Source organism: Rutidosis leptorrhynchoides, chromosome 1 (genome assembly GCF_046630445.1).
Source record: "Rutidosis leptorrhynchoides isolate AG116_Rl617_1_P2 chromosome 1, CSIRO_AGI_Rlap_v1, whole genome shotgun sequence".
Lineage (NCBI taxonomy): Eukaryota > Viridiplantae > Streptophyta > Magnoliopsida > Asterales > Asteraceae > Rutidosis > Rutidosis leptorrhynchoides.
In genome coordinates, this window is record NC_092333.1 from 34,994,619 (window position 1) to 35,066,707 (window position 72,089).

General features: G+C 33.3%; 2 protein-coding genes, 1 long non-coding RNA gene and 1 pseudogene across 4 annotated transcripts; 2 read left to right on the forward strand and 2 right to left on the reverse strand.

Moving 5' to 3' along the window:
• Positions 1-25,820: 25,820 nt before the first annotated feature.
• Positions 25,821-26,975, reverse strand: LOC139858818 (uncharacterized). The gene is made up of 3 exons (XR_011763090.1): positions 26,957-26,975; positions 26,486-26,567; positions 25,821-26,049 (listed from the first exon to the last, which is right to left on the reverse strand). It is a non-coding gene; the product is annotated as an uncharacterized lncRNA (long non-coding RNA).
• Positions 26,976-29,017: 2,042 nt separating this feature from the next.
• On the forward strand, positions 29,018-33,839 carry LOC139886416 (protein NLP5-like; annotated as a pseudogene).
• Positions 33,840-34,373: 534 nt separating this feature from the next.
• On the forward strand, positions 34,374-38,534 carry LOC139858827 (actin-related protein 7-like). Of its 2 annotated transcripts, XM_071847671.1 has the most exons (9): positions 34,374-34,530; positions 34,694-34,731; positions 35,415-35,509; positions 35,697-35,912; positions 36,439-36,580; positions 36,656-36,900; positions 37,011-37,194; positions 37,808-37,875; positions 38,176-38,534. In XM_071847671.1, exons 3-9 carry the CDS (start codon positions 35,432-35,434, stop codon positions 38,326-38,328), a joined length of 1,086 nt encoding a protein of 361 aa, XP_071703772.1. In that variant the 5' UTR covers positions 34,374-34,530; positions 34,694-34,731; positions 35,415-35,431; the 3' UTR covers positions 38,329-38,534. The 2 variants fall into 2 exon arrangements, with proteins under 2 accessions (XP_071703772.1, XP_071703766.1); XM_071847665.1 differs by lacking the exon at positions 34,694-34,731.
• A 2,024-nt stretch (positions 38,535-40,558) lies between these two features.
• On the reverse strand, positions 40,559-59,653 carry LOC139886417 (probable serine/threonine-protein kinase PIX13). Its single transcript, XM_071870232.1, has 6 exons — positions 59,489-59,653; positions 59,067-59,401; positions 57,957-58,092; positions 57,568-57,704; positions 57,351-57,474; positions 40,559-41,194 (listed from the first exon to the last, which is right to left on the reverse strand). The coding sequence occupies exons 1-6, from the start codon at positions 59,553-59,555 to the stop codon at positions 40,740-40,742; spliced, it is 1,254 nt and encodes a 417-aa protein (XP_071726333.1). The 5' UTR covers positions 59,556-59,653; the 3' UTR covers positions 40,559-40,739.
• Positions 59,654-72,089: the final 12,436 nt, after the last annotated feature.

Here is a 72,089-nt window from a genome sequence, read left to right on the forward strand (position 1 = left end):
ACACCAGGATGTCGACTGAGTGTAACCCAAGGTTTTAATATTTTGTTATCAATTATACCAAGTGTCTTTGTACATAATTTCACCCCTGTTTTAATTATTCTAGTGGCTATTAATCCATTCCCGTGTCCGGTTAAATGAACGATTATTCGTTGGTATAAATACCCCGCCCATCATGTCCGATCGAGTGTATATGGTAATTTATAGGGACGCCCAATTGTAAATCTTTATATTAACATTAACAAACTATCATTTAGTTAAACAAATATAAAGCCCATTAATAGCCCATAGTCTAATTTCCACAAGTGTCGTTCTTTTGTCCAAACCCCAATTATGGTACAAAGCCCAGTTACCCAATTTTAGTAATTAGCCCAACATCATGATTACTTCGTTTTAAATAAGCATAATAATAACTTAGCTACGAGACATTAATGTAAAAAGGTTGAACATAACTTACAATGATTAAAAATAGCGTAGCGTTACACGGACAGAATTTCGACTTACACCCTTATAATATTCGCTAACATACCCTTATTATTAGAATTATAATTAAAATTAAAATTAAAATATAAATTATAAATATAAATATATCGTATGAATGAGGAGAAAAAAGATGATGATTTGCGATCAGAATTCGGTTGCTTTTATAGGAAAATTCGACTTTTGGGGCTCCGCGACTCGTGGCATTTTTGCCTTCAAACTCCGCGAGTCGCGGAGAATGAAATTACAGCTCAGTCCCTTTGGAGTCTTTCTTGCCGACGGTTTTTATTATTTATTATAATATATAAATAATTATAAGAATTATTTAAATATTATATTATATTTATGTGCATAGTTGACTTGTAATTTTTAGTCCGTTGCGTCGAGCGTTGAGAGTTGACTCTGGTCCCGATTCCGGATTTTTGAACGTCCTTGCGTACAATTTTATATTTTGTACTTTGCGTTTTGAATCTTGTACTCTTGTAATTTCGAGACGTTTCTTATCAATAATTGGAACCTCTTTGATTGTCTTTTGTACTTTTGAGCTTTTTGGTCGTTTGTGTCTTCAATTCGTCGAATCTGTCTTTTGTCTTCACCTTTTATTATTTAAACGAATATCACTTGTAAATAGAACAATTGCAACTAAAAGCTTGTCTTTCTTGAGGAATAATGCTATGAAATATATGTTCGTTTTTAGCATTATCATGATGCTATTTAACATGATTAGAAGCCTTAAACTTCAAATTTTGAGTAATCTAGGGTTTGTGTTCTTGAGCAAATTTGGGGCTTTTTGATATAAACAGGTTATGGCCGATTATTGTCATGAATTGTTGCTAAATTAAGTAGTGTAACATGTTTAGGTAGTTAAATGATCCAAACTTTGAGCCTAAACATGATTTTGAGAATTAAAGTGGACTTTTTCAAGTCTAAAATTCATGAACTTGATTTTTGAGAGATAATGCCATTTGAAACTTGTTTAATTGCTAGTAATGATTATTTTGACATGTTATTTGAGTTGAATGCTTATGAACTTGGCGAACATTTTCGTATATGCTTATTTGAAAAAGTGTAGATTTGATGAAAATATGAAAATGAGCTTAAGTTTGATATAAATTGATAATGTCATTGTAATTATTTTGATTGATGATTTTGCTGACACTAATGCATATTTGGATGCACAAAAATTGTGTTTGATGTGTTTTGCAGATTGAAAGGGGTGAATCTTCATCCCAAGCTCGCAATGCTCCTGCTGAGAATACGGAACAACAGGAGGTGGATAACTACTACAAACAAGATATACCTCATCCAGTCATGACATTTTCTGATATGCACTTGGAAGATTTGCACCCGAACCTGAGATTTGACAGACTTTGGATAGATTATCCAAAATACCAAAGGGGTTTGCATACTCTTCATTCTAAAGTTGTTGAAGCACCTAGGGTCATAAAATGGGGACCATTAGAAGCTGTAGAATTGGCCGGGCCAATTAGGGAATTACTTGCACAGAGGTATGGTAATTCTACTTTTAACGATTGGGTACGGTTATTCAACATGCGTAGACCTGTATATAAAGTATGGTGTGAAGAATTGTTATGTAGTATAGAATTAAATGATCGGGTAGCTAGTTTAACCGATCGATCTTTTATTTGATTTTTATTAGGAGGTTCGATGCGCCACATGTCTTTACTAGACATGGCTCAGGATTTACGTATATATACGCCTGAGGAGTTAGCATCTGCCGATTGTAGAGGGTTGATATTGAACGGTAGGAAGATAGACAAAAATTTTGATACGCATGGTGTATGGAGTCAAATGACTAGCCATCACCGATTCAAAGAGGGAAATTACTCTTATTTGGATATAGATAGAGCTGAATTAAGAGTTATTCATAGGTTTTTAGCTAATTCGATTACACAAAGAGGTAAGAATAAGGAAAAGGTAAATGAACAGGATTTGTTTTACCATATGTGTATTCGAGACCCACAAAGCGCTGTAAGTATACCTTATTGTGTGGGTTATTATTTATCAGCTATGGTTAGGGGGATGAGACCGCATAGCATAATAGGAGGTGGTATATTTATTACTTTGATTGCTGAATATCTCGGTGTGGATATAAGTCGGGGGGATTATTAGTCGAAGAACCAGAACCCCGCGATACAATAGGTTTAAATGTATACCATGGTGCGAAGGTTTTGAAGAGGCGAAATAACGCCGCAGTACAATACCATGGTAGACATCCACAGGTTGAGAGAAACCAACAGCAAGGTAATGTAGGAGGGGGAAATGAAATGGCAGAAATGCAAAGGTTTATAGCTTCACAAGAGTATGAAAATGCTAGACATAGAGCATTTGAAGATTGGCAAGTTCATCAAAACCAAATCATAGCTTATTGCCAACATATAGGTAGAAACTATATTCCTACTCCATCGCCCATATTCCCTCCCTAGTCTATAGAGATTCAACCACCGTATCCTACGTATAACCCAGCCGAAGCATTTTATAGCACCTATGGTTATGCATGGAACCCCTACTGGTATCAGTATCATCCCTAGTCTACTTAGTTTTATTTATTTTGTAATTTTTAATGTTGATACGTTTAATACTTATGTTAATATTGTAATAGTTTTTATAATTTTCTAACTTTTATTCTTAGATTTCAATAATTTTTGAATGTGGGGTAATATACCAAACTTCAAAAATATGTATATATGTTTGCAGTTTATCTTATGTATACAACAGGGTAAAACAACTCATTTTCAAAGACTGGCATTAAGTTCAGCAAAAGCAACTAATTTTGACGACAAGATGCAAAATATATGTGAAATAACAAGACGGAATGAACAAATGATATGCACCATTTATCATTCAGCAAGCAAACACAAATATGTTTGGAAACTTTGGTAAAATTTAATCATTTTCACACAAATCACCCTCAATAATTTAAATTGTTACTGATTTCTTGCAAATGAGGGCATTGCAAGATCTTAAGTGTGGGAAGGGGTTAAATTCTTTCGGATTTTAAAATTTTTATCTTAAACACTGGGTTACCATTAAAAATACTAGTAAAGCAGTAGTTGTATTAGAATCTAGTGCTCTCTGATAATAAAGAACAGCCCTAGTCTTATATACTGACTACCCAATTCTAGTAAAAATTTTCAAAATTTTCAATTAAATGAACTCAAAATCATGTTTATACATATTTATGAACGATAAAACTAGGTTTTAACACCAAAATTATTGTTACCTCGGAAAGGACATAAATTGAGAAACAAACCAAAATGTTAAAATTCATTTAAAATGGAATAGAGGACAAAAAAAAGGAAAATAAAAGCCAAGTGTGGGAAAAATTACCAAGTTATCTTAAACATATGTCACATATTTCTGTAACAAATAACTGAAAATACTTTTGCTTTGGACTAAACTAAACTGTTTTACCCGATGAAAGAAAAGAAGGGATGGATCTACACGATGAATCAATTCCATCATTAAAAGGAAGTAAAGTCTTCCGGAAAAAGAAACGCGCTTCTTGATTTAGGTCAAGAAGTTGTCGTCCAGACCAGCTGTAGGTTGACGAAAAACCTAGAAAAGTCATCACTAAAATCAGCAGGAAATCCACGGACCTCAGCATAAAACAGGGTCGCCAAGTGGTCAGATTTATCCTAACCATGAGAAGGATTTATCTCGTACAATGGGGAGGCACCGTGAAAATTAGCTTGATAAGACTAATGAATCAGATCCCCAGAAAGGATAATCTCCTTAAAGATTAAAAATCAGCTTTTAAGACTGATATTACTCAATCCTTGAGATTGACCTTAAAGATTGAGAATTACTAACTCATGGAATTCAATGATATCTAAACTCGAGCTTGAACGAGAAAATATTTTGATCAAAATTATAAACCGATTTGTTTTCTAAAACCCCATTTTCAATGCGTTCATTACCATTGAACGTAAAATCCTAGGAATTCACCTGGAATTCATTAGGTCACCTGAACTAAATCGGGTGTCAACCGTAAGAACGGTGGTTGCATAGTGGTCAAAGACAGGACCTTGTGCCAAACCTACAAATTATAAGGGTGAGCTTTACTATTGCTCCTACCAAGGATAGTAATTGCGTATGACACGTTATAGACCATAATTAAAAGCATGTCAGGGGACATTGCCTTAACAGTTGCTTGATCAACGCTTTCCTTTACAACCAGACGGTAGTTTATCGAAAGGTAATATACGGAGCAAGTAAACTGGACGTGTTGCTTTCCTAATACAAGGTTAGCAAGTGGGTGACACAAAACCGCAAGTTTTGAGCTAAAATTTTCAAATCTGAAACCCACCAAACCCACAAAAATATTTTGCAAACACCGGTGAAGGGTTATTCCGGAAAACTTATCTAGGGTAAAAGCTAGATTGAATTTTCAAAGATCAAATGTTTTCATAAAGATCCAATTTCCTTAATGGATCTAAATTTTTATATAGTCATGTGGGACTGTAAACCACAACGTTACTACCATTGTTTATACCATCGTAAAGAAATCACTGATGTACAAAGTGTGAAGAATAAAGAAGTGATTCTAGTATTTCAAGACTATATTGCTTGAGGACAAGCAACGCTCAAGTGTGGGAATATTTGATAATGCTAAAAACGAACATATATTTCATAGCATTATTCCTCAAGAAAGACAAGCTTTTAGTTGCAATTGTTCTATTTACAAGTGATATTCGTTTAAATAATAAAAGGTGAAGACAAAAGACAGATTCGATGAATTGAAGACGTAAAGGTCCAAAAAGCTCAAAAGTACAAAGTACAATCAAAGAGGTTCCAAATATTGATGAGAAACGTCTCGAAATTACAAGAGTACAAGATTCAAAACGCAAAGTACAAAATATAAAATTGTACGCAAGGACGTTCGAAAATCCGGAACCGGGACATGAGTCAACTCTCAACGCTCGACGCAATGGACTAAAAATTACGAGCCAACTATGCACATAAATATAATATAATATATAATTAATTCTTAAAATTAATATATATATTATAATATATTTATAAATCGTCGGCAAGAAAGAAGCCAAAGGAGGGTGAGCTGTATTTTCAAACTCCGCGACTCGCGGAGTTTGAAGGCAAAAATTGCCGCGAGTCGCGGAGTACCCCTGAACTCAATTCCCTATAAAGCCAAACGAATTCTGATCATTTTTATAATCCAAAAAATTCAATCTCTCTATATATGTATACGTAAAATATATATATATTTATTTTTTAATTTTAATTTTAATTTTAATTCCTAATAATAAGGGTATGTTAGCGAATGTTGTAAGGGTGTAAGTCGAAATTCTGTCTGTGTAACGCTACGCTATTTTTAATCATTGTAAGTTATGTTCAACCTTTTTACATTAATGTCTCGTAGCTAAGTTATTATTATGCTTATTTAATCCGAAGTAATCATGATGTTAGGCTAATTACTAAAATTGGGTAATTGGGCTTTGTACCATAATTGGAGTTTGGACAAAAGAACGACACTTGTGGAAATTAGACTATGGGCTATTAATGGGCTTTATATTTGTTTAACTAAATGATAGTTTGTTAATGTTAATATAAAGATTTACAATTGGGCGTCCCTATAAATTACCATATACACTCGATCGGACACGATGGGCGGGGTATTTATATGTACGAATAATCGTTCATTTAACCGGACACGGGAATGGATTAATAGCCACTAGAATAATTAAAACAGGGGTGAAATTATGTACAAGGACACTTGGTATAATTGATAACAAAATATTAAAACCTTGGGTTACACTCAGTCGACATCCTGGTGTAATTATTAAATAAAGTATTAAAATCTTGTTACAGTTTAAGTCCCCAATTAGTTGGAATATTTAACTTCGGGTATAAGAATAATTTGACGAGGACACTCGCACTTTATATTTATGACTGATGGACTGTTGTGGACAAAAACCAGACGGACATATTAAATAATTCAGGACAAACGATAATTAACCCATGGGCATAAAACTAAAATCAACACGTCAAACATCATGATTATGAAAGTTTAAATAAGCATAATTCTTTTATTTCGTATTTAATTTCCTTTATTTTATATTTAATTGCACTTCTAATTATTACATTTTTATTTATTGTTATTGTATTTAATTGCACTTTTAATTATCGTACTTTTTAATCGCAAGTTTATTTTATCGCACTTTTATTATTCGCAATTTCATTATCGTTATTTACTTTACGCTTTAAATTAAGTCTTGTATTTATTTATTATTTTACATTTGGTTTTAACTGCGACTAAAGTTTTAAAATCGACAAACCGGTCATTAAACGGTAAAAACCCCCCTTTATAATAATAATATTACTTATATATATATATATTTGTATTTTTATAAAAGTAAACTAATATAGCGTTAAGCTTTATTTAAAGATTTTCCCTGTGGAACGAACCGGACTTACTAAAAACTACACTACTGTACGATTAGGTACACTACCTATAAGTGTTGTAGCAAGGTTTAAGTATATCCATTCTATAAATAAATAAATATCTTGTGTAAAAATGTATCGTATTTAATAGTATTTCCTTGTAAAATTTAAAGCTATTTTATATACACCTCGCACGACATCATTAGCATATCATATAGATATAGAACATGTGTTTAATTGATTTTAAAATTCAAGTTTAAGGGATTAACTTTGTCTGCGAATAAGTTTAGAATTAACTAAACTATGTTCTAGTGATTACAAGTTTAAATCTTCGAATAAGATGGTTTTATAGTATGAATCGAATGATGTTATGAACATCATTACTACCTTAATTTTAGTAGGTAAACCTACTGGAAATGAGAAAAATAGATCTAGCTTCAAAGGATCCTTGGATGGCTTGAAAGTTCTTGAAGCAGAATCATGACACGAAAACAAGTTCAAGTAAGATTTCCACTCGAAATAAGATTGTTATAGTTATAGGAATTGAATCAAAGTTTGAATATGAATATTACCTTGAATAAGAAAGATAACCTACTGTAATTAATAAAGGTTTCTTGATCTTGGATGATTACTTGGAATGGATTTGAAAGCTTGGAAGTAAACTAGTAATCTTGAAAGTGTTATTGAAGTATTCTTGAGTAGTTATTTTGTAGGTTGATCAAAGGTTGGATTTATGAGCTAGATTGATATAGATTTTGATGAATATGATGAAGAACACTTAGAACATCATCATGGAACAAGAGAGAGATCAAATGGATGAAAGAAAATGGAAAAATGCAAGTGTATGTGTGTGTGCATGAAGTCGTGAATGGGGGTGTCCATATATGCAAGTTGTAATTTGATTTTTAGTGTAATAATTCATGCTAGTTGCCAAATAATGGTTCCACATATTTGTTGACTAAATGAGGGCTGCTAAGAGTAGATTTTTATTGGTATAGATCAATAGTAAATACGTCTAAAAGTTACGTACAATACGAGTACATCTATCATACGTATACGAGTAGAGTTGTTGATGAAAATGAATGAGGATGTAATTATAAGCATTTTTGTTAAGTAGAAGTACTTTGATATGTTTCTTGAAGTCTTTCAAAAGTGTACTAATACATCTAAATACACTACATGTATATACATTTTAACTGAGTCGTTAAGTCATCGTTAGTCGTTACATGTAAGTGTTGTTTTGAAACCTTTAGGTTAACGATCTTGTTAAATGTAATTAATTCATTGTTATTATACTTAAATGAGATGTTAAATTGTTATGTTAATATGATAACATGGTGTATGAACATATCTTAACATCATATATATATATATATATATATATATATATATATATATATATATATATATATATTAAAATACTATTACAACGATAATCGTTATATATATATATATATATATATATATATATATATATATATATATATATATATATATATATATATATATATATATATATATATTGTTTTGAAATCCTTAAGTTAGTAGTCCCATCCTACTTGTATAGTTCATTGTTAATACACTCAATGATATACTTAATTATCATTTTATCATGTTAAATATAGTATATCAATATCTTATTACAATACATATGTATTTAGTAAGACGTTATTATAACGATAATCGTTATGTATATCATTTCAAGCTTCATAATTCAATATTCTCATTTTTATGTATATCACACATTGTTAATATACCTAGTGAGATTCTTACATAACATAATCTCATGTTAACCATATATATGTCCATATATATATATATCATCATGTCGTTTTTACAAGTTTTAACGTTCGTGAATCGCCGGTCAACTTGGGTGGTCAATTGTCTACATGAAACTCATAACAAATAATCAAGTCTTAACAAGTTTGATTGGTTAACATGTTGGAAACATTTAACCATGTTAATATTAGATATCATTTAATATATATAATTATGGAAAAGTTCAGGTCACTACACCTGGGCTACTGGAAAAGTTGATTTCCAGATATCCCGGTTCGAGTAGATGACTTTTCGTTTAAGACTCGCCTCAATCCGAGTTACAGTTTAGGATTTATAGCCTTTTTAAAATCACTACACCTTTGTAACGTTGTGCTTAAATTTCTGACCTACTCGAACTTAAACCGTCGCCACGGTCAAACGAAGACGATTTTGGTTCTGAAAATTGGTCAGCAACTAGAGGACTCACATATGGAGCCATAGCCACTAACTACGCGTCTTTTCAATTTCCGTAGAGGTCGTAGCAGCTGATCAAAGTCAGCCTATTGTTTCGATCTCTACATTTGTTGAACTTACTTAGCTTTTACGATGATGAATGATGATGATGATGATACCTAAGACTTAACTTACGTACTTTTAAACCTTTAGAAATGAATTACTGACTTAGTAACTTTTGACTTAGGTTGAGGACCTTTCGGACCAACTTACTTGCTTACGTTTCTCGTATCGACTTTTACTGCTTAATCACTGTGAGTTATAGCATCCCTTTTTACTTAAACTATTTTTGGGACTGAGAATGCATGCGCTCTTTACGTTTTACTTACTAGGCACGAGTACTTAAACTTTATATATGTGTGGGTTATACAACGGCATAAACTTTCCCCTTAGCTCGGTAACATTTAATCATTGGTTTCCTAACCATGAACGCGAATCTTATATATGGATCCATAGGGTTTGACATCCCCACTCGGGCTAGTCGCGCTAGAATTTAATGGGTGTTTAATACTTCGTAAACTTACGCACTCGCCAAGTGTACTTTTAGGGGGTGATATTATGTTAAGTTAGTTACCAAGTGCCCACGGTTAAGCATATACTTTTCATACTGTTTTGAAATACGAAATCTCATGGCCTACATTACATTACTGTTACGATTTAAACTATAGCTCACCAACATTCGTGTTGACGTTTTTAAGCATGTTTTCTCAGGTGCTTAGAGGTTTGATGCTTCCGCTGTAGTAGTCTTGCTGTGTAGACTCCCGCCGCTTTTGTTAGAGATGTCTCTATATGAAACATTTACCTTGCATTCACGAACTATGTTACTTTTGAACAATGAATTTGTAATGACCTTTGAGTCACGTACTTTTATTATTGCCTTCTATTTGTAGAAGCACACTATCGTATGTAAGACATTTGATGTTGGCAAAGACGTCACCTCTTTTTATGAATGCAAACTTATTTTAAAACAGCATATAGTGTATGACCTTGTAATGATCCTGTTGTTGATGATCCGTACACGTTAATTTTGTACGGGGCGTCACAGTGATGTTAGTTTATGTAAGTGTGTATATATATATAAGAAGAAGAAAAACAGTGATATTATTTATATATTATCTATATCATTCTCTGTATAATATGATAAGATTCGTTTGAGAAAAGAACCAAAATAAACAGTAAACTTCCATTAAATCATACTGAATCAATTAGGTACAGTGTCAAACAAATTTCTTTTCTTTTCACGGATTCAATCGAATATAAATTTATAATATATTAATATTAATAATAATAAACGTGCAAATAATTAAATATCTTACTGACAGTTTTCACGGAATATTATATCGTGCCCCGTTGTTCACTCAGTGGCGAATAAAAAGTCTTCAGGAAAATTTCATATTTTTTATAATAATTATCTTGATTTATTTCAGTCATTATGGTATAAAATTCAATCATTAACTATTAAATAAAAATTACATTAATTATTCACTCCCAACCCCAAGTAAAATATGAAAAGTTTTAGAATTCAACAAATAGTTCCTAAATACATTTTTAATAAGCCTAAAATTTATATTACTCATTTTCGGATCACCGTTATTTTAAAATAATATAAGTTCGAATTAAACTTCTCTAAATAATAATCGAAACGTCCAACGAGTATTTCAATCATTAAATATTTATTTTTAATACACTTTCATTTATATATATAGATATGTTTTAAATAATAATTATTATATTTTGTTTTATTTTACATAGATAAATTTTGGTAACAACAACATACAATATTTAAAATTATATTTTTAATTATTATTTATATATATATATACATATATATATATATATATACATATATATATATATACATATATATATATATACATATATACATATATATATATACATATATATATATATACATATATATATATATATACATATATATATATATACACATATCAAGTTACAATTAATTGCTCATGAATCGTCAGAACTGATCGAAGGTCAAATGATTTCATGAAACAGTTCAAAATTTTGAGACTCGGTTTAATAGACTTTGCTTATAGTGTCGAAACTATATAAAGATTAAGTTTAAATTTGGTCGGAAATTTCCGGGTCGTCACATTCATCACTTATGATCGCATGTTGTATTAGGTAGATGATATTGCTCAAAATAGACATATCATTAGTCGCAATATCAAGTCCTTTTCATTGTTTTTCCATTTGTATTTGTATTATTTCCTTGTATATTTCATTGTATTGTAATTAAGCTTAGAATCATTGTAAAACTGAGAGAAATGTGGAAGATTTATCATAAACTACTTAAAGATCAAGACAATGAACGATAACGAAGAAACAAAAAACGTGCACCGAGGGTGTGCACTCCGCGCACGCAACCGCGCACGACAAAATTTGATCAGAAAGTTGCTAAAACAAAACATAAATGCGCACCGTGCAAAATTAAAGAGTGCACCCAGCGCACTATAGTGCGCACCGCGCACATCCTCCGTGCACGCCCCCTTTTGCATCTGTAAAGCAGATCTGAGACGTGTAATCGAGCTGTAAAGTAAAAGGTGGTAGGTGGCTAGTGCGCCCCGCGCACCTACTTTTGTGCGCGCCGCGCACGCTTGCTTTTCCAGGTATATTCTTCCTTTTTAAGGCCCTTTCCAGCTTCATTCTAAAGGCACGAGTTTACATTTTGCTCAGAGACAAAAGGTTACGATTCAAGGTGATCCTTGGAGTAATCCAGGATCACCTAATCCATCATTTCAATCCGGAATCAAGAATCATCAGGATCATCATCCAAGATTTCTTCAAAAGGTCGATTCTTGTTAGTTCAATGAATTCTATCTTTATTTCCAGTTTGTTATTGTCTTTAAATATGATTGTTAGCTAGTTCTTTTTATGCTTGTCTAGATAAATAACCGAGATATTTAATGTTTGTTTTTGATTGATTGTTCTTATGCGCGATAGTTTGATGTTTGAATACAAGAACCATTCTTGTTAAGTTTAATCTTTTCGATTCAATTAGTTGGTATATTTGTTTAACCAAGAAACATCATCTTGTTAATTTAGTATATCGATTTACACCTAGTGACAAGTGTTTGCCCGTCTTTTACCAAAAGGGGTAGGTTGCGTTCAAACGATTAATCTATATAGGAATGTAAGAACGACTCTTGTAGATACTTTCGGATAGCTTAATTGATATGTGTAGTTGTTTAGGAGAACGATCAATTCCCTAGAATATGTTATACATATTTTCACTACTCAATTCCATATAGCTAATAGGTGTTAGAAATTTGCCTTATCTAGTGACGTTTATAGGGATCCTATTACTACACTTAATTGATTACTTGGGTTGGGTGAATTGAGCATTTAACCGGACCAAGGGGATGAACTAAGCTAAACCATTAGTTGACATAGGAGTGGATCATGATCAACACATCATTGGCATGATCATCATTCAAGTCTTTAGACTAGTTGAATTATTTGATTACAAATAGGAGGTCTTAGATGACAAGAACATCACTTGCATCGTGTAATCCCGTTTGAGTGTTTGCGCAAGACTACTCTTGGTAAACTGATCAATTAGTTCTCGTGCATAGTCAATTAATTCGGTCTTAATCCATAATAACATTCAATATCGAGGGTAAAAAGTCTAAATGAGCATATTCCTTTAATTTGATATAAAAACTATCTTTTCATTTTTATAAATCTAAAATACCAAAAATATTGTCTTTTAAACTTATTCCTTTATTGATTTGCCCATCGTTAAAGGGCAACCCAATATCTTGTATTTGTTTGATTTCATTTTATCTAGTTAAATTCCAATTTAGTTTAAACAATCTTAACTTGCACATATAACTGTCCTTGGAACGATACACGGATTTTACCATTATCTATACTACTACACGATCGGGTACAATGCCCGTTAGTGTGTAGCAATCTTTAATCGGTATTTTTCCATACTATTTCATACAATAATTCATATACCACATTTTGCACATCAGTAGACAATTCATTGTAGTATTTGGCAACTTTTCGTTATCACTTCCATGTATAGTCGATCTAATTGAATAGGAAGGTTCTCACGACATTTTTAGTTTTAATATTCCTTCGCATTCCAACAATGTGGATTCTTTTGCCTCCAAAGTAGCAGAATCAAGCAAAAGCTACGACAAAGATCAATGTTTTGGAAACAATTGTCGGAAGTCTTGTGAAAACATTCGAGCACGTTGTACCTCTAATAATGATGGTAGTCAAGTACCCTTCATTCTGTCGTCCAATAGTGCCGAAAGCAGGATGATATCCAAAACCAAAATCAAAGTTGATAGTTGGGTTGATAAAGGGCCAAACATCTCTGACATCTTTGATACGGAAAGTGAAATCAATCACGTAGTCGGAAACGAATCAATAGTCAAAAAAAGCAAGACTAATGGTCTACAATTCGGTACCAAAAACTGACTTAATTACAGAAATTTGACGAAATCATGAAGAACATGGCGATGATGAGACCCCGTCAAAGTTTCAAAACCATAAGGCTTGCCTCGTGAATTACCCCCGACATCGAAAACAAGTCGAAAGGTCATGTGGGTTCTTTTTCTTTCAAGTCCAATTTCTAGCTTTTCAAGTTTCCATGGTTAAAGGCATTGATAGCAGTGTGGACTTTTTTTTGGTAAATTTAGTGTCATTATGGTCTACAAGTCAGAAGTTATAATGGATGGTTGTTGACCCATTTTCGTTAGAGCCTAGTAGGTTTCACGCTTATTGGAATGCCCTTTGCATAGTTAAATGGGCCAATTCTCTACGGTGTACATTTTTCAATTTGATCGTAACTTACCAAATAGCTGATAATGGTCCGGGATCTTTTTGTTTTAGAAGATATTAAGGCGATTTGAGTTCCAAATGTAAGACTTCATGAATAGTATTGCTTATTTTATCAAGTTCATCCTCCGGTTTGGCCTAAAGACGTTTGTAGTCATATCTTTTCCTTCCAAGATTATGCTATTTGTATCGGCTAGCAATTCATTAAAGCATTCTGGTTAGAGTTGTGTTGGCTCAAAGAAAGATATTTGGGCGGCTCCGTAGCTTTCGCCATGGAATTCAACCTAAATTTGGGATCAAAATCCGTTCATGTTGTACTTTTAAACTTTTTTTTTGCTTTCTTTGTAATTTCGTTACTTTGTACTCCGAGCTAGTCTCCGTCATTGTCTCTCATTTTGATATTCTTCATTGCTTTAGTGAAGATATCTACCTATTTTAAAAAATTCATATTTTTGCCGATTTTTTTTTTAGTTTTAATACTTATTATTTATTTGCTTTTTTTGTTTAAATTCATAATTAAGGGCATAAAAGAATTTTAACTTATTATATTCAGCTTTGATATGATAACGAAGAGGTCACACTAAGATCTTCTATCCAAGGATCTCGATCTAGGCGAGAGGTTGTGCTTGTTTATATATATTTAAAGGAATAAACAATTAATTTGAAACAGTTTAAAAAGAAATAGTGAACAATATATGAAATAGATGAAATAGTAATTAAGAGGGATGAGTATAATTTTAGTTTTATACACAACCAAAAACGCATTAGACCATATTTAACGTGGCGCCATGGCCTAAAAATCCCCACCATTATGCCACTATAGAGTCAGTATGTGGCGTGATGGAACCAAAAAACCTCCGGCGCAATGGGAGCATCATGAGAAGGTTTGAAGTACGGTGGTCGGTGTGAACAAATTGAGGAGACCCACGTGTCCTGATCAATTTAAATTCTCTATTTTGATTTTGATTTTGATTTTTATTTTTTATTTTGATAGTGTGTGATAGTGTTTATTTAGAGTTTTTTTCATCCTTTTCACACTATGATGAAGATGATGATGAAATAAAGAAGGGGATATAGAAATACGAAATTTACACATCAAGTACTTAGACTTTGTGTGAGTTTACAAAATAGTTAAATAAAGTACTAAAAATACATTTAAACCCTAAACAATATAAATATGAAATATAAAACCTATAAAATATTTTACTATTATGTAACAAAAAAAAAAATTCATACTTTTTGGCCGGATGTTCACTCGGAAGCAATCTTCTAATCTGTCGAATAGAGAGAGATGACTTTCTCTACTTTTGAGAGTGTTTCACTCTGGGTGGAGAAATGACTTATTTTTATTCTCGGATAGGGAAAAATTGTATACATCTCACCTCCCCCCGTACACCACTCATGTGGTATTGGATTTTGTTGTTGTTGTTGTATGTAATAAAATATTTTAAATTAACGAATTAATAAAATATAACTAAATAATATAATAACTTAAACATAAAAATGAAAAAAGAAATAAAAAAGTGAAACATATCTTTCTATCATACAACCATCACTCAATATCATTACAAACTTCATCTAGGAATGACACCTGCGAGTCGTGAGCACTGTAAGACCCAAATATTTATCGTACATAATGTATTTATGATGTACGATGCGTGTATGAGGTGTACGAAGCATGTACGTGTTGCTTGCTCGAACGTCGAAGAAACTGGACGTTGTCTGAAGTGACAAGGTGTGTACGTATCTTTTCAACCCCAAATAAAGTTTGTTTTGATGTTTCAAAGCCTTACCATTTGAAAGAAAATCTTATTACGTTTCCAACGATATTTGATTCATCGAAAACGGAGCTACGGTCAAAAAGTTATGGCCAAAACAAGTTTCTGAAAACTGACCTGTAGGTTGGAGCGGCGCTCCACCATTTGGAGCGGCGCTCCGATCCCGTCTGATGCAATTTTCAGTTTTTTTTTAAGGTTTAAATGAGGGGTACTTTGGTCTTTTCACTAGGGGTCGGTTTGGGGTCATCAAAACTGATCCATTGATCATTTTGGATCACATTTCACTCATCAAACACTCTCTTCAAACCCTAGTGAGAGAAACCCACTTTTAGTGAGAGAGAGAGAGAGCTTGATTTGGAGAAGAAGGAGTTGGATTCTCACCAAAGCTCGGGTTTTAAAGTTGTTCTACTCGTCAACGGCATCATTTTGGTGGTATTGGTAAGTTCAAACTCCGAATTACATTTGTCAGATTTGATATTCAAGTTAGGGTTTGAGTTTGATTTGTAGTGAAACCCTCTTAGATGATGAAATGGGTTTATGGTGACTAGTTATTCTTGTCACTTGGCGGGTTTTAGGTTGGTTGACAATTTGGCCTTGATTAGGCTTTAATCTTGAGTTTAATCACTAGGTTTAGTGATTATGGAAGTGTTGGAACCACTTTAGGTGAATTTGGGTTGACTAATTTTGACTAGAGTCAAAATTAGGGTTTGGTGATGATTATGACCCAATTGTCGATTTAATAAGGTTTATAAACTTAAAATGGATTAAGTTGAAGTATAAAATCGAGTTAAATATGTTTTGGTGTCAAAACTTGCTAATGGCGTGATATTGACTTCTTATGGGTCAAATTAGGGTTTAAGTGTCATTTTGGGCAAGATATGTGTTTAAAACCTATGATTGGGTTTGATTGGCATATTAGGACCATTCTCACTTGTGTTAGTGATTATTGGTTAGTTTGGGCGCGATTTGTGCTTGGAAGTGCATTTGGGTCGAAATTACACTAGTAGTCAATTTGGGTTGATTTGTATATCCACCCTAATTATGTTACTTGTTATGTGATAAATGGAATAGGTACATTCCATCGGCGATTGCAGAATATTCGGTGGCATTCTTCAAGACGACAAGTGAGTGTTAATATCCTATATGCATATGTATGTGTAGGATGGGTGCGGGTCGGGTGAAGGGGTTCTCGGTTATAGAGCTCATTTCTCATATAGGTGGAATTGTTGGACTTGTGTATAGGTCTAATTGGCACGGTTGTGCGTTTTGGTTGACTACCTTGGCGAGGTGCACACTTTGTGTGTACGTTATCACATGGGCGTGTGATGTGGATTATATAACCCCAATGGCGAAGGGTTAATATTGTGAGTGGAATATCTATGTATGTATGTATACGATTTATGTGCCCGTAGTAATGATGTCACATAGCCGTTTTTGTGACCATAGTTGTGGGACATAGCCGTTTTGTCCAATTGATAATTATGCACATAGCCGTGTTTGTGCATATGGTGGTGAGTAATAGCCGTGTTTTACTCCCACGTTGTTGCCCGTATTAATTGTTACACATAGCCGTGTTTGTGCACATGATTGTGAGTACTAGCCGTGTATTACTCACACATTGATCAAGTGATGCCATAGCCGTTTTTGGAACACTTGGGGGTGATGCCATAGCCGTTTTTGGAACACCTCGGGGGAGGGGGGGTTAGCATGCCATAGCCGTGTTTGGAAGCTAACGGTTGTTATGAACATCGATGACTTGTTTCGCGAAGTCATTCCCTTGAGAAGATTTGGTTAACCGTGGTTATTGTGTTGTAAGCGTAAGCAAATTATGTTATTCGAGCTATATATATATATATATATATATATATATATATATATATATATATATATATATATATATATAATGTTGTATTGTCGTGTTGTAGCTAACCCTCTGGGTGTAGCTTATTGGCATTGTTCACATCGATGTTGGTGAACTTATATTTTGTTAATGTATCTTTAGCTCGTTGCTTAGTGATCTTACGGTATGCTTAGACTAGCTTGCCTTTATGCTTGGATGCTTCGGTATGCGGTATTTGGTTATTTGTGTGGCGTGTCCATTTTATGCATATATATGTATGTAGTATATTCTCACTCACTAAGCGTTAGCTTACCCTCTCGTTGTTTACATTTTTATAGATTTGCTTGAATGCGGTGGCTCGGGTAAGCGTGGGAACTAGTGACTCGCGTAGTTGATTTAGAAGGCTTGCTTTTGGATTGATTAGGATTGGGTAGCGTATCCCCAATCGCCATGCTCGGCTCTTATTTTGTGTTTAAAATTGTGGGGTCGAACTTGTATTTTGTACTTAAAGGGGTAATTTGGGTCGATGTGGGCCCCGTCTCGTAAAACTTATTTTATTAATGGAACGTGTTAGTTTTTCATATATGAATATGTTGTGAAAAGCGTTTTGTCTAAATACGTCGGGAAGTGGTTAATTTTTTTTTGTATTTTTGACTTTCGGGGACAGCGGGCTGTCCAGGTCATTCTGCGTGCCGCGCAAATGCCTGGCGCGCCGCGCCACCAGCTGAACAAGGAAATTTTTTTTTATTATTTGATATTTCCGCGTGATCGTTGTATATCGGGTTGGGTTGTTACAAGTGGTATCAGAGCATGGTCTAAGGGATTTAGGTGACTTGAGATAGGTGCATAGACTTAGACTTTTGTGTGTGCTTAATTGTTGCGGGACTTGTAGGATTACGGGTCGGAATGGGTTATAGTTAGTGCCTTGTTTGTAAGTGGACTAACGTTTATATTAGTAATGCGGATATTATTAATATATTATTGTGTTGTGATAATAATTCTCGCGTGTGTTTTTATCGCGTAGAATTTTATTTGTGTTTGCTTATATCATCGAGCGAGGCGGTCGTTATACTAACAAGTTGATACGGCGTGCATGCGTAATAAGGACTTGCAAGCCTTATTACGGGTGCAAATCGTGTCTAACAAGTGATGTACGATGAGTGTTTAGCAAGATGGGGCGGTGTTGTGCGTGTGGTTTATACGTTCGTGAACTAATCGTTTGCATTCCTTAGAATGAAAACGGAAGATGGATGCGGAACGAGTGAGCCTATTCACGAAGGTAAGGATGAGTTAACGTTAAAGATTGAGGCCGTGTTTGAACAATATGTCTCAGTTTTCACCGGCAAAGTTAGGGAAGTAACCAAGGAGTTGGTCGAAGGACAAATGGCGAAAATGGTCTGAGCCAAGTGACTAAAGTTGTAAAGGAAGAGTTTGAAAAGAGGTTTCCCAAACCTCAAGGTAGTGATGATGGAGATATACTTGCAAGGTTGGAATTACATGGTGCTCATGGTAAGAAGGCACGAAATACGCCTGATGGCGTCAGGAATGTGAAGAAGAAGAGTAAGAAGGGTCACATGCTTACGTGTTATAAGTGTGGGGAACGAGGTCATTTGGCACAAGATTGTATGGTGGTGCCTTTAGGCTCGATCAGGTGTTTCATTTGCCGAATGGAGGGACACCGAAAGTCAGAGTGTTCCGAATCGCATGACGATCGGGTCAGGAGGTTAGAGCGCGAATACATGATGGGTAGTGGAGCGCGGAAGCCCAACAGCACTACATCAGGTACTTTTAGTAGGAAATTATATGTTGTTCGCTTGTAATAACATGCGGTAAGTGCGTAAGTCTTAGCTAAACTTTCTTCTCCGTTGGAGATAATTCGTAGCGAGCGGAGGGTTTACGTTTATGGCTCCGGTTTGCTCTCAGTAGAGCGAATAAGTGGTGTGTTGTGCCTTGACTCTATGGTACGAATCCTTGGGCGCTTAGGCATTTTGGTTGGTATCGGGTCGTTAAGCTCGTTCGAGTGAGACCTTTAAGGTTTTAATTGTGTTGTGCATGTTATTGATACGGGTGACGTTCCTAATGAAAGTACCCTATGGTAACGTTTGATTGTCGGGCGAAGGGCGTAAGACTTGGTGTAACCAAGCATTCCTTAGTATTTGGGAAGTGTTTCTACCAAGCCATGGAAATGAGTTTTGGTGTTCGGATGCTAGTGCGTGTTCGCTCTCGTGTTGAAGTGGATGAACCATGAGGTTTGACGGGTGGGATGAAACTCGAGAAATCGATTGTTTCGGATCTCGATGTATGTTGGTAAAGGAGTCTACGTGATGCGACATTAGGTGCCTCTTTTATACCTACTAGCGTGGTGTTCGACTCCGATTATACTGCGGTTACATTATACTTAGGGTACCGAAGTGAAACCCTTAGTTACATGAGTGACTGGGTGAAGTTTGACAAGCTATAGCAATTGGATGATTGCGAGAGTGAAGTTGTGTAATTTGCGGTACACTTTTCGTTCGAAGTGTTAAGGATTGGTTGAAATCCTTTGTGTGCTCAAGATTGGAGCAAGATGTAGTGATGGGTCGTGTGAACCCAATTGTTGATAAAGTATACCTTTGGTAGCAATGTACGGTTGTACAAACTGCGGTTATGGAACGTAGTTCCAAGTAGGGGAGTTACACCCCCGCACGAGGAGGTTTTGGTGGGAGATTTCGGATGACGCTTTTAGTAAACCGAAACTTGTGTCGGGACCTAGATTTGGTCAATTGTGGTAGAGTACAATTTCGGTTAAATTGTACTTATGATTTTGGATTTGAATTATCACCAAGGTGGTAATGTGGTAAATCTCGTTGAGAGATAATGGACGTGTTTGGCAAGCAAGGTGAAATCCCTCTGTTAAGGGATGCGTGTGTCGGATTCTCTTTTAGAGAATTATTGTTTTGTACCTATGTTTGATATAGGTGGTTCTTGCTCGATTGTGTGAATGGTTAGTGGTATCCGTTAGGATTCACTATGGAGTAGCAGAGTGCGATGTTACGCTACTCGTTGTTCGAGGCCAAAAGGGATCGTTGACTGGTGAAGCATGACCTTCGGGGTCCTCTGACTTCATCATGAGATCATTGATTGGTGAAGCATGACCTTTGGGGTCCGCTGACTTCATCATGGGATCGTTGATTGGTGGAGCATGACCTTCGGGGTCCGCTGACTTCATCATGAGATCGTTGATTGGTGAAGCATGACCTTCGGGGTCCGCTGACTTCATCATGGGTGTAGTGTTATATCAATGAAGCATGACCTTTGACGGGGTCCGCTGACTTCATCCGGTGTTGAGATTTGGGAAGTGGGTCGCTTGTAGTTTTCTGCCAGCCTTCATGTTGTTGGATGTGTGATCTATTGGTTGTTTTATACGCCAATGGTGGGGTCGTAAGGACCACGTTGTGTGAACTAACGGTGGTTTTATACGCCGATGGTGGGGTCGTGGGGACCATGTCGTGGGATTAGTGAGGCGATAGCCGTGTTTCGCTCACATGTTGTTACGGGTGTAACAATAGTCAATTTTTGTGCACCTTGGGTTTAGCGTTGCCATAGTCGTTTTGGGCGCTTTTGGTTTTAGCCGTTGCTTATGATGTTAAGATAGTGGCGTATTGGTTATATTGTGTACTACAAAGGGTGTTTAGTGGTAAGTGTAATCCGTAAGGATCCATGTGGTTCGATCTTCAACGTTACGATTGTTGACTTTAGGTTGAGACTTGGTCGCTTTTAGCGTTGTCCTTGGTAAAGGTACGCAAAGGAATTGATATCTCGGTACGAGATTGGTTGAGTTTTTCCCGATATGGGGAAAAGAGCAGGTTTTAGTGCTCGGATGGTGGTTTTGTTAAATTGCGGGTGACGATTTAGTTGTTAAAGGCGATTCATTGGGAAGGATTGCCTAAGAAAGTCGGATTGGAACATATGTTGAGGACCTTTGAGTGTAGGTCCGGATGGTTAAGTGACGAGGATCACGAGGACGTGATCGAGTTTAAGTGGGGGAGAGTTTTAAGACCCAAATATTTATGGTACATAATGTATTTATGGTGTACGATGCGTGTATGAGGTGTACGAAGCATGTACGTGTTGCTTGCTCGAATGTCGAAGAAACTGGACGTTGTCTGAAGTGACAAGGTGTGTACATATCTTTTCAACCCCAAATAAAGTTTGTGTTGATGTTTCAAAGCCTTACTATTGGAAAGAAAATCTTATTACGTTTTCAACGATATTTGATTCATCGAAAACGGAGCTACGGTCAAAAAGTTATGGCCAAAACAAGTTTCTGAAAACTGACCTGTAGGTTGGAGCGGCGCTCCACCATTTGGAGCGGCGCTCCGATCCCGTCTGATGCAATTTTCAGTTTTTTTAAAAGGTTTAAATGAGGGGTACTTTGGTCTTTTCACTAGGGGTCGGTTTGGGGTCATCAAAACTGATCCATTGATCATTTTGAATCACATTTCACTCATCAAACACTCTCTTCAAACCCTAGTGAGAGAAACCCACTTTTAGTGAGAGAGAGAGCTTGATTTGGAGAAGAAGGAGTTGGATTCTCACCAAAGCTCGGGTTTTAAAGTTGTTCTACTCGTCAACGGCATCATTTTGGTGGTATTGGTAAGTTCAAACTCCGAATTACATTTGTTAGATTTGATATTCAAGTTAGGGTTTGAGTTTGATTTGTAGTGAAACCCTCTTAGATGATGAAATGGATTTATGGTGACTAATTATTCTTGTCACTTGGCGGGTTTTGGGTTGGTTGACGATTTGGCCTTGATTAGGCTTTAATTTTGAGTTTAATCACTAGGTTTAGTGATTATGGAAGTGTTGGAACCACTTTAGGTGAATTTGGGTTGACTAATTTTGACTAGAGTCAAAATTAGGGTTTGGTGATGATTATGACCCAATTTTCGATTTAATAAGGTTTATAAACTTAAAATGGATTAAGTTGAAGTATAAAACCGAGTTAAATATGTTTTGGTGTCAAAATTTGCTAATGGCGTGATATTGACTTCTTATGGGTTAAATTAGGGTTTAAGTGTCATTTTGAGCAAGATAGGTGTTTAACACCTATGATTGAGTTTGATTGGCATATTAGGACCATTCTCACTTGTGTTAGTGATTATTGGTTAGTTTGGGAGCGATTTGTGCTTGGAAGTGCATTTGGGTCGAAATTGCACTAGTAGTCAATTTGGGTTGATTTGTATATCCACCCTAATTGTGTTACTTGTTATGTGATAAATGGAATAGGTACATTCCATCGGCGATTGCGGATTATTCGGCGGCATTCTTCAAGACGACAAGGTGAGTGTTAATATCCTATATGCATATGTATGTGTAGGATGGGTGCGGGTCGGGTGAAGGGGTTCTCGGTTATAGAGCTCACTTCTCATATAGGTGGAATTGTTGGACTTGTGTATAGGTCCAATTGGCACGGTTGTGCGTTTTGGTTGACTAACTTGGCGAGGTGCACACTTTGTGTATACGTTATCACATGGGCGTGTGATGTGGATTATATAACCCCAATGGCGAAGGGTTAATATTGTGAGTGGAATATCTATGTATGTATGTATACGATTTATGTGCCCGTAGTAATGGTGTCACATAGCCGTTTTTGTGACCATAGTTGTGGGACATAGCCGTTTTGTCCAATTGATAATTATGCACATAGCCGTGTTTGTGCATATGGTGGTGAGTAATAGCCGTGTTTTACTCCCACGTTGTTGCCCGTATTAATTGTTGCACATAGCCGTGTTTGTGCACATGATTGTGAGTACTAGACGTGTTTTACTCACACATTGATCAAGTGATGCCATAGCCGTTTTGGGAACACTTGGGGGTGATGTCATAGCCGTTTTTGGAACACCTCGGGGGGGGGGGGGGGGGGGGGGGGGGGTTAGCATGCCATAGCCGTGTTTGGAAGCTAACGGTTGTTATGAACATCGATGACTTGTTTCGCGAAGTCATTCCCTTGCGAAGATTTGGTTAACAGTGGTTATTGTGTTGTAAGTGTAAGCAAATTATGTTATTCGATATATATATATATATATATATATATATATATATATATATATATATATATATATATATATATATATATATATATATATATATATATATATATTGTATACGTATAATGTTGTATTGTCGTGTTGTAGCTAACCCTCTGGGTGTAGCTTATTGGCATTGTTCACATCGTTGTTGGTGAACTTGTATCTTTAGCTCGTTGCTTAGTGATCTTACGGTATGCTTAGACTAGCTTGCCTTTATGCTTGGATGCTCCGGTATGCGGTATTTGGTTATTTGTGTGGCGTGTCCATTTTATGCATATATATGTATGTAGTATATTCTCACTCACTAAGCGTTAGCTTACCCTCTCGTTGTTTACATTTTTATAGATTTGCTTGAATGCGGTGGCTCGGGTAAGCGTGGGAACTAGTGACTCGCGTAGTTGATTTAGAAGGCTTGCTTTTGGATTGATTAGGATTGGGTAGCGTATCCCCAATCGCCATGCTCGGCTCTTATTTTGTGTTTAAAATTGTGGGGTCGAACTTGTATTTTGTACTTAAAGGGGTAATTTGGGTCGATGTGGGCCCCGTCTCGTAAAACTTATTTTATTAATGGAACGTGTTAGTTTTTCATATATGAATATGTTGTGAAAAGCGTTTTGTCTAAATACGTCGGGAAGTGGTCAATCTTTTTCGTATTTTTGACTTTCGGGGACAGCGGGCTGTCCAGGTCATTCTGCGCGCCGCGCAAATGCCTGGCGCGCCGCGCAAATGCCTGGCGCGCCGCGCCACCAGCTGAACAAGGAATTTTTTTATTATTATTTGATATTTCCGCGTGATCGTTGTATATCGGGTTGGGTTGTTACAAGCGCAATACACCACATCCATCACCCGAGAATTTTTTGATGATCCATTAGCCCGCGAATCTTGGTTAACGGATTTATTTTTAGATCCAATGCCTGTACTCACGGATATTTACGGGTTACGGGTTTACCCGCGAATGTTATTCATGAATTATATGTAAATTAAAGTATTCAAAAATAAATATCATTACATAATTTAAAGTGACATTAAAAACATCATCCAATCATATACCCATATTTATGATATAATAAATTGAGAAAACCTTTATTAATACTTTTTTTTACAAACGGGTATTATGGATTTTCTGATCGAATTTGACCCGCGACAGATCTATTACATCCATCACTCACTCGCGACTCGTGAACGGGTACAAGATTACATCCATCCCCACCCGCGGGTAAAATTTTTTGATTTTATCCGCCCATCACGAGCGCAGGTACCCGCAGATCTCGAATTTTTTATAGATCTATTGTCATTTCTTACTCTATCACACCATCATATTTGTTAAATCAGCACTATACCTCACAAAAACATTCAATACATCCCATCCCACCCTAACCATTAAAAGTGTTTTTATTTATTGATTTGTACTCTGTTTCAACCCTTAAGATTTCTTGAATTGATAATTTTTTCTCATTTTTTAAACCGCTTTATGGGTATTTTAGTAATTTGCGTTCTCATATATAAATGTTGTGAAACTAGTTTTTTGGCCCGCGCTATCGCTACGGGTTGGTTTCGAAAAAAAATAAATAAATAAATAAAAAAGGTACTGTAGCTACAGTAGCAGATATTCGGGTCGGGTTGGTGGAGCGGATCAAGGGATCCGGATGATATTGGGTTAGTGGTTTGGGGAATCAAGTTTTGAAAAGAAAAAAAGTTACTATTCACGGATGGTGTCAACCAATCATAGGTTGACACCATTTACCACAATTTATATATATATATAAATATAATACTGTAATAAAGTGAGGATGGAAATGGAATGGAATGGAAGGATCTAGAGAAAGGAGTAGGGTGTGAAAGGAGAAAATAGCAATTAACCTATGTAGAAAGACAAAAATGCCATTAATTTAATAAAATAATAGTTTGAAATGGGTACTATTCATTAATAGTGCCTCAAATTTGCTCAAATGTATATACAACAAGTAAAAGGTTAGCGCGCTTCGCTGCGCGAAAATTACGATTTGTTGATTTGCTTTATTACATAGCAAACCTAATTTAGTTGTACATATACCTGCCGTGGAGTTCTGCTAGGCAGTAGTTAATACAAAGAAGCATCTTACCAAGTACTTATAACAGTATTGTTGATAAAAAAGCGTACAGTAAACATGTTCAGGGTAAATATGTAACCGCTGTTATTCTCCCACATAATTATTTCTTCTTCTTTGAGGAGCTGGTTTATTCATCTGTTATAGAAATTGTTAGTGTTTCACAAATAGGAAGCTTAATAATTTTATTACCTTGGGATGAGAATAAGACTCTTTTTGCTGTTGATTGGCTGGGAGTGTTTTTGGCAGTCAATTGCTAACAGTGCGTTGCTTACATACGATACCTACATACAATATACTCATGTGTAAAATGACTCATCATACTGTAATTGCGCATGTTAAAGTAGCTTTACATATAAAGCTATAAATATAAGTTTACGGGAACTATCAATAAATCAGATTTCATTAAAGATATCAAAGTGTTAGAAGAATAATATGCTTATACTAAATTGAGCAGTTTAAGAGGTCGTAAGCATTTCAATATGCTTAAAGCGACTTTTGATTGATTTGACCAACCCAATACAACCAATTTCAATTCATGTTTAGTACAACATAATGGTGAACGAATCATTACTGTGTTGTACAACACAACACGAACAATATAAGATATTAAGAAGTAGCAGTATATCAAACACATTAAAGCACAAAGAAAACATACGCATACATACATAACCCGTCAGAGTAAAAAAAAATATATTATAAAAAAAAAAAGTTGTGTACCTTTGTGCTGAAGCCGAATACACACAATGGATGATCTAGACTGATTTGCATTTGTAGTGGAAGGCGTCCAATGCATCAACTCCTGAGACGGAATACTCATAATTTATATATCTTTTATCTAACTCATTATAAGAGCAGCAAAATAGGCAATAATAGCAGTCCCCCTAAAACATATAGCATCTTGTTAATTACAATTTTAAACTATACCGAAATCACAATGGAGTATGTAGTATAAAACTACAAATATTTAAAATACCTACGCAACATGGTCCAAAGTCTACAGACATCAAGAAAGCTAAAAGAAAGCAAGCAAGCACACTAAAACAAATATGAAGATGCAATAAACGATTTTTAAATTACTGTAAATCAGGAAAAGGGTCCAGGACGATGTAAACTTCCAACCGATAACGTACAAACCATCACATCAGAAAACGTTAAAGAAACACTAATTTATACGGAATAAAAACTTACTGCACGTTAGCCATCTTTGATCTTTGATGGACCATTTGACGGTGTTCAACTTTCATCTTCTCCTCTTCTTCCTCGTCATAATCTTTTTTGGTCTTGACACTTTAAACAACTGCTGATGTGGACACCGATTTGGTTGCCAACTTTTATGTGTTTGAAAGATGACTGGCATTACTGTCTACATCAGCTCCACGGGAACCAAAAGTTTGTGGCGCAGATGTAATTTGATATTGACTCGTCGTTGCACCTGCAAAAATTGCAAGCAAATAATAACACAAAAAAAAAAAAAAAAAAAAAAAAATACAAATAACACAAAATGATAACTCACCAATAGAATCGAGAAGAGTAGGATTTGTTCATCATTGCACCTGCAATTCAACTCATCATAATACCTGTAACAAAACCATTAAAAATTAAAAACGTAAAGGAAAACAAAAATATGATTAAAAAAAATTGAATATAAATAATCAAATGATGAACAATTGATTTGCTATGAATCATACGGGATTGTACCATATTCGCATCAGTTTGGTCATTTCGTAATCTTCTTCTAAAATGACATAATTGAACTAACAATAATGAAATCAAAGAACAAATAAATACTAACAAATTAAAAAGTAAATCCAAACTCTAACCATGAATCGCTCTTTAACGAATATCACTGACTAAGCGACATTAGCATACATTAATATTAGCCATTAACTATCGTATGAAACAACAAATTCATTTGAAATGGGCCACATTACTTTATAGCTTATAATAAGGAAAATAAATAATGGTAGAGAAGTCTGAATAACACAGATATGTTTATAATTTTCAATATAGTAATGGCGAAAGCAAAAGAGAATACGGTGTATCTAGTGTTGCATAGTCAACAAAAAAGAAGCTTTAACGTACTCTGATGTAACCGTCTAGAATTGTGGCAAGATCCGTGTCGTATCCGGTCGCGTAGCACAGAACGAAATCAGATCTGAAATGGATTCCTGAATCCGATGACCGTAACGGATAATTTTGGGGGTCAAACATCTCTCGAGGGTGAAGGTTAACGATGCGAAGCGGCGGTGAATGGAGATGGAGAGTTAAGAAGGTGATTGTGAGATGCGAAAATAGGATGAGATTCAGATGTAAGCGAGGTTCCAGACTAATGAGATCTAGAGAAATGACGAAAACGCCCTTACTGTTGGTGAATAGTAAAAAAAGTTGCTCAATTGTAATAATATTAAATATTAATATTAATATTAATATTAATATACAATACAATGTGAACCCTTTATTTGGAATATTCAAGAATCTGAATCTCATTTAAATTTCTCGTTCTTCTGCTAGTTGTTTAAAAATACTTTAATACTACATAAGAGGAAAACCTATTTAACACGGCGGAGTTTGGAGTCTTATACTTGTGTTCTACTTAAACTAGGTAAGTTGAACTACTGTGTACTGTCTATTCATTGATTGATCCTTTTTTGTTTCTGTAGCTGACTTTTCGTGTACTTTGACTAGTATTATTCATAATAATTATAAATTATAATTCGCAATGGTTGATAGAATCTTTTTGATTTGCCAAACATACAACCTTTACAACTATTTCGGTATGAATTAACAAGGTTTTGAATTTAAATTTGTTGGGTCTTCAATCTCTTTTTCTTTATTTCCCCTAGATTTCATATACTGGATGTGCAATAGAAACAAAAAAGCTGTGATTTTTGGTATAAGTTGTGGGATTTGTGAACAAGATATGATTTTGGATAATGGATATGGTCTTTCTTAGTTATTCAAGTTTTTTTTTTTTTTTTTTTTTGGTTGGTTTTTATTGATTGATGTGCTTTTCCGTAAAAAAGAAAAATTCCAATCTTGTTTGAGATTTGAACAAGAAAGTTCTTATTTTTAGATTAAAGATAGTTGGATTTTGAAGATACCTTGCTTGGATATGGATTTCATTGTGTTAAACTACTTAGTTTTTGGACTGCGATTCATTCGATTCTCGTCTGAGTAATTTTGTAGTTATATCATTTTTCCCAATTTTTGCATAACTTTTTATGAAGTTATGGGATTTTAAGTACAAACTTAGGTCTTTTAATGGTGTTGTGCTTAACAATTTTGGATATGAGTTTATTGAAGTTGTTTTTTTGTTAAATTTGAATGTTATTTGTTATATTCTATACTAGTTGAGTTAATCTTTACTTCTCATCTCATTTTTTTGACAGACTTTTATAAAGATATGAAGAAAAAAGTTGTAATTTTTAGATAAATTTTTTATGTTCAAGATTAGAGCCAATGATGGAGCCATGAAAAGCTAGCAGGTGCGATCTCCCTTCCATAAAATATTTATTTGATGAAAATGTTTCCAAAGTTTAGATGTATAAAACTTTAGGATTCTGCCAACGACAGCTCTAAGGGCTGCCGTTAAAATCCAAAATTTCAATAAACGCCTTACAAAAGTCAAAATAAACGCCTTACAAAAGTCAAAATAAACGCCTTACAAAAGTCAAAATAAACCGCCATGTACAACTCATTGTTGCACACTAGAAAAGGCTTAAAGGCTGTCGTTAGCAAAATCTAAAACTTTATAATTGAAAATAATAATACTTCAAAATATGTGCTTCCATCAGTTTGTAAATAAATATGATAATAATGTGCTTGTTTAGATATGGATTTAAGTTCTACATCTTTGAATTGTTTTTGTTGGTTTAATTACTTAATGCAGTTTTCTTTCTTCTTCCACAATATTGCCAAATTTGCTTGTCATATGAACGGAAAATTTCCCATTTTTAGATAAAATTTGTAGGATTTTGTACAAGATTAGATCTATGGATGATGTTGGGTTTCTTCCCAATAACATGTTCGGATATCCAACCGAATCCATGATGGATTTCGATTACATGGATGAAATGTTATTAGATGGATGTTGGTTACAAGTATCGGACACATCCGAATACATAAATAACGTCAATCCCATTTTCAATCCATGGCCAACCCTGGGGCTCAACAACATACCTCATCTCCCCGAAGATGTTCAAGACGGAAGGACAAAATCGTCAATTGTCAAGAACCTTTCTGTTAGTCAAAGTCAAAGTCAAACTGTAGACGGATCAAAAACCAATTTTAGTAATCAATCGGGAAACTATGTAGAAAATTCTAAGACATGGTGGATCCCACCCAGTATTAAAATCGGGGTGAGAGATAGACTAATTCACGCGATCGAGAACATGAAACATTCTTCGATACATAAGAACACACTTATTCAAATATGGTTACCAGAAAATCGACAAGGAAAGAAAGTGTTGAGTACAAGTGAGAAACTCTTCTCGATAGGTCCAGATTGCCCTCAACTTTCTAATTATAGAAACATATCTCAAAATTTTCATTTTGCTACCGAGGATGATTCTAAGCATATTGTTGGATTACCTGGAAGAGTGTTTATGGGTAAGGTTCCTGAATGGACACCCGATGTTCGGTTTTTTAAAGCAGACGAGTACCCGAGAGTTGGCCATGCTCAACGGTTGGATGTTCGGGGGACCGTTGCAGTCCCTATTTTTGACCAGGATAGTCAAAGTTGTGTTGGTGTTGTTGAGGTTGTTATGACTACTCAAAAGACCAATTATACCCCTGAAATCGATGGTGTTTGTAAAGCTCTCGAGGTATGGTTTTCTTCTGTTCTGATGTTATTGATCTCAAATGAACCCTATATGGCTATATATTACAAATTAATCTTGTTAAGAAATTATTTAATGTTCTAAAGTTTCGGTTTTTGATAGGCAGTTGACCTCAGGAGTTCTGAATCGTTGAGCTCGCAGAAAATCAAGGTAATATGATGTTGATTACAACTTTAAACAAACGAATTCATGAAGTTTTATTACAAACTTTTGACTGAAACTTAGCGATGGCAACGGGCGAAAAAAAAATCCGTGACCCGCTGGTATCCGTATCTGTGATGGGCGGGTATATTCAAAAAAACTTACCCGCGGGTATGGGATGGGTAAAAATTTTACTCGTTGGTGAGTCGCGGATATATGTTTAATTACAAATTTTACCCGTCGGGTAAAATCTGACCCGCGAACCCATTATACCCGTTTGAGTAACCCGTTAACCCGGATACATATGTTTAATTATAAATATATTGCCAGGAGAGCAATGGTTTGTATCAAGCCGCACTTCCCGAAATTCTCGAGATTTTGAAATCCGCTTGCCGAACTCATAACTTACCATTGGCTCAAACATGGGTCCCGTGTATTCAACAAGGAAAAGGTGGGTGTCGGCATTCGCACACAAACTTAAACCACTGCATATCAACTGTGGACTCTGCTTGCCACGTGCGCGATTCTCGTTTTAAAGAATTTCAAGAAGCGTGCTCCGAGCATCATTTATTAAAAGGTCAAGGTGCTGTTGGAACAGCATTTGAAACGAACCAACCTTGTTATTTTCCTGATGTAACGTTGATGACGAAAACTGAATACCCGTTATCACATCATGCTCGAATTTTTGGTTTATGCGGGGTTGTAGCGATTCGTCTTAGAAGCACACTCACTGGTAATGTTGATTATGTTTTGGAGTTTTTTTTACCGGTTGACTGTAAAGATCACGATAAGCAGAAAAGTTTGCTCAACTCGTTATCGGTAATCATACAAAATGTTTGTCGAACTTTAAGGATTTTAACAGATAAAGAGTTGTTGGAAGAAAGTTTGGGTGTTTCGGATAGTATAGAAAAAGTGTTGAAAGTTGAAGAAATAGTGACGAAAAATTCTACGGATTTGATTGAGAAACAGCTTAATGAATTTGGTTCGGGTTCTGGTGAGGGTAGTTTGGTAAAAGATGATATTAAGCGGCCAGAGAGACGGCGTGGCGGTACTAAAACAGATAAAACAATCACGTTGGAGGTGCTTCAACAGTATTTTGCTGGCAGCCTGAAAGATGCTGCAAAACACCTCGGTGGTAAGCATTTTTCAGAATGTTTTTAATGATTGCTGTCACTGTATTGATGCTTTTCGAATAATGAGGTGTTTGGACATAAACTCAGTAATTCCTTTTTACACTAGTTGCTAGCAAATTTTATTTTTACACTAGTTTGTTTAGACATAAGAGATGGCAATGGGCGGGAAAAAACTTGCGAACCGCAGGTGTCCATACTCTTGAGGGGTTGGTAAATTCAAAAAAATTACATTTTGTATCCGTTGACGGGTCGTGGTGGGTCGTGGATATATAATGCCCGTGACGTGTAAAATCCGACCCATCAATTTGTGATGCCTGTATGAGAAACCCACGGTATACCCGTTAATCCACATAAATATTTAGTTAATATGCACGAGTATATTTTTTTAAACTTGCGCGTCGTGGGTATTTTTGGGTCGCGGGAATGGGCGACAAAATTAACCCGTTAGCGGGTAGACTGGGCCCGACGGGTAAAAAAAAATCTTGACAGGCGGATAGCAGCCTCGTAGCCTCGCAGGTATAAGGGATATGTGCCCGGCGCCCACGGCACCATTCCTGCTTAGGATCGTGATTCATTTTTGTACGAATCTTGTAATTGCAGTTTGTCCAACAACGTTGAAAAGGATATGCCGGAAACACGGGATACAACGCTGGCCGTCTCGAAAGATTAAGAAAGTTGGTCATTCATTACAAAAGATCCAGCTTATGATGGATTCTGTTAATGGAGCCTCGGGTCCATTCTAGATCGAGTCGTTTTATTCAAATTTCCCAAACCTTGCTTCTACCAACCAGGCAACAAGCTCGATTTCACCTTCTAATCAGCAAACGATCGACTCAAACGCTATTGAGGGAGTCACAAAATCACTTTCCCCCTCATGCAGTCAAAGTCAAACTTCCAGTTCTGGACAATCTTGTTCGAGTGAGACCCACCCGTACTCGCATCCACACACGCCACCAGTTGAAGATATTGTCAAAAATGTTTGGAAAAGGGCCCGCAGTGATGCCGAGGTTCATGTGTCAATTTATAGTCAAGATCGAGAACAAGAACCGGAACATAAGATTTTTCAACGATCTCATAGCCATAAATCGCTGGTCGAGTTTCCAACTACTCCAACACTACCACCAAAAGCTCGAGATGAAAATATTCAAAGAGTTAAAGTCTCTTTTGGTGAAGAAAAGGTACGTTTTCGGTTGCCAAAAGATGGGGGATACAATCAGTTACTTGAAGAAATTGCGAAGCGGTTTAGTATAAACAATATCCACGAGTTTCATCTCAAGTACTTTGATGATGATTCAGAATGGGTTCTTTTAACTTGTGATGCCGATTTGGAGGAATGTATCGATGTTTATAGATCGTGCAAGAGCGGGACTATAAAACTAGCTCTTTTGGAACCTCACCATATAGTTGGTAGTGTAGGTAGTAATGCGGTCTTATAAAAAGTGCAACCTGGTTCAGTCATATGCCTTTGTGACGGGTCGTCTTCACTAGGTCTGGTTAATGGATAAACACGGGCTGTTTTGGCACAACCCAAGGATATTCGGGTTATATGACAAGAAGTTGTCAATATGTACATTGATGGGTTGTAATGTATGGAGATTCTAATGGGCGTGCTTGATGCATCATGAAATCCGCAAGATTCTGAATACGCTCGTTGATGCATCGATGGTTGTACTGTACGGTACTATCTGGAAAGCATTAGTAAAATGTTAAAAATCTTGATGCAAGTTATATTTAGTGTGGCATCTGAGATTTGGTAAAATGTTTATATCATATGCATATCCTTTTTAGCTTTTATTGTCCAATGCCGTGTACAAATTATCATTGTAGGCACATTTTTTTTTGATGTTATAGTGTTTTGTATTATGTTGTAGTGTATTGTATTGTATTGTATTGTATTATGTGTGTAAGAAGTTGTACATTCTTGTAGTTGTAGGTTGAAAAACAATAAAATGGAGAAAACTGGATTATTCATTTTTTGTATGAAGATTGCTTAAGTTTGGTCATGGTTTGGAAGTATGTGGTACTGGAGATGGGATTTAGCGAATTTAAGTTACCTAAGTTGTTAAAATCACATGATATAGCAGCTATTCATTTAAAAAAAAAAAAAATGAAATTTATACCGATGAAAGATGAAAGAGCAATCAAATGATACAATAAAGCAACGAGACACGACTCATCACAACAAAACGAACCTAAAAACCAAACTAGCTAAACAACTAAATTTAATGTCCGCAAACAAAATACAAGACACCAAACAACCAAGCCACACAAAGAAGCTAAAACATAGAAATTAAACCAACAAACAATCGAACCTAGCACAGCGAACAAAAAACACAAACAACGACATGAAATAAGTTTAAAGACAAACAAAACCCAAGCAAAAGAACAATAAACCGGCCCACAAGTAATTGACCGGTTTCTTCACAATTTGGACCGGGTTTCTTCGCAAAGCAAAACCGGCCCAAGTAATTTTACCAGAAAGGTGTTTTTGAACCTGGTTAGTCGAGTTCAAACCCAAAACCCCCAAATCCCCGTCAAACATTTCCCGTTTTCACTTCCGGCGAACTTTCCGGCCCCAGTCTCTGTCGTTATATCTCCGGCGGTCGTCAATTTTGTTTCTTCTCCATACCTCTGTCTCTACATTGAGCCGGTTAGCTTGAGTTTCGATCCTTTTTATTGACGTACTCTTACCTTTCCCATTTGTCTTGTTTCATAAAAATTGAACTTCGCCTTTTCTCTTATAATTCATTAATTTATGTATGTTTCGCAATTGTGTCGCTATTGAGGTTCGATTTTAAACTGTGGCTGTGCAGAAGGCTGTAGCTGTAAAATTGGGAAGAACAAAATTTAGGTTTTCAAACACTTTTCTGTATAAAATTTGAGATATTAAGATAAAAATTTGTTTGTATTCAACAATTTCAGGCTAATTTAAGTTGCTCTTTAGAAACATATTCAATTAATTAATTAATTTTTTTTTTTTTAAATTATAACCTGACTGAAACAATTCCACGTTTTAGTTGAAATTAGGTGTTCAATTTGCAATTTTGTTTATAGCTCTGGACAAAATAATAAAGGAATATGTTGTTCGTAGGTTATATTCCTTTTGAACTGAGTTTAAGAAATATTAGTGGCCTGCCTCTCTTAGCGAGAGCTCGGGAGTTCGACTCCACTGGGCTGTAACATTGCACTCAATGTTATCCCTGAAATATCCACCCAAGTCGCCTTTCGCTTAGTGCGGGGGCAGCGGGGAGGGGGGAGTTACCGACCACGCTCTCGAATTGGTCCGGGTGTCCTCCAAGGGCAGTAGTTGGGGGCGGGTTATGTAACTACGAGAGATGAACGCGTGGGTGGTTAAGTCCCCTTGGGTGATCCCAAACTGATGTCCAAAAAAAAGAAATATTAGTTTGAATCGTAAACTTAGGCTAGTGATTTCATAGTAGTATATGAGATAATTACATTCTGGAAAAGGTCTGTAAAGTTTCGCTTATTCGTTATCTAACTTTATCTACATTTTCTAATCTTTAATTGTTATAGAAAAAGTAAAGACAAAAATGGAGGCAGTGGTGATTGATGCTGGCTCTAAGCTCCTGAAAGCAGGTTTTGCCATTCCAGATCAAGCGCCTTCCATGGTAATATTAATGTTCAATTTTTCTTTTTTCTTTTTTTTTATACTTTTTTTTTTTTTTTTTATATCATATTTTGAAGGTAGGATTGCTTACTGGCATATGTGTATTATGTGTTTTGTTATTTTTTTTAACCTTCTCGTTATGTAGTTTGTTGCATTTGATTGTGTAACTTGTTTGATGTATGGCTCAGGTCATTCCAACTCAAATGAAAATCATGAATGATGATGGATCATTGCCTGATTCTCCATCGCTTCAGGCTAACTATGTTGATCCAGTTGTCCGAGGTTTTGTTAAAGATTGGGATGCTATGGAGGATCTATTGCACCACGTTCTTTATAATGGTCTAGGATGGGAAATTGGTAATGAAGGGCAAATTTTGTTTGCAGATCCGCTATTAACACCCAAGGTTAGCCAATTGTTTTGATTAAAATTTATTTGTTGAATGCTTTAATATGCATTTACTTTGTTGGATCTTGCATTCTACCTATGATTTTCTTGTATGATATAAAGAAATGCATTTTACACTATTTAATTAGAATGTTTAGAGAAGCTGTTGCATGCCATGATTAGTAGAAAATATTTAGCTTTCATACTTCTTTCCTCATATTTTGCACATGGCTGGTCTGCCTGGTCATGTTTCTGCTGTTAAACCGACGTGTTAAATTTTAACTATCTGAAATTCTGAATTAAAGTCTGTTGAAGGAATTATCTGTAAGAGTATAAGTTAAAACACAGATGGATCAATCCTATTTAATGTTCATGCTGCCAACTCATTCTTATAAAAGGTGTATCAAAAAGTATGTCCATTTACTGTTTAACCCTTGCTGGTTATTCGTGTTTAAATGAAATAACTAATTTGTATAAACTTGGTTTCTAATGACCCGTTCTATTTCTTTATCAATTTGAATCAAATTTTGTTCTTAATATTACAGGCTGCCCGAGAACAGTTGGTGCAGTTGATGTTTGAAACATTCAACATCTCAGGGTTCTATGCTTCAGAGCAAGCAGTACTGTCACTCTATGCAATAGGACGCATTTCAGGCTGCACTGTTGATATTGGACATGGAAAAATAGGTATATAAAAAGTTTGCTCCTTGAATATATAATTCCTAAATATGATTTACTGATCTTAACTTTGGGTTTTACTAGATATTGCTCCTGTAATCGAAGGGGCTGTTCAACATGTGGCTTCAAGAAGATTAGAAATTGGAGGTGCTGATTTGACAAAGCTGTTTGCAGAGGAGCTTGCAAAGTCTAATCCAACAGTTAAGCTTGATATGTCAGACGTTGAGAGATTAAAAGAGCAATATGCACAGTGTGCTGAGGATGAACTTGCGTATGAAAAAACACTACAATCATGCCAGGAGGAACAACATACTTTGCCTGATGGCCAGGTCGGTTTTACTATGATCTCTGTGTGTGTATGTAGTTAATCATAATATGTTGAACCACTTTTTTAGTTACTGATACAATTTGTTGTTGTTTTGATGTTATGATGTTGCAGGTGATTTCCATAAAACGAGAGAGGTTTACAGTGGGAGAGGCATTGTTCCAACCTTCTATTTTGGGTTTGGAGGCCCATGGCATTGTTGAACAACTTGTTAGAATTATCTCAAATGTATCATCTGAAAATCATCGTCAGTTGTTGGAGAACACTGTCCTGTGTGGCGGAACATCTTCAATGACAGGCATATCCTCTTTTCTGCAGCATTTGCAAAATATATTACTCTTAATTCAAATCTTTAATACTTATAATTATTATTATAATTATAATTATACTTATGGTCTTCTGTATCGCTCTTCAGTCTCTTCTTTCAACCGACTTTTATACAATTCCTCAATTTCATGGTGTCTTTATTTTCTGCCTGTGTTATTACTAGAAACAACTAGAACTTAGTTGGCTGGAATATAAACAAAAGTGTTTACTTCTGGTCACTTGTTAGAGGGATCTGTATTGATAATGTCATGAAGGGGTGGGTGCACTCAGAGTTGTCAAAATAGGTGGGTCAAGGTGGATTGGGTAACTGGTCAACTCTTGTTATTTTTGGTATAAGTCGGACAAGGTGGGGTGATCCCTTTAGTCTCCGAGAATGTAGTCGTGATGTGGTAAATCTTCTTATATTCATTTGGCGTGTTTTCGCACAATAGTTTATGATTTGACCCATCTCGTTCTGTTAGAGACAAAACGTAACTTTTTTACCAACCTGCTTTACACGATAATTTGAACACATGAACTTATAGGAATGATGATGATGATGCAACTATTGGTTTGCTTACACATGAGATATTGTTGCACTGCAGGTTTTGAAGATAGGTTTCAGAGGGAAGCTAGTCTTTGCTCATCTTCCATTCGTCCTTCTTTAGTAAAGGTAGTAATACATGTAATTTTTCATATGATTTAAAGAATTGAAACTTATTAAATGCAATATAGAGACCAGAAATACGTGCAGTGTCTAAAGTGCTGGCTGATTAGTGGCAAAAATGAAACTTTACCTGTCTAAAAGTTAAATCTTGAATACTCATCTGTTTATGATGTTGCATAGGAGCAGAGTGTGCTCGAACTTGACTTGACCACCATAGCCTGTTATTTAATTTAAGCTCATTTATGTAATTCAACATCATAAACATTAGAACTCATGGTTTTCCATACGAAAAACTTTTTATTGCAGGCTCCGGAATACATGCCAGAAAACTTATCAATGTGTTCAGCATGGGTGGGTGGTGCCATACTTGCCAAGGTCGTCTTCCCTCAAAATCAACATATAACCAAGACAGATTATGATGAATCAGGACCCTCTGTTGTCCACCGCAAATGCTTCTGAGAACATGTTTTCTTCTTGTTGTGTAACTGTATCCTACTTAATAGGACTTATCAGGGTTACTAGTCTAAGAGCTTGGCCGATCGTAGTAGTATATATGAATGTTAACATTTACTAATTATTGGATGACGATCGTTGTATCAGTGAGTTCATGTTAGTGGTAAGTTATTACACGATGTCTCCATCTTTAATCTATTCTTCTTGATATCTTTTCTTCATCAAGTAGTTATAGATGTAGGTGTAATTTTCTACTTGGTAATTGCAAACATTACGTAAGTATTGCTGTCTGGGGTGCAAATGAGCCACCGCAAGCTAGAATTAAGCTGCAAATGCTAACCATGTCTAAACTAAACACCATTTGGTATCTCTATGCTTAGGATTGGCTCATGAACCTGTTGAAAGTTTCAGTGATATTGTTATTTCGTCAAAGATATACATCTATGTTGGTTGTATACCGGAGGGATTCATACCATTCGGTACTTAAGTAATTTATGCACATTGAGTTATAATCTAGGGTATATAATGTTGAGTAATAATCTAGAGATTATTGAAAGAGGTCGGTTTTACCTTTTTAAATCCAAGGAATGTAATGTTATAACAAAAGTAACTTCTGTACATTGAGCTATAATCTAGGGATTATAATGTTGAATTATAATCCAAGGAATGTAATGTTATTTATAACAAAAACTTCTATTGTATTTATTGTATTTAAGTTATTCTACAAATATACACAATCAAACTACATGCCTTTTAACAATTTCTAAGCCATAATACATCCTTTAAATAGACTATCTTAAGTGGCCCACTTGGCTTATTGTTGCCATTTTCAGGTTTGTTTCAACAAGAACTTCAAAAGTCCTTATTAATCTTTTTCGGTCAATATGACCTTATCGAGTGATTGTTCGGGTCGGGCTCCCCCACATTGCTTCATATGGAGCGAAGATTGGCATGCAAATTGATTTAGATGATCACGGTGTGGGCCTAAAGGCTGGGTTGTGTGGAACTTTACCTCCTTTAGTTTTGTTTTAATAGCACTTATCTCTTGTAAACTCACCATGACTTCTAACATGTCAGGACGATTTTTTGGGTCCGCTTCTAGACAGCTCAAGATTAGCTCAGTAGCTTTAAAGGATCCTTTTGATGGGTAACCGTTTTCTAGTTGTGGGTGCATAAGTTTTCTTAGTTTCCATTTGTCAGGCAATGCTGGTCGAGCCCAGTCCACCAAATTATGTTGTGAGCTTGGTCGATTAGTGTCAAGTACAAGCAGACCTGTAATAATCTACAGTAACACGACTCTAAAAACATAAACATCACTTTTGACATATAAATGACCTGCAATAAGAGGTGGAGCTAGAATTTTAAGTCGGGGATGATCGACATATTTATAAAGAATAACAATAAATATCTTATAACAAAATAACATAATGTTTCTTTTCAATCAGCTTATTTTAGAAATATAATATATCAAATAAAAACATTGTAAATTTCTATTCATTTTATTTTGTTTCATCTTTCTACTGTTCCTTTTATTTCCTTTTATTACCTTCGTAAAATAGAATCACCAAATGTAATACATTTTTAGTTTACCTTCATTTCCTTTATATTTATTAAAACTTCATTTATAAATTAGCTGCAATAAATTAATAAATATTTAATGAAATTTAATGAAAAATTGTTAAGTTAAAACTAATTAAAAAGAATCTTTAAAGAAAGTCAGAAATGACATCGGGTTTCATTGAATATACATATATAACATCAAACTTAAAATCGTTTTAATATATGTAACTTTGGTATTAAAACATTTGACATATGTATATAATTGAGATTACACAGGCGGAGCAAGAATTTTAAGTTAGGGGATCGACTTATTTATAATTAATATCAATAAATTGAATATTGTATGTTATAACAAAATAATATATTCTTTCTTTCTAATCGGTGTATTTTAGAAATAAGTATATTAAACAAAAACATTGTGAATTTCTATTCATTTCCTTTTGTTTTTCTTTCATCTCCCTACAATTTCTTTTCATTTTCTTTATTTTCCTTTCATTTCCTTTATAAAGAAGAGACTCACATTCGTAATGCATTTTTTATTTACCTTCATTTCTTTTATGTTTAATAAACCTTGGTTCATAAATTATTAGTATATAAAAATATATTGAAATTTAAAGAAATTTGTTAAAGCAAAAAGCAATTAATAACAACCTTTGGAAAATGACAAAAACTTCTAATTAATTTATTGTATTTAAGTTATTCTACAAATATACACAATCGAAAAACATGCCTTTAACAAATTCTAAGCCATAATATATCCTCTAAATGGACTATCTTAATTGGTCCACTTGGCATATTGTTGACAATTTCATGTTTGTTTTAACAAGTACTTCAAATATATCCGTTGATCTTTTCGGTTAGTATGACCTTATCGGTGATAGTCCAGGTCGTGCTCCTCCACCTTGCTTCATATGGAGCGGAGATTGGTGTGCAGATCGATATAGACGATCACGCCGTGGGCCTAAAAGCTGGGTCGCATGGACCTTTACCTCCTTTGGTTTAGTTTTAATAGCACTTATCTCTTGTAAACTTACCATGACTTCTAACATGCTGGGACGGTTTTTTGGGTCCGGTTCTAGACAATTCAAGATTAGCTCAGCAGCTTTAAAGGCTCCTTTTGATGGGTAATCGTTTCCTAGCCGCGGGTCCATAAGTTTTCTTAATTTTCGCTTGTCAGGCAATGCAGGTCGAGCCCAGTCCACCAAATTATGTTGTGAGCTTGGTCGATTTGTGTCAAGTACACGTAGACCTGTTATTATTTCTAGTAATACGACTCCAAAACCATAAACATCACTCTTGACGTATAAATGACCTGCAATTAAATAACATAAACTGCTAGTTAAAAACGATTTTGGACTATGACATACCATTTCTTAATTTTTTTTTAAGAAATAATAAATAATATTTAAATAGTCAAGGTTTACATACACTATACATGGTTTTGACCCGGTATAAAGCTTTTCAAACAAGGAAATACATAGAACTAAACTATATAAATATTATGTCACATCATTGATGCGTATAAGATCTATGAAAACAAATACTTATAAACGTGTAAAGTGTTATAATACATCAATTATTGAAGTAGAAGTCAAGAAATGGTGGCTAACAATTTTATATAATTTACAAAAGTCAAATATGTAACACTCTTTGTAGTATAAATATGCATCAATATGTACAAGATAAACACACCATTCTAATATACTTACATCAAGTATTATACTTCTTTCTCTCCATTATAATCTTTGTTCTTACACTTCATTATTAGTATTCTTAATCAAGAATCAAACCACTAAAGGTAGTTATAAGCCTACTGAATTATAACACGTTATCAGCACGAAGTGCTCCGTATAAACAAGGTTTATCTAAGCAAGTACAAGTCACTAATCAAGACAAATATTCAAGTCCGGCAATACGCTGCTTCGGACCGGTGTACCCTGGGAACAGACGTCGAATCTGTTTAAGGGAATTGTGTCAAACACAAGCCCAGTTCAACCCTTCAATCGGTTAGATCGTTTTAACTTTCTCTTTTTGGTTGATTATATGCTTGGCTCAGTTTCGTATATACATATTTACCTACAAACTTAAACAGACTCGTATGCGAAACTGACTTGTTATAAACCTGAAAAACAGATTAATCGACCATGTTATATTTGCTTCTGCTGTTAACATATTAACTTGTTCACAAAACAGATTTAATTGCAGTTAAAACATGCTGATATCTGATGTGTTATATCTGATTAGAACTTGATGTTTGCTTGTTGGTATATGATTATAAGTTGCTATAATCGATATCGTTATTTTTCTAAAACATGATGAATAATAAAAACTTTTATTGGTGGGTATGTTTGCTTCATCTGTACTTTGGTTATATGGTCATATATTTGTTGCATATCTACCATCGAGTTTTGTGAAGGATTTAGATAAGCTAGTCCATTGTTACAATTTTTTATTCACTGTCTCGAAAATTATGATAATGCATTTGCACATGCTAGTTTAGTTATTCTGCCCACACTTTGTGTATGCTGCTGCTATCATGTTCTTATGAAACTAACCTGCTATAATAGAATTAATCAATATATACATGGATTATTAGCTAGATATATCGTTGGTTACATCTGGTACTTATATAAAATATTTAAATATATATATCCATATGTCAGTATCTAATTGTTATGATTAGTCTGTTCGTGTGAGTGATATGAACTTATATATAATATAGTTGATGAATACTTGGTTATGCAGATTATATATAAACATGATAGATTTATATTATGTAATATGAAGTTATGTACATGTACATATGTATCTTTGTTTGCGTTTTAGGGATATAGCACTCAATTATAATTATAAAGTAGTATAGTATAGTATTATTATAATAATTATTATTATTATTATAATCATATTATCTCTATTGATAATATTATATTCCTTGTATGCAATGCAAAAGCAGGCACTCCTAACCATTTTGATTGGCATTTATCGGCAGCCTATATAGTTGGACTAATAATGATGAAGGGTAACATTTTATTAGTATAATGATGGCCTTATTAGCTATTTGCAAGTTTTAAATGATGATTTATGCACATGTGCTATACAATATGATTATATCAATCATATTGTGTGGGGTTTTTGCTTGTATATTGTGGGTTATGTAGGTTCATAAAAGATTTATTAATCTATTTGACAGTTGTACAGAAAGCTTTGACCGGATTGTAATCATTTTATATCCATAAGAATTAATTAGAACCAAGTCGTTTCCGAAACAATTTGTGTTGATTTTGGGCTGAAGCTTAATAAAATATGTGTAGTTTTGAAAAAGGTTATTTGAGTAATACTTTGTTTTACTAATATGGTATGAAGGTTTTGAAAAACTTCAATTGTTGCTATCTATGTTTCATAAAAGTTACAAGTCGATTATATATGTATTACGGTATTGTCATAATCGATTTTGAACTGTTGGCTGTAAATGGTTTTGATGTGTTTTACAATATAAACCTACTGATTTTAACATGTTGTGGTGATCAGAATAATATTTCTGGATTATGGTGAAACATAGATTGTTATGACCATTATAATAATAATAATGCATCCTTTGTCATTATATAGATGTGAATTTGGTGATTATGATTCTTTATACTACATAATATATAAATGTAATTGATATGCTACTAGTACTCTTACTAGCTGGATACCGCTTACTAACGCGGTTCGTTCTCATGTTGAAGAAATTCGAAAAATTCATTGGTGTGAACTTTAAACATTGGCAGCAAAAGATGCTCTTTTGTCTGACCACACTGAACCTTGCGAGGTTAATGAAAGGGAAGATGATGCTCAAATTGTGAGCGCGATTAAAGTTTGGAATCATTTAAATTCCTTGTGCGTAACTATTTCTTGAATACATGAACATCTTATTTAGCTCTACAAATAAGTCCCAAAAGAAAAGAAAAAGCACATATGATAATTAATGAAAAGCACATATGGTGATTAATGAAAAAGCACATATGATGATTAATGAAAAGGCACATATGGTGATTAATGAAAAAGCACATATGATGATTAATGAAAAAGCACATATGATGATTAATGAAAAAGCACATATGATGATTAATGAAAAGCACATATGGTGATTAATGAAAAAGCACATATGGTGATTAATGAAAAAGCATTAATTAAAAAGCACATATGGTGAAAAGCACATATGGTGATTAATGAAAAACACATTGAGAAAGAATCACCAATGTTTCTTAAAAGAATTCAAGGTGATATATATGGGGACATGCAAATTTACATGCTGCGATATTATTTCACATTAGACAAAGTGCAACTCATAAATATTCTCCCATACAACTTGATTTTGGCCGAGAGCTAAATATTTCCCACCTTAGAACATTTGGTTGTGCAATGTATGTTCCAATTGCGACACCACAACGTACAAAAATGGGTCCTCAAAGGAGGTTGAGAATATATGTTGGATATGAAACATCTTCAATCTTAAGGTATTGATGATGTAGCGTGAGGGTACGAAATAGTATTATTTTTACTAGGAAATACTACAAAATATGACACAAGTTTTATTAATTTACGGATGGGATATACCTAAACCTTGCTACAACACTATAGGCAGTGTACCTAATCGTAGAGTAGTGTAGTTTTTAGTAAGTCCGGTTCGTTCCACAGGGAGCTGGTGAAACTTACTATATTTTTAACTATATTTATACAAAATATATATAATTATATAAGTAGTAATATTATTATAAAAGGGGGGTTTTACCGTTTAATGACCGGTTTGTCGATTCTATATTTTAAGCGTAAAGATAAATGACGATAATTAAAGTGCGTAAAATAATGACAATAAATAAAATGACAGTAAATAAAATTGCGAGTAATAAAATGACAGTAAATAAAGATACGATGAGAAATATAATAAAAGAATTATGCTTATTTAAACTTCCGTAATCATGATGTTTGACGTGTTGATTTTAATTTATTACCATGGGTTAATTGTCTTTTGTCCTGGTTTATTTGATACGTCTATCTGGTTTTTGTCCATAATAGTTCATCGGTCATAAATATAAAGTGCGAGTATCCTCGTCAAATTACCCTTATACCCGAAGTCAAATATTCCAACTGATTAAGGATTTAAACTGTGACGCAGTTATCACTTCTGTCAACAATTACACCAGTTATCACTGTATGTAATCCACCCCTGTTTTAATTAGTTTATGAATATTAATTCATCCACTTGATCAGAATGAATAATCAATTACCCAACCCAATTGATTAATTAAATGATTATAACAGATTCCATATGAACGTCACTAAATAGGACAACCATAATCATTATTAATTATTAGGTTAATTAATTTGAAGATAGGTTCGACAGACTCCAATGAGTTGTCACTCAATTAGACAATACCCCCCATCTATTAATAGTCAATAATCCAATTTCCACAAGTGTCGGTCTTTTGCCCAAACCTTAATTATGGTCCAAAGTTCAATAACCCAATTTTAGTAATTAGCCCAACATCATGAGTACTTCATTTTAAATAAGCATAATAACGACTTAGCTACGAGACATTAATGTAAAAAGGTTGAACATAACTTACAATGATTAAAAATAGCGTAGCGTTACACGGACAGAATTTCGACTTACACACTCAAACGATCTCTATCATAAATCTTATTATTATCATAATTTAAAATTAAAATTAAGATTATTGTTATATCTGATTACATTAACATTATGATAGAGAATTATAAATATAGATATTGATATTTGATAGATAGAAAAATAAGAAAAAAAAATAGAAGAAGAAAAAAAAAGATCGGAAAAAAAGTTCTCTCTCATTCATCGAACATAGATCATCGCTTTATAGGGAAATTAGAATTTGAAATTTTCATTTACGACCCCTGAACTATGCTCAATTAACAACTTTTTATTATTTAATATTATTCTTATTATGATTTATTTAAATATTATATTTTATTCTTGTGCATAGTTGACTCGTAATTTTTACACCGTTGCGTCGAGCTTTGAGAGTTGGTTCATGTCCTGGTTTCGGATTTTCGAACGTCCTTTCGTATAATTTAATATCTTGTACTTTGCGTTTTGTAACTTGTACTCTTGTCATTTTTAGACGTTTCTCATCAATAAATTGAACCTTTTGAATTGTATCTTGTACATTTGAGCTTTTTGGATGTTTTGGTCTTTCAAATCTTCGTTTTTGTCTTTAAATCTTCATTTTCGAGCGATTTGCGTCTTTCATCTTCGCACTTATTTATTTAACTATTACAACTAAAAATAAGGAAATTACATTTAAAAACTTTACATATTGGAACGATATTGCTACTAAATATATGTTCATTTGGAACACTATCAAATATCCCCACACTTGAGCGTTGCTTGTCCTCAAGCAATACAGAACTTAAAATAAAAACATACATGAATCACTTTTTTATTCATCACACTTTGTACATCAGTGATTTTGATATAGCGATATAAACAATGACAGTAATGATGGTTAAAGGTGGGTGTGTCATCCACAGTTGCCTCGGGTTTAGGTCAACGACACTTGCAATCAAATAGCCGATTTACTTTCGGTTTCCAAAGCAAAGTGCACATTTGAAAGGCGGTTTACAGTCCCACATGACTATAAAAATTTAGATCCTTTAGGAAATAGGATCTTTATGAAAACATTTGATCTTTTGAAAATTCAATCTAGCTTTTACCCTAGATAAGTTTTCTGATTTGATCCACCATTGGTGTTGCAAAATATATTTGTGGATCAATATTTTGGCTAAAAACATTTAGGTTCGTGTAATCCACTGCTATCCCGGTATCGGAAAGCACACATCCAGTTTACTTGTTCCGTATATTACCTTTCGGTAAACTACCGTCCGGTTGTAAAGGAAAGCGATGAACAAGAAACTGTTAAGGCAATGTCCCGTGACATGCAGATGATTATGGTCTTTTAACGTGTCGGATGCTAGAACTATCCTTGGTAGGAGCGATAGTAAAGATCATCCTATGATTTTTCGGTCTGGCACAAGGTCCTGTCTCTGACCATGCTATGCAACCACCGTTCTTACGGTTGACACCCGATTTGGTTCAGGTGACCTAATGAATTCCAGGTGAATTCCTAGGATTTTACGTTCAATGGTAATGAACGCATTGAAAATGGGTTTTCAGAAAACAAATCGGTTTGTATTTTTGATCAAAATATTTTCTCGTTCAAGCTCGAGTTTAGATATCATTGAATTCCATGAGTTTGAATTCTCAATCTTTAAGGTCAATCTCAAGGATTGAGTAATATCAGTCTTAAAAGCTGATTTTTAATCTTTAAGGAGATTATCCTTTCTGGGGATCTGATTCATTAGTCTTATCAAGCTAATTTGCACGGTGCCTCCCCATTGTACGAGATAAATCCTTCTCATGGTTAGGATAAATCTGACCACTTGGCGACCCTGTTTGATGCTGAGGTCCGTGGATTTCCTGCTGATTTTAGAGATGACTTTTCTAGATTTTTCGTCAACCTACAGCTGGTCTGGACGACAACTTCATGACCTAAATCAAGAAGCGCGTGTCTTTTTCGGAAGACTTTACTTCCTTTTAATGATGGAATTGATTCATCGTGTAGATCCATCTTTCTTTAATAAATCGGGTAAAACAGTTAATTTAGTCCAAAACAAAAACACCTGCAATAACTTTACAGAAACATGTGATAGATAGTTTTTAATTGAATAACTTGGTACATTCTCCCCACACTTAGTTTCTTTCTTTGCCTTTTTATTCTCCTTTATTTCATTTTAAATGAATTCAAGCGTTTTAGGTTGTTTCTCAATTTATGCCCTTTCCGAGGTAACGATAATTTCGGTATTATCACCTAGTTTTCACCGTTCATAAATATGTATAAACATGATTTTGACTTCATTTAATTGAAAATTTTTCAAATTTTCACAAAATTTGGCAAATAAACCAAGTATAAACCTGAGAGAATTTATAACCCTTCCCCACACTTAAGATCATGCAATGCCCTCATTTGCATGAAATCAGACTATAATTTAAATTCATGAGGGTGATTAGCGTAGAAAAGTGATTAAAAATACCGAGTTTGTAATTACAAAGCTCGTCGAATGATAGATGGCGCCTCATCGTTCATTCCTTCATTTGTTATATCATATTTGTTGTTTTGCGTCTTGTCGTCAAAATTAGTACCTTTTGCTTAACTTTAATGACAGTCTTTGAAAGTGCATTGTTTTACTCTATTTTGTACATAAGATAAAATACAAACATATATATATATATGTATATATATTTTTGAAGTTTGGTTTATAACCCCACTTTTCAAAAATTTATAAAGTATAATATTTTTGGCATACTTTAAATCAATAAAATTAAAAATAATGATAACAAAATTTGTCGCCTCGCCCTCGGGTAAAGTAATTTCGGCTCTATGACCTAGTCTTCAACTTACGACGAATTTTATAAATCATTTTTTTTTTTTTTTTCAACTTAATGAAATAAAGTAAATTTTGTTTTTAAATATCACACAAAACTTAAAAGCATATTAATTTCATATAAAACCTAAAAAAAACAAAAATTCAGAATGGGGGGAGAAAACTAGTTCTTTAGTGTCTGCTAGCGGAAAAGACCAATCGGATTCCATTCTCGGAACTACACGAGAACAGAACAACTAACTCTAGATAACATTTTCTTAGAACATTTGAATCTCCCCACACTTAGGTAGCTGTGGTGTCGAAATTGTGATTAACTTCATCGTCAATTTCTTTTGGTCCATAATCAACTTGCCTATCTGTGACTTTTTCTTTAAGCCAGTGCCCGGCTTCTTCCGTAATATCCCAAAATTCAACTAGTTTCGCCTTTTCTTTAGGCGACAGATTGGATACTAACCGGTTACATAACTTAAAGTTCCCCTTACTTCTAGCATCGATAGCCCGTTTAAAAAGTTTCTTCATTGAACTGTTAATAACGGGGTCATTTAATTTCGTATCAACAACGGGGTTCTTTGTTATCAGGTCATCATTAGGTGTTACTTCATTTTCCCCACACTTAGGCGTTTTATTATTATTAAGCACTACCGTTGGAGTTGGTAAAACAACATGGTTATTACCAATCGTTTTTATTGGTTCAACGGTTTTGGTTGGTGGAGGTTTAGATTTTCGAATCATAAAGGTGATCGATTTGTCACCACTTTTAAGTGTCATTCTTCCATTTCCTACATCAAATAACGCCCCGGTGGACGCAAAGAATGGTCGACCTAAAATTAGAGGAACGTTTGGGTCCTCTTCTATGTCAATGACAATGAATTCGACTAGAAAGGTTAAATTGCCTACTTGAATGGGTAGGTTGTCAGCAATTCCAACTGGGTGCTTAATGGTTTGATCAAAGAGTCGAACACTCATATCCGTTGGAGTTAACTCACCCACACCTAATCTCTTATATAAGGAAAGAGGCATAACACTTACACTCGCACCTAAATCTGCTAGTGCATCATACATGACACAATCACTAAGTAGACAAGGAACAATAAATTCACCCGGATCACCTACCCTAGGTGGAGGTTTTGGTGGAACTGTCTTCACCGGGTTTATATTTACGGCTTTTGTTTCTTGCACTTTCTTATTCTTTTTCTTCTTCTTCTTTCCAGAGGTATCACAATCTTTATTACCTATCACTTGCTCATACTCAACTCCTTTTCTTGGAAACGGGATGGGTGGTTTGTATGGTGCCACCACTGGCTTTACATACTCGGGTGGTGGTGGTGTAACTTCTTCATTGTTACTCTCATCTAAAACCTTCCCATCTTCTGATGCTGGTTTTTCAGAATTCGTTGACACCATATTAACATTCTCATTCCGAGGATTTACTTCAGTATTACTCGGTAGCTTTCCTTGTTCCCTCTCACTCATCATGCTAGCAAGAGTACCTACGTGTTTTTCTAGATTCAAAATGGAAGCTTGTTGAGTTCTTAATGACTGATCAAACCTCTCGTTCGTTTGAGTTTGAGATGTAATGAATTGTGTTTGAGATTCAATCAGCTTTGCCATCATTTCTTCTAGATTTGGCTTTTTCTCTTCGGGTTGTTGTGGTGGTTTATACAAGCTAGGTCTTTGTTGATTGAAAGTGTTGTTTTGAGTTGGTTGGTTATTCGGACCTTGTTGGTTATACCAGTTATTTTCGGGTCCTTTTGAATTGTAAAGAATGTTTTGATTTCGATTTAAGTTTAGCCTTGGCGGTTGATAATTATTTTGATAATTATTTCCCGGCCTTTGGTTCATATAGGAAACATTCTCTCGTTGTTCCATCGTTGGTTCAATGTGACAATCTTTCAATAAGTGTGGTCCACCGCATTGCTCACAACTGATTCGTATTGCGTGAATATCTTTATTCATCTTTTCCATTCGTCTTTCGAAAGCATCTATTTTTGCGGAAACGGAATCAAAGTCAGGGCTAGAATCGGCTCTAGCCGCTTTAGATGATCGAAAGATATCTTTTTCTTGGTGCCACTCATGCGAGTGGGAGGCTGTGTTATCAATAATTTTGTAAGCTTCAGTTGCGGTTTTCTTCATAATGGATCCACCAGCGGTTATGTCGATGTCTTTTCGTGTGGCGATGTCTACGCCTTTATAGAAGATTTGTACTATTTGAAAAGTATCTAATCCGTGTTGAGGACATCCTCTCAACATCCTTCCGAATCTTGTCCACGCCTCATATAATGTTTCATTTGGATTTTGCGCGAACGTAACAATTTCTCCTTGAAGTCTCACGGCTTTGGATGCCGGAAAGAATCGTTTAAGAAATTTTTCAACTAAAACATCCCATGTGTCAATCGCCCCTTCAGGTAACGATTCTAACCAATCTTTGGCTTCTCCCTTTAAAGTCCAGGGAAATAACATGAGATAGATTTGTTCGTCTTCCACTTCTCGGATTTTGAATAGTGTACAAATTCTATTAAACGTACGAAGATGTTCGTTTGGGTCTTCATTCGGCGCACCACTGAATTGGCATTGATTAGTCACCATGTGTAGAATTTGTCCTTTGATTTCATAATCTGGAGCATTAACTTCTGGTTTAATAATGGCATGACCTTGGCCCGTGCGTGTAGCTCTCATTCGGTCTTCCATACTTAGAGGTTCTAGATTTTCCATGATTGGAAGTGTTGTATCTGAATCACTAGAGGTTTCTGATTTAATGGTTTCTTCCTCAACAATCTCTGTTTGAATGATTGGTGGTTCCGGAGGAATAATTAATGGATCAGGGTCTCGGAATTGTCCCTGAGTATTCTCCGGATTCTCAATTGTGATATTGGTTTCAAAAACTGGATTATCGGAAATTTGAGTTGAAGTACTCGGTCGACTTGATGACGAGTCTAAAGAAAAATCAACGGCAGCTATATTTGTTAAACGATGTCTTGATCGAGTTACAGGTGGTGAACGTACAAAAGGTGGTGAACGTCTTGCTCGGTTCATTCACTGAATATCCTATTAGTTTTAAAAAAAGAAAGAAAAATTATAATAAGTTATCCAACCAATAGACTTTTCTGATTTTGCCCACGTTTCGAATAGCCAAAAGATGCAGCAGAGGGGCAGGATTCGTTTGGTCTCAATATAATTGAGGACTGTTTGGCTCCAATAACCCGGTCCACGTACAAATCCAACTATTACTACGAACCAGAAAATTTTGATGTCTATCAATTTAACCACTTAAAATAAATTTTCGTAATTTTAAGAAATTTAGAGAAGAAGTAGAAAAAATTCTAAGTCCTAAAAACTAGAATGGCGAGAAATAAGAAAGAAATAGATTGCGCGTCGAAAAATGTCGAAAAATAAAAGGTCGAAAAATAGGCGTCGAAAAATAAAAATAAGAAAGTAGTGCGAAATACGGCGTCGTAAAATTCTAAAGCACCTAAAACTTAGTCTAAGGAATAAGCACTTAAGGGATTTTACGGCAAAGCCTAAAAATTCTAGAAGTAAAAATAACTATGGCAAAACTAAACTTAATACTAAAAGTTGCGAATATAGTCTAAAAATCTAAAGGTAATAAAATTAAAAAAAAAAAACATTTTTTTTTTATAGACAAAATTTTAAAAATATATATATATTTTTTTTTTTTTTAATAATTTTTTTTTTTTTTTTTTTTTTTTTTTTTTACGTTTATTTTTTTTTTTTTTACGTTTTTGTTTTTACGTTTTTTTTTTTTTTTTTTTTTACGTTTTTTTTTTTTTTTTTTTTTTTTTACGTTTTTTTTTTTTTTTTTTTTTTTTTTTTTTTACGTTTTTTTTTTTTTTTTTTTTACGTTTTTTTTTTTTTTTTTTTTTTTTTTTTTTTTTTAAAACGATTTTTTTTTTCTTTTAAAAAAAAAAAAACGATTTTTTTTTTTTTTTTTTACACAAATTTTTTTTTTTTTTTTTTTTTTTTTTTTTTTTTTAAAAAAAAACGATTTTTTTTTTTTTTTTTTTTTTTAAAAAACGATTTTTTTTTACAAATTAATAATAATTTTTTTATAATTATAATTTTTTTTAAAACTTTTTTTTTTTTTTTTAATTCATTTACTATTCATGAATAGTAAATGAAAATAAATTAATTAATTTACTATTCACATGAAAGCGACATGATAGCAATTATTAATTATAAGTTACATAATATACCCCTGAAGTATTTAATAAATACGACTTTTTTTTTTTAAAATTTACGTAAAGATTCTTAAATATTTTTATATTATTATATTCTATTTCAATATTATTATATTATTATATTCTATTTCAATATTATTATAATTAAAAATATAGCGTTTTAGCGCTCCCCGGCAGCGGCGCCAAAAACTTGATGATGTAGCGTGAGGGTACGAAATAGTATTATTTTTACTAGGAAATACTACAAAATATGACACAAGTTTTATTAATTTACGGATGGGATATACCTAAACCTTGCTACAACACTATAGGCAGTGTACCTAATCGTAGAGTAGTGTAGTTTTTAGTAAGTCCGGTTCGTTCCACAGGGAGCTGGTGAAACTTACTATATTTTTAACTATATTTATACAAAATATATATAATTATATAAGTAGTAATATTATTATAAAAGGGGGGTTTTACCGTTTAATGACCGGTTTGTCGATTCTATATTTTAAGCGTAAAGATAAATGACGATAATTAAAGTGCGTAAAATAATGACAATAAATAAAATGACAGTAAATAAAATTGCGAGTAATAAAATGACAGTAAATAAAGATACGATGAGAAATATAATAAAAGAATTATGCTTATTTAAACTTCCGTAATCATGATGTTTGACGTGTTGATTTTAATTTATTACCATGGGTTAATTGTCTTTTGTCCTGGTTTATTTGATACGTCTATCTGGTTTTTGTCCATAATAGTTCATCGGTCATAAATATAAAGTGCGAGTATCCTCGTCAAATTACCCTTATACCCGAAGTCAAATATTCCAACTGATTAAGGATTTAAACTGTGACGCAGTTATCACTTCTGTCAACAATTACACCAGTTATCACTGTATGTAATCCACCCCTGTTTTAATTAGTTTATGAATATTAATTCATCCACTTGATCAGAATGAATAATCAATTACCCAACCCAATTGATTAATTAAATGATTATAACAGATTCCATATGAACGTCACTAAATAGGACAACCATAATCATTATTAATTATTAGGTTAATTAATTTGAAGATAGGTTCGACAGACTCCAATGAGTTGTCACTCAATTAGACAATACCCCCCATCTATTAATAGTCAATAATCCAATTTCCACAAGTGTCGGTCTTTTGCCCAAACCTTAATTATGGTCCAAAGTTCAATAACCCAATTTTAGTAATTAGCCCAACATCATGAGTACTTCATTTTAAATAAGCATAATAACGACTTAGCTACGAGACATTAATGTAAAAAGGTTGAACATAACTTACAATGATTAAAAATAGCGTAGCGTTACACGGACAGAATTTCGACTTACACACTCAAACGATCTCTATCATAAATCTTATTATTATCATAATTTAAAATTAAAATTAAGATTATTGTTATATCTGATTACATTAACATTATGATAGAGAATTATAAATATAGATATTGATATTTGATAGATAGAAAAATAAGAAAAAAAAATAGAAGAAGAAAAAAAAAGATCGGAAAAAAAGTTCTCTCTCATTCATCGAACATAGATCATCGCTTTATAGGGAAATTAGAATTTGAAATTTTCATTTACGACCCCTGAACTATGCTCAATTAACAACTTTTTATTATTTAATATTATTCTTATTATGATTTATTTAAATATTATATTTTATTCTTGTGCATAGTTGACTCGTAATTTTTACACCGTTGCGTCGAGCTTTGAGAGTTGGTTCATGTCCTGGTTTCGGATTTTCGAACGTCCTTTCGTATAATTTAATATCTTGTACTTTGCGTTTTGTAACTTGTACTCTTGTCATTTTTAGACGTTTCTCATCAATAAATTGAACCTTTTGAATTGTATCTTGTACATTTGAGCTTTTTGGATGTTTTGGTCTTTCAAATCTTCGTTTTTGTCTTTAAATCTTCATTTTCGAGCGATTTGCGTCTTTCATCTTCGCACTTATTTATTTAACTATTACAACTAAAAATAAGGAAATTACATTTAAAAACTTTACATATTGGAACGATATTGCTACTAAATATATGTTCATTTGGAACACTATCAGGTATATTGAACCTATGACGGGTGATGTTTTTACAGCACGTTTTGCTGATTGTCACTTTAATGAAACATTCCCTATATTAGGGGGAGAAATGAAAAATAAAGAAAAAGATGCTTCATGATGTGAACATCAATTAAGGTATATAGAACTAGCACAAAAGAATGCGAAAAGAAAGTTAAAAAAAAATAATGCATATGCAAGAACTTGCAAATAAACTACCTGATGCATTTACAGATACAAAAAGAAGTGAATAAATCATATATACCAGCAGTAAATGCTTCAGTTAGAATTGAAATTCTAAAAGCCGAAAATGTCACTCATGAGTCTTTGCCACGCCTGAAACGTGGGAGACCAATTGGTTCCAAAGATAAAAAAAAAAAAAATCCTCGAAAAGAAAAATCAGCTGATAATGAGGTAAAAGAAAGTGTTCAAGAAGAACCACAAATTAATATTCCTTCTGCAGAGGATATTGATAAATGTAAATACATAAATTGCAATAAATTATGCAATAATATGGAATCGAAATGGAATGAAAAATGTTGATGAGAATTTTTCATACAATGACATCATGAATAAAGATGATGAGCTGGAACCAAAATCTGTCATTGAATGTCAAAATAGACATGACTATATACGAGCTGAATTAGAATTGCTCAATAAAAGAAAAGTTTTCGGATAAATCATTTTCACTTTAAAGATGTGAAACGTATGGGACACAAATGAATTTTTACCCGAAAAGGAAATGAGAACAATGAAGTTACAAGGTAAAGCTATACTTGTAACTCAAGATTTTTCTCAAAGACCAGGAATTGTTTATGAGGAAACTTATTCTCTTGTTATGGATGCAATTACTTTTAGATACTTAATCAGCCTCGCAGTTTCTAAAAATTTAGAAATGCATCTCATGGATGTTGTGACTGCTTATCTATATGGATCATTTGATAGTAATATATATATATGTGTATATATATATATGAAGATACCTAAAGGGTTTAAGGTATCAGAAGCATCTAAAAACACAAGGAAATGTATTCCATTAAAGCACAAAGATTTTTATATGGGTTGATACAGTAGTATAACTGATTAAGTGATTACTTGATAAGAAAACGGGTATAAAAATAATCTTATTTGCACATGTGTTCTTATTAAGAAAACAATGTCCGGATATGTGATTGTAAACTGTTTATGTCGATGATCTTAACATCATAGGTACAAATAAAGAGATCCATGAAACCATTCAACTTCTAAAGAAAGAATTTGAAATGAAAGGTCTCGGAAAAACCAAGTATTGCCTTGGTTTGCAGATTGAGCATATGCCTAATGGTTTACTTGTACATCAAACAAACTATATCGAAAAGATTTTAAAACATTTTTAAAGACAAAACCATTGGTTGATATATCACTCAATATTGACACTGATCTATTTTATCCCCGTGAAGATCATGAAGATCTTTACAGATCAAAAGTTCCATATCTTAGTGCAAATTGGGGTTATTATGTATTTTATAAATTGTACAAGGCTTGACATTTCTTTGCAGTTAATTTGTTGACAAGGTTCAATTCAACCCCTACAAAAGGACATTGAAATGGGATCAAACCGATATTTTGATACCCTTGAGGAACTGCTAATTTAAAATTATTTTATTCTAACGCTTCGAAACAAGATTTGGTTGATTATGTATATGCAGGTCATTCAACAAATCCTCATAAAGATAAATCTCAAACTTGATATGTATTCCTAAATGGAGGTACCACAAAATCATGGCGTTCTTAAAACAAACACTTGTTGCAACATCATCAAATCATGACGAAGTGATTGCATTATATGAAACTACTCGAAAATGTTTTTGGACTAGAACGCGATAAAAGTCCAACAACTATCTATGAAGATAATGCAGCTTGCATAGCACAGATGAAAGAAGGGTATATCAAAAGTGACCGAACAAAACACATACCCCCTAGATTCTTCTCATACACTCAAGGTCTCATTAAGGACAACCAGATTGAAATGAGATATGTACAATCCAACAAAAACTCTGCCGATCTTTTCACCAAAGCACTCTCAACTGCTATTTTCAGAACACACGTTCACAATATTGGCATGAGGCTTGTTCAAAAGATGTAACAACTCAGCGATGTCTACTTGAGGGGGAGTCAACTCTATGCTGCACTCTTTTTCCCTTAGCTAAAGTTTTTTCCCACTGGGTTTTCTTTAGCAAGGTTTTTAACGAGGCAGTACTAGTTGCTCTCTAATAAAATTGTCATCCAAGGGGGAGTGTTATAATACATCAATTATTGAAGTAGAAGTCAAGAAATGGTGGCTAACAATTTTATATAATTTACAAAAGTCAAATATGTAACACTCTTTGTAGTATAAATATGCATCAATATGTACAAGATAAACACACCATTCTAATATACTTACATCAAGTATTATACTTCTTTCTCTCCATTATAATCTTTGTTCTTACACTTCATTATTAGTATTCTTAATCAAGAATCAAACCACTAAAGGTAGTTATAAGCCTACTGAATTATAACATAAAGTTTAATTAGCCGGCTGGATTAGATGGATAAAAACAAATCTTGACATATCTAATTTTTCATTTATTTAACTGCTATTTAAATTTAGATATGTAAATACTTATTTACTATTGTAACTATTATATGTTGAATAATTTGGTTCCGTCTAACTCGAGACATTATCAAAAAACACGAATTTGAAATGAGTTTGAACAACTAACCAGTGGCTATGTACTCTGGAGCCGCATACCCGTATGTGCCCACAACACCAGTCGAGACATGTGAATCGCCATTTGCCGGACCTAACTTTGCGAGTCCAAAATCTGAAAGCTTCGCGATAAATTCCTGAAATAAAATATATCCATCAGTTCATTAATTGTTTTCATGGAAACAAAGTTCGTATGTGTTAAATTTTTTGTAAATTTAACTAGTACTAACCCCATCCAGAAGTATATTTGCTGATTTGAAATCTCTGTAAATAACCTTTTTTTCAGTAGTATGCAAGAATGCAAGGCCTTGGGCTGCTCCGGTGGCTATTTTTAATCTTGTAGACCAAGGGAGTGGTTCTGCACCTTCTGCAAAATTAAATTACAACAAATTAAAATATTTGTAATCATTTTATTTTATATAAAATTTATTTGTAATAGTGAACCATCACAAGATAGTCCATTGGCTGGTACTTTGAGTTTTTGTAAGAGATCTCAATTTCGAATCCTATCAGAATATGAAGTTGAATTATTCGCTTTCATAGATAGCACAAATAGAAAAAACCTTTCACATTTTACTTTTTTCGTTTATTTGTAATAAATAATAATAGTATTACTTACTTTTAAAGAGATGATTTTCAAGACTACCCTTTTGCACATGTTCATATACAAGAATAAATTCTCTATCTTCCCAGCAGTATCCCACTAATTTAACAAGATTTGGATGGCTAAATTTTCCCAAAAAGTTCACTTCTGCCTGCAAAAATAAAACAAGTTAAAATCAACGAAACATACAAGAAAAAAATAATATAAGAAATTATAATACAACTTAGTTTCTACCCAATAATATTTTAAAAATTAAAGTAAACTCAAACAATTCAACATGATTTTTTACGCGAACCATAATCTCATGATTATAGAGTGATCACCTCGATACTCTTAGGCTAACAGCCCTTTAATTAGTGATCTTTTTTCAATTTTTAAGATATTTACAAGTTGAATTATTATATTCTTCAAAAGAATTAAAATAAATAATACGGAGCAATAATTTGTCTTAAAAAGTCGCATATATATTTTGAAGATGTCAATGCAAATTTGTTCTCTAAAATGTCAACCCTGTGATAAATTAATACAGAAAGTGACCCTTTTGCCCCAAGACACTCGAGTCCTCATCTCCTGTATGTAAAAAGTTGAAACAATTGTAATTAGGTGTCAAGTAGCTTGAAAAATGACATGTGCGTGGTTATTTTTTATAAGGTGTTCATACTATTCCTATTTATTCATATGTATAAATTGAGCAAATTTAGTTAAATTAATTTAAATAAAAAACTATAAACACAATATAACACATGACTAGTCTCAAGACTTTTGGATTTATATGAATTTCCAACTTACTTTTCAAGCCGACTAATCTTAAGACGACCACTCAACGATAGTTGAGAGTCATGATAACCCTCTGTGACCAAAATGGGTTATTTAGGTAAAGATCATACATACACAAATGCATCATTGTATAGGTAAGATACCTAAGTTATACACATACTAATATACTACAATAGGCTTTGCTGATTAAATATAACTTGTAATCTTGTATTATGCATTAGGACCCATACATTATGCATGTCGTTTAACATGCAATACGCTATTTAAGAAGAAAAAAATGTACCCCGTAATAAATAAAACAAAATAGAAAGTTGACCACAAAATTATAAAGTGAAAATGTTTACTAACCTGCCATTCTTTTAGACCTTGAGCACTATCTTGATTAGACTTTTTAACGGCAACTGGGATCCCAATACCAACCTTTGACGGCGCGTACGTTTCACCGTCCACCCACCCTTTAAAAACCCTACCAAAACCTCCTTCCCCGAGAATCGTATCCGGCCGGAAGTTTCTAGTAGCACTTTTGAGTTCAGAATATGTAAAACACTTTAATTCCGGTGTTACTATTTTCCCAATAGGTGGCACCGTTTCACCGGAATTTGCGGTGGCCCCACCACCTCCAGCTGCGGTGAATGGACGGTTTTCGATCATGGGTCCTTTCTTTTTCACATCACTTGTAACAACTGCTAACAAAAGTTACAAATTCATGCTAATTCTAAAGAAATATATATACTCGTCAATTAATTAAATAAATTTAGTTAATTAAGTACCTGTAGGAGTGGGAATTTTATTGGTGTTTGAGAGATTATTAACTGGTTTTGGAAAACAGTTTCCCATCTGTTCACACAGTGATCATACAGACACGGTTAATGTTTGGATGAATAAGGTTATAAAAAGATTTAATTGGTTTTTATAAGGGAAGAGAAAGTGGATGAAATGTTGGTGACAAAATAAAATATGTATTCCGTAATATATATACGCATATTAATTTTATTATACAGGATGTAAAGAAGACTAGTTCATAGTTGACCTTTTCTGGTGATGAAAGAAAGTTTAGAGTTTTTTCACACTATTAGCCCCTCATGTAATCAAACTATTGTATTAATTAGTAGTTTAATTAATTGTGAAAAAAGTAAATTGGATGGTGTTTGGCCTAATTGGTGTTATCGATTTCCTCTAAAATGGGGATATGATGTTCTTAATTAAAACTTAACTTTAATTGCATGGTCTTAATCATTGGCCTAATTTTTATTTTTTTTAAAGCAAACTTTCATTCCAAAATGCAAAGCAATATAATTGAAATGGATCACAAACAAATGAACAATATACAGGACCCAAATACACGAGAAAACAAATACGAGGCCTATACAATGGATGTTGAGAGAACATCCACATATATGAACTATATCATCTAATACAAGATTTAGCTTGATAACCACGATATCAATCGAGCTTCTTTAGATTCTTCTTGCTAACCATTTGAAATACTTAGCTTGAATTTCAAATAGAGTCATCAGGCCATTTCACGTTTTGTTTTTGAAAATTTTTTTTTTTCAATTTTTTTCAAATGAGATCCCACATGATCATTCTACTGCTTGTCTGATTAATTTTTCAAAGTAATTGTGAATTCAAGACTTAATTGTTTTCTTTTCTCTTTTACAAACATATATATATGTGTAATGATTGCCTTTTTTTTCTAGAACATGATTAAGAAATGAACTTAGAAATTTGATTATTTTAACAATAAACCAAATTAAATTATGTACACTGCTTATAATAGGCAACACGTCGAAGCAAACCTAAGTTAATTTATAATGGTTGACATGGTCATAACAAAAATGAAAAAATGGAGTGTAATCTAATTAGGTAATTCCTCATAGGGGATTATGATCACTCCATATTGGTGGTCAGTATTTGGTTTTAAACCATGGAACCCGAAAACTAAACTGAAACCAAACAGGAAAACATCCAAACCGAATTTGAAAAACGGTTTTAGGATCGAGTAAAACAGAAACCGAATTCAAATTCGATTTTCGGTTCGGTTTTGAAAATTCTGAATTCGGTTTAACCGAAAAACTGAATTCAAAATTTTTATATATTTAATTTGTATATTTATGTTTTAATGTCATTATAATTTGGGATCTAATCAATAAAATATGTTCTCACCCATATGACGATTTGGTAGCTCACATTATAATTATGTTACTCAAATTATTATGTTCTTCTTCTTAATAACACAAGCAGTAAACGTCATAATTAAGTTGTAAATATTAATAAATCATCGAATTCTTGATAATTTAGTCAGTACGCCATTGTTTTAGGATATAAATAACTAAGACATTAATAACGTTACAATTAAACTACCATCGTTCTCAGTTTTTTCATAATATTCGGTTTTAACCGAAAACCGAGCCGAATCCGAAATCGAATTCGGTTTTCGGTTCGGTTCGGTTTTAACTTTGAATTCGGTTTTTGATTTTGCCCAAAAAAATTTCGAAACCGAATATACCGCATCGAATAAACCGAACAAATTGAAAACCGAACCGATAAACACTCTACTCCATAAATACAGCTCCTTCTACCCACTCATCTTTGGGTGACTAAGGATAGAGTTAATATATAGGAATATCTGGTTATGTCGAATTCATCTAAGTAAAATTATTTGATCTGCTCGAATAACTTGAACAAGAAAAAACCTCATTTTTTTAACGTTTATATCGGCATTATTGAAATTCATATACATTGTCTAACGACCCGTCCTAATCCATCAGGACGAATACATTACATTTGGTTACATCACGAGGTACTTGACCTCTATATGATACATTTTACAACATTGCATTCGTTTTTAAAAGACAAACTTTCATTTCATCGAAAGTTGACGGCATGCATACCATTCCATAATATATCCAACTATAATTGACTTAATAATAATCTTGATGAACTCAACGACTTTAATGCAACGTCTTTTGAAATATGTCATGAATGACTCCAAGTAATATCTCTAAAATGAGCAAATGCACAGCATAAGATTTCTTTCATACCTGAGAATAAACATGCTTTAAAGTGTCAACCAAAAGGTTGGTGAGTTCATTAGTTTATCATAATCGATCATTTTCATCATTTTAATATACCACAAGATTTTCATTTCCATTTCTCATAAATATACGTCCCATGCATAGAGACAAAAATCATTCATATGGATTGAACACCTGATAATCGACATTAACAAGATACATATAGAATATCCCCATCATTTCGGGACACCCATCGGACATGATAAATTTCGAAGTACTAAAGCATTCCAAATTCCAGAATGGGGCTTGTTGGGCCCAATAGATCTATCTTTAGGATTCGCGTCAATTAGGGGTGTGACAACCCGGAAATTTCCAACCAAATTTAAACTTTATCTTTATATTATTCCGACACGATAAGCAAAGTTTGTTAAGTTAAATCTCAAGAATTTTAAACTGTGTTCATACATTCATTATAACCTCGACCAAATTTCGACGATTCACGAATCGTTATATATATATATATATATATATATATATATATATATATATATATATATATATATATATATGTATATATATATATATATATGTATATATATATATATATGTATATATATATATATATATGTATATATATATATATATGTATATATATATGTATATATGTATATATATATATATATATATATATATATATATATATATATATATATATATATATATATATATATTATAACTTAAGAATATTAATAAAGTATTAAACGTATAATACTTTACACGAACGTATTTGTTTCAATATGTTTATCGATGGAATTAGAAGATATTATCAAATGATTGATTTATCAGATACATTGTGATATGATTACGGGTCTATGTTATGAGGTCCACTGTGATTTAAGAAATCTATTCTTTTGACAACATTCGAAAAATGGTAAAGAGATTTATAAGTAAGAACGTGGAGTGTAAATAACTTAGATGTTGGATATCGACAAGTTAAGTAACTCGACATTTTTCATTAAGATGATTTCATACATTTATTTAACCTTTGGACTTTATCACATGCTTCACCAACAGACTGTAATTTAAAAACTTGAAACCTATTATGAATATATATGATTCTACTTTTCTAAAACGTTATGATATAACGATTTCCATTATTTTAACCTTTAAACAAAATGATTCTTAAATATATTTAGTTTTGGAAAACAAAATTATCATATTTATTTGATTTAGTTTCAAACGTACAAAAACGTTTTCAGTTTAAAAAGAACTTTATTATTAAAACGTATATAACTTTTATAAATATCTAGAACCACTTTTGACAACTCATTACTTAACCAGTATGATAAAGATAATGATATTTATATTTTATTTTATTAAATATATATAACGATTTAAATTAATATTATATATTTATACGCGTATTATACGTACATAGTTTTATACTTTTACTATACTTAAACTTTACCTTTACTTTATTTTTACTTTACTTTAACTTTAATAATTCACTTTAATAATTCATACTTTAATAATTCACTTTAATAATCCTTACTTTAATAATTCACTTTAATAATTCGTACTTTAATAATTCACTTTAATAATTCATACTTTAATAATTCACTTTAATAATTCATACTTTAATAATTCACTTTAATAATTCAAAAATCTATTATAAATAGAATTCAATAGGTTTCATTATTTCATAGAAACTTGAAAATATTTTTCTCTAAACTCTCTCAATCTATTTACATATATATATTTACTCCGTATTATTTCAAGATATTATTAGTATACATAAAATATTACGACGGAGTGATGTCCGAGTGATTTCGAAATTGTTTTTCGAGCGGGATAGAGCTAAGGAAACTATGGGTTATAGTTATGGAGGTTATGGGTATGGTTCGGGAGTATTGCTCGTGAGTCAAACTAGTGTTTATCATCTCCGTTGCGTATACGTACTTTTCCTGCAATATTGAATCTCAATATTGATACGTGAGCACTCATAACTTAACTTTTATATATTATTAGTGTATCACTGACTAGTGCTCGAGTATATAGGATTATGCATGCTTATACGTTCGTTATTGTCGTTAGATAGGTTATGTCGAATCTTGAATTAAATACATATGCTATTAAGATAAGGTATATGATATGCATGTCGTTGGAAAGCTAGCGAAAAATTGAGAACTTTTCATTTAGATATCGAATGGTTTCGATGAACGGTTTAGAAGTTATAGTCAATTGAATTTTTATATTATTATTAAAAATGATTATTATTATCGTCGTTATAATCTAATTATTATTATTATTATTATTATTATTATTATTATTATTATTATTATTATTATTATTATTATCATTGCTGTTATTAATAAAAGATATTATTGTTATTTTTATTATTACTACTATCGTTATTATCGTTAAGGTTATAATTAGTATTATTATTATTATTATTATTAATAATATTATCATTCAAATAGTTATTAGTATTATCATTAATATTATTATTATTATTAGTATTATTATAATTAAAACTAATATAAGTAACATCTAATTATTTTGATTACTATTATTGTTATTAATATGAACGCGATATAAAAGACGACTAAAAGCTATTAAATGAAGCAATTAGGAAATAATGAGTATGAGTATCATGATGAAATTAAGATATTGTAAGATATTGATTTAAAGGAAAAATATTGTTTTCATTATTTTACTATTATTATTATTATTAAAAGTATCATTAATATTAAAACTATCATTTTTACTAAGATTATTATTTTTAATAAAAATATCATTGTTAATATGAGACATCATTATTATTATCATTTTAGTACTATTATTAATAAAAATTATCATTTTATCATTTTTAGAAAATATAATTATTGTTATTTTTATTAGTAGAATAATAATAATTATTACAAAATAATACAACTTTTACTTATTATTATTATTATCAATATTATTTTATCAAATAAATATGTGATACAAAGATATTTTACTACGTATAATATAATTACATTAATAATACTTATCATATTATTTTTATGATATTAAATGAACTTTATAAATTTTATTACTTAAGATATATAAAAGTATATTTTATCATATATAAACGTTAATATAAATTTTTATTAATAAATGACTTTTATTATTATAAAATCTAATAAATATATTTAAATATATAAAACGACTATAGTTAAGTTATATAATAAATACGTATAAATTTTGGAAGTCATTTTGGGTTAAGTTGACTTTTGTTGACTTTTGCATATTAGTCTCGAGCATCATGATTGTGGTACACTATGACTTGACCAAAAATTGTTAGAAAAATATTGACCAACATATAAATATATATAAATAATATAGGTTCGTGAATCCGAGGCCAACCTTGCACTTGTTCAATGACGTCCTATGTATTTTTACTACGAAATACAGTATTGTGAGTTTCATTACTCCCTTTTTATATATATATTTTTGGGACTGAGAATACATGCGTTGCTTTTATAAATGGTTTACGAAATAGACACAAGTACTTAAAATTACATTCTATGGTTGGATTATTAAACCGAATATCGCCCTTCAAGTCTGGTAACCTAAGAATTTAGGAAAATGGCCCCTGATTGACGCGAATCCTAAAGATAGATCTATAGACCTTGACAAGTCCCATTCAGGGTACGAATGCTTTAGTACTTAGAGATTATTATTATACAGACGAGAGGTTCTGTTTGGGGATATTCTATGCATTAAAGTTAACGTCGGTTACCAGGTGTTCAATCCATATGAATGATTTTTAATTCGCGGGTTACGCGTATTATTTTGTACTCGGGTTACGTGTACAATCAAATATATGAAATCTTGTGGTCTATTAAAATGATGGAAATGAATGATTATGATAAACTAATGAACTCACCAACCTTTTTGGTTGACACTTTAAAGCATGTTTATTCTCAGGTATTAAGGAAATCTTCCGCTGTGCATTTGCTCATTTTAAAGATATTACTTGGAGTCATTCATGACATATTTCAAAAGACGTTGCATTCAAGTCGTTGAGTTCATCAAGATAAATAATAAGTCATTCATAGTTTGGATATATTTTGAAATAGTATGCATGTCTGTCAACTTTCATTGTAATGAAAGTTTGTCTTCTAAAAACGAATGCAATGTTTGTAAAATGTATCATTTAGAGGTCAAATACCTCGCAATGTAATCATATGTTATTGTATTCGTCCTTATGGATTAGGACGGGTCGTCTCATGTGGCATCAGAGATGGTATAATCGCGTCCATGTGTGGCGGGTTAGTCGTAAAGGAGGTTCTCACAGTGTTACCTGTGACGAAGCATTAGCTCTTACTCCTTGTGATCCCTTACGAGGGTTGGCAGTAGCCGAGAGGCAGGCCCTAAAATCAGTATCTGAGGTACACTCAGTGGTCACCAGGCGGTTAGCTGGGAAGGCACTGGGTGGGACGGTGGTTGTCCCCACTGTAATGACATGTGGTATCAGAGCAGTGGTCTTAGCGACCCAGGTCTGCATTAGTGTGTCTAACTGATAGTCGTTAGAATACATTAGTGAGTCTGGACTTCGACCGTGTCTGCATATCAAAAGTTTTGCTTATCATTTTTGTCGAAAATTACCTGTTTATCATTCTTAGTCTAGACACACCTTATTACATTGATTGCATGAATAGTATATAGAAAAAATTCATATCTTAGCGTATCTGCTAATTCATATCTTAGCGTATAGGTTACTGTAAACTTTGCCTGACATATTCCGTAAAATCCTCCGTAATCTACGAAATCTTTTGCTCTATATATATAGATATTCTATGTAAATAGAATACCACCCGATAGCCGGAAAATCATTTCATATCGAAAAAAAATCCTTTATTCAATCGTACGAAATGAAATTTGTCATTAGTTCAAGTCCCTCGGATTCTGAAATGGAATCCCACTCAAGCTCCGAAAGCAGTGTGACTGGAATGGATCAACCAATCAGCCATCATCTATTCTGGATGAATTGGGGATAGGTTCGTAGTCTCCTTAATCATTGGAGACAAGAAGAAGGTGATCATTTCCATCCACCACATTGCCCTCTTGGCGAAGAACCTGAAGCACTTACCGGCGAACCTGTCCGAAACACCATTTTCTCTCTCATTTCCAGAGTATCTCGTCACGATTATATACTATATCAAATTCTAGATCTTATTTGTCCTCTTGTCCGAATCGACAATCATCCCGGCATAATAGAAGAAGTTAAAGAGATTCGCGCTCGGGTAGTGGCTTTGGAGAATATGGTGCAAAGGTTACAAACACCAGCAGCAGCACCCGCAACATAACCAGTACCACCATCAACAACACCAACACTACCATCACCACCAACAACAACAACATCCACATCCCATGCTTCAACATCATAAACTACCCCACGAACCTCAACGTCATACACACCATAAAGTACCAACAACAATGACCGATGAAGTATTGATTCATAACTTCATTGGAGAAACATTCCGCGGCGATTATGTAATCTCCAAAGTCTTAAAGATTACTTATTCTAGACCTAACCATAAATCAGATGAGTGGACTGAAATGATAAAAGAAACCCTGACAAGAATGATGCGTGATTTAGAAGTTAAACTTGTTTTATCAACAGCATCAACAGTACCGTAGCATCACCAGCACAGTCAGTGCCGTCAGCAACGTCAGAATCAGCAGCACCTATAACATCACAAGCTCCGCCAGTTCAAGGATCACCGTGGACATCATTACGAATCAATAACGTGTATACTGTATCAACGAGTTATGAAGTATTAAATCATTCCCTCTGAAGAAATTATATGTATATATAAATTTTGAGATCAAAATAAATCTTTTCGTACTAAGCTATTATGTATGAATTAAATAAGGGTAGATACTACTCGGTTAAATTCATATTACTAATATGCTATAATCCTTCGATTAACGACTTAACCATCGTTAACTACCAAATCCGTTTCAATTCAATGAATTTCAGTTCATAATAAACCAAGTGTATTATTCAAATACATGTTTGATTTTACACCTTTATTTTCTATATACTCGAAACTTTCTAGAAAACATCATTCGTACCTTGCGAAGTTAGCAAGAGTTCTATGAGCAACATGATTCACTAAGGAAATATATATAAGAATAAATAATGAAGTATTGATCACATTAGTGAAATTATCTGTGAAGATTATGTAACCTCTAATGTTAGAGATTACTCATTTCTAAATCCAGCCTAAGATCAGATGAGCTTAATTGGGTATTAACTCGTCAAATATGTATTACATCTGCAGAAAATATACACATATATATTTTCATAAAGACTGTAATAAAATTCTTTCGTACAAAATATTAATTGTGAAAATTTTTTTAACGGGTAGGTAATACCCGAGAGATATATAAATTCACAATTAATATGTTATATTCTTCGAATCTGATTCAGCAATCATCAACTATACTCACTATTTTCATAACCGTATACATTCTTTCATAGAAATCAAAACAACCATACTCATTCAATATCTTATTACATATTATGATTTTGAAATCTCAGAATTCAACTCGATATATAACCAAAATCATCACTCTTAAATCCTTACATTTTTCGAAGTTATACTTTGACTTCAAAACTATGTTAGAACATCATATGTATATTAACGATTACAATCTGTGTTCAAATCTTTCGAAATTCCTGAAGACACTTCAAAAAATGAGCAATCGAGATGATGATCCAACCACATATTACCCACAGTTATGTACCTGAAAAGCTCTCGAAACCAAAGTCGTAATTCGACACGTATCCATGTCAGACCCTTTGGCATTTATAAGCTAAAATGACTTTTTAATTCATTTTCAAAGTAGCCAGTTTTATCACAGCTCCAGCAAGTCAACTTCGATTTTTCAGTCAAAACAGCCTTATTATAACCTTGATATATACGTTGCCCTTTCATCATCGTTACCGGAGAACCGTTTATAATACACCACATTAGCAGTAAACTTATCAACAACCGTAATGATCTAGGATTTTCTGAAAAATCATTATATTTATCAAAACCCCATCATTTATTCATCTGCATCTTGTAACGAGAATTGCTATACGAATAATCGGAAATTAGCAATCAGTATTTTGAAATCTCACAGCATGTCTACGCCAACAGTTATATGTGTATATATAACGTCTATCTTCTGGACTTACATACTTTGAATGTGAAGTTTCTGAAAAACACCCTAAACTGCGAACTAGTTCTCGAAATTTTAAAAAATGCTGATGAAGTAGCAAAAACTGTAAACGATCTTAACAGTAAAAAGTTTGATGATAAAGAATAGTGGGTCGGCAAAGCTCAGAAAAAGAGAAGATTTGGTACTGAAAAATGGATTGAGCAAACCATGAAGGAGGCTGTGGATAAATAACAAGGATGAAATCTACTTTCAAAGAATCCAAATGATTCAGTATCTACTGAAGTCATTAACGAATACCTTGCTCCTGACTCTAAACCCTTGCGGAAAATATTCTTCATCATCCTCTGATATTAGAAATTCTAAGATATCATCGTATCTTTCATTATAAATATCCTCCATATTTCTGAAGATATTTCCATAATTATTCTTATATGAAATCATTTACCTCCTCGCGTTATCGGTATCACATCATAAAGGAAACTGTTTTAGTTTCTAAATTCTGAAACCTTCGAGTATAAAGTATGAATGTTTTGAAGTAGTGTTGGGAACTGAAGCATGAGTTAGTATAATATAATGACACTTGATCAACGTGATTATATTACAGTAAGTCATGATGAGTTTCTAAATGGAACGTGATGATTCACAGATCATAACATCATCATGTGTCATGTTACACGACTCTTGTATTCTATTTAACCTCTAAAATATCAAGAAAATATTTCTTGATGATTCGGTCTTTTCCAAGGTATTCTGGTAATTTAACAAATCAAGACCGGGCCATTACCATTTCCTTCTTAGAACATTAACAATGTTCATTCCGAAATTTATATCTGCGAATTTTGGACCATTACAAGCGATGCTTAATCGCAAGAAGAAGAAACGAAAGGACAAAGCTCCAAAATAGAAATTGAAGTATAAATCGCAACAAATTGAAGGGAGTATTAACTGTGGATGACAATTGTGATGACCCAAAAATTTCTGACCAAATTTAAACTTAATCTTTGTATGATTAACATTTCCGACACGATAAGCAAAGTCTGTAAAACTGAATCTAAAAATTTTTGAACTACTTTTATATATTTAAATACCCTTCGGTTATTTTCGACGATTCGCGAACAATTATATGTAAATAGATACATATATACTATAACTTGAAAAGGTAACAATGTATTAATTATTTAATACCGTACATTAAACTTATTAGTTTAAATATTTATTTGAATATATATGATAAGTTGAAATATTTATTATTAAAATTTATTTATAAATAACTTCCAATGTGTATTTAAAAACTGATTTATGTATATTAAAAAGATATATACATATATATAATTTCAAGTTATTTAGTAAATGATAGTAACATTTTCAAATTGTTACAGTACCCAGCTACAGTGTTTTTGAAAATCACTATTTGCTACAGTGAATTGCTACAGTAAATTGCTACAGTAAAAATGACTTTGCTACAGTGGTATAGTTTATAGATGATTTAAGACTATATTTTGACAAAGGTACGAGTCACGAAATGTAAAATGCAAGTTTTCTAAGCGTACGAAAATGCGTTCGAGAAACCGGAACTGGGACATAAGTCGAGTGACGACGTACGACATATCGGAACAAAAATTACAAGTCAACTATGCACGTGAATTTAATATAATATATAATTAATTATATAAATTATATATATTATATATTAATATTTATATTATGTCGACAAAGATAAAAACAAACGAACCAGGCTGGTGACAGTTGGCCATGCGATCGCATGGCCATATGCCCATGAAACCGTGCGATCGCATGGAAGGAGAAATCAGGCCACACTATAAAAGCTCGACCATTTCTACTTCTGATTTAATTTAATTTTACTCCGTATTATTTAAATTATTATTATTATTATTATTAATAAGATTATTATTAATCTTATTATTTTTATTATTACTGTTATTATTTTTGCGATACAAAAATAATAATGCACATAAAATATTACGACGGAGTGCTGTCCAAGTAATTTTCAAAACGAATTTTCGAGCGAGCTAGAGCTAAGGAAAATATGGGTTATTACCAAAGAAATTATGGGTAATGTTCGGGGGTATTTTTGTGAATCAAACCTCGTGTTTATCATCTCCGATGCGTCTACATGCTTTCCTGCAATATTGTATATCAATATTAAACAGTGAGTTTCATATGATCCCTTTTACTCAATATATTTTTGGGCTGAGAATACATGCGACTGTTTATAAATACTGAAAATACTAGATTTATATGCGTGAGTTTCATTGATCCCTTTTTAATTGCTTTTGCAATATATATTTTTGGGCTGAGAATACATGCATTTTATTTTAAACGCAATGGATACAAGTACATACTAAATTCTACACTGAGTTTGAACCGAAAATCCCTTAGCTTTGGTAACTAGTAACTGCCAGTTATAAGAACTGGTGGGCGTGAGTAGTAGTATATGGATCCATAGGGCTTGATATCCCCGTCCGAGCTAGAGCACTAGCCTTTTAACGGACGTATGCTATTTGAGAAGCGTACACGTTGGTTTGCGTGTATTATTAAGATGATTATACAAAGGGTACAAATTATATATACGTTAAGTTTAGTTACCAGGGTGCTCAATTTCGTAGAATATTTTGATAAACGTTTCGGATGAAACAACTGAAATCTTGTGGTCCACCTTTTATGTAAAACCTATTGATAAACGTTTTGAATAAAACAACTGAGATCTTGTGATCAACCTTTACATACAGATGATTTGAAATGTTAAAACATATTGATAAACCTTTTGAATGAAACAACTGAACTTTTGTAATCCACATTGATATACGGATTATGTGTAATATTAAAACTATGAACTCACCAACCTTTGTGTTGACACTTGAAGCATGTTTATTCTCAGGTTTCTAGAAGTCTTCCGCTGTTTGCTTATACGTGATACAAGATATGTGCTTGGAGTCAAACATGCTATATACAAGAAACTTGCATTCACCAAACCATTACCATGTACCTTATTTTGACTGTATTGTCAACAGATGTATTATTGTAAACCATTTAAATGGTGATTGTCTATACGTAGGAATCATCAGATGTTAAAAACCTGGAATTTATATATTCATTTATGAAATACCTTCTCAAACGAATGCAATGTTAC

Bases quoted from the DNA above. Each gene is read 5' to 3' on its own strand.
- LOC139858827 (XM_071847671.1), top strand. From the start codon at position 35,432: ATGGAGGCAGTGGTGATTGATGCTGGCTCTAAGCTCCTGAAAGCAGGT. The intron at 37,195-37,807 runs GCATATCCTCTT...GTTGCACTGCAG, and splicing joins CGGAACATCTTCAATGACAG to GTTTTGAAGATAGGTTTCAG. The intron at 37,876-38,175 runs GTAGTAATACAT...TTTTTATTGCAG, and splicing joins TTCGTCCTTCTTTAGTAAAG to GCTCCGGAATACATGCCAGA.
- LOC139886417 (XM_071870232.1), bottom strand. From the start codon at position 59,555: ATGGGAAACTGTTTTCCAAAACCAGTTAATAATCTCTCAAACACCAAT. The intron at 59,402-59,488 runs GTACTTAATTAA...TTTTGTTAGCAG, and splicing joins TAAAATTCCCACTCCTACAG to TTGTTACAAGTGATGTGAAA. The intron at 57,705-57,956 runs GTAAGTAATACT...TTAATTTTGCAG, and splicing joins TGAAAATCATCTCTTTAAAA to AAGGTGCAGAACCACTCCCT.